At 41.5% G+C, this 72,089-nt stretch overlaps 1 protein-coding gene across 1 annotated transcript; it reads left to right on the top strand.

The window, feature by feature from the left end:
• The first annotated feature begins 32,151 nt into the window (after window positions 1-32,151).
• On the top strand, window positions 32,152-36,758 carry LOC148021087 (aspartic proteinase nepenthesin-1-like). The gene is made up of 3 exons (XM_087698936.1): window positions 32,152-32,838; window positions 33,980-34,144; window positions 35,878-36,758. Exons 1-3 carry the CDS (start codon window positions 32,250-32,252, stop codon window positions 36,633-36,635), a joined length of 1,512 nt encoding a protein of 503 aa, XP_087555062.1. The 5' UTR covers window positions 32,152-32,249; the 3' UTR covers window positions 36,636-36,758.
• Window positions 36,759-72,089: the final 35,331 nt, after the last annotated feature.

The raw sequence follows: 72,089 nt of genomic DNA, 5'->3' as shown, positions 1-72,089 counted from the left end.
GAAAATTGAATTCATATGACCCATTAGTCCTGTGGCATAATACTCTCAAGCCAAGTATATCATTGTAGCCACTGACTATCTAACGAAATGGGCAAAAGTACGGGCTATGCGAAAGAATGACGCAGAATGAATGCCAAGTTTCTATAGGAGCAGGTAATCTTACGATTTGGCTGCCCCATCGAATTGGTTAGCGACCAAGGCACACACTTCATTAATGAAGTGATCACGCATATTGTAGCCACCTTTCGAATTATCCATTGAAAATCCTCGCCATACTACTCTCAGGCGAATGGCCAGGTGGAATCCACCAATAAAATTCTAGTAAATGTCTTGACCAAGGTGGTCTCTACTTTGTGCAGCGATTAGGATAACAAGCTGATGGCAGCCTTGTGAGTTTACCGCACAGCCTACAAAATGGTTATAGGCTAGATACCTTTTAGTTTGACCTATGGAATTGAAGCAATTCTATGTGTAGATTTCTTCATTCCTAGCCTAAGGATTGCACTTCATGAAAGATGGAAAGGAAAAGGAAGCATGGACGCAATGTCTAATTGAACTCAAACGCCTCTTGAAAACTCGCCTCCTAGCTACCCATGCGCTCATATGCAAGAAAGCATGATGCAAAGGCTGGTTTGACAGGCACGTCAAGTAGCGCAACTTCGAACAAGGTGACTTAGTGCTCTTGTACTCCGTTAACGAGCATAAATAGAAAATGAAGTTTAAAGGTCTAGGGCCCTTCAAGGTTCGTGTCATCAGCCGAACTAGTAATGTCGAACTCGAGACTTTGAAAGGCGAGGGTGTAAGCTTCTTCAATGGTAGTCACATCAAGAAGTATTATCCCCCTATACACCCCTTGCACGAACCACCTATGTTAGAACCACCAATTAGAGTATAGGTAGCCACAATCACAGAGATTGACGAGGAAAATGAGAAAATTGTAGAACCTGCCTACCCCCGCATCACAATCACTGCCAAGCAAACCTGCAATGTCAATGCTTTAGTCGATGAGAGAGCAAACTTCAATGTCTTAACCCACGATCATTGGACCCATATTGGCAAACCACAACTACAGCCCACTACCGCCAAACTGAGCCCATATGGGGGGCCCTCATACGCACTCCTAGGGAAATGCAGGGTCGCTATTTCTATCGAGTCTGCGAGTGTACTAATGACATTTTATGTATTGCCAAACATTGAAAATACAGGCACCAAATCTCTATTGGGTCAAACCTTTAAAAAGCAAGCTCACTGCAATGTCGATTATGAGTCGCAACGTATCCACTTAGCCATTGGCAATGTCCATATAGTGGCAGCTTTCAGCAAGGGTTGCGTGACTCCCACCACACCTGCAATGCCACTGGTAAACATGCATTCAGCCAAGTCCAAGGAGGAGGGTTGTGATTTGTTATACCCTCCCAATCCTCTATGCTAGCAACCGACTGAAACCATGGTCGATGCCCATGAAGGTCACTTAAGGTGGGTGCCTAAGCGTCAAAATCTACCACCCAAAGGCAATCGTCCATGCCTTTGCAAGGCTAATAGTACAATCTCAAAACCTAGAAGGCCAAAACAAAGCTACACACAACGACGGGTGGTCAAGTTGCACTGGGTTCATAAGACCCTATTGCAAGCATAAGGTTATTATGAGGATAATGCTTGGATATGGATCCCTAAGTATAAAGCAGCCAAGAGCACCAATCAAGTGCCACCCCCACGAGTAACTGTACCCCATCATGCAACGGGTCAAGGCCTAATGCCGCAAAGGACTCAAGTCACCAAGCACGTTGACTCGCAACTGATCATGCACATACAGACTGACCAGGTCTACTGGCCCAAATTTCAGCTTGTTGTTTCCAAACCAATCTCACGTGACTTAATCAAGACGTAGGAGGCCACACCTCCAAGTAGGGATGTCCCAATCACAATACAATCGTCTGAGCCCGCCGGGCAAGTGACCCAACTGCAATCTCAGAAACAACCAAGCCTGCAACTATCTACTACCCAACTCTCTAGTTCTGTCAGACCTCAACCACCCCGCAGACCCTCCTATGAGTGGAAATCATTCTTGTCATTGGCCGCGGATCTAGCTAAAGACATAAGGGATGACATCATTTCTTGCCTTAGACGCTTAGATCCCACATTCGTGTTGCTGGCTCTGCGTTATGACCACTTGGACTTGGACCTCTTCCAATAGCCCTTTGCAACAAAAATTCATACAATGCCTTGTTCATGGGACACACTGGAATTTGCATCCATCAAAGTACCCCACTCAGCTCTGCAGAGTTGCTTCGCACTAAGATATCCACAGAGCAAGCCATTAAACAGTGACTCATCACATCATATGATAAGTGAGCCTCTTCTGCTATCACTGATTGAGAATTAGAGGAGTTAAAAAGGCTTGTTGTGACAAAATCCCCATTCTTACGGAGCTGGTACGCCCTTCGATTGAAATGGAATTTCAAGGGATGCCAAATAATGACCAACGTTGAGCAGCGAAGAGCCATCAAGACATCAGAATACGAACCAACTTATGTCTCTCCAACCTCGTATAGGGTGTTAACCACTATTCGTGATCGACCCCTAGAAGAGCACATCAAAGGACACCCTTACCTTGACCGCCTCTTGACAGAGCAAGAGTTACATATTGCTAGTCGCATTGATTTCGGTGACATCGTGAGGACAGATGTCCTTACTTACATCATGCACATAGATACCCGACCCTTCAATCTGGATTGCGATGCTCAGCTAGAGTACAATCGAGACTTCTATGCTTGGCTCATGCGAAGGTAAACACTCGATCGCAAGCTGACAGCCCTAGGCCTACTAACTTTCAATCCTAAGAAGGATTCTCCCCAAATCCGGTAGGGGAGGAGGTAAGGTAAGGTGGGTGAGTCAAATTGGAACCAATCAAAATCAAACAGATGCATAAACACGTGAGGAAAAGCCACACCGCTGTGAAAACCTCGGTCAACATTTAAATACAGGAAGAAAATAAACATATTAGTTTGTGAGTGAGGAAAAATATCATGAAAAAGTTGAATTAAAGAGTGGAAAAGTCTGAAAGGAAAGTTTATGTTGGAGCTTAAATGTTTTCATTCAACAAACATGAAGCCTTTCTTTTCAGCAAATAACTCTTTCGCAAGCACTAATGGGAATGATGGTTCATGACAGGAATGAAAGATGTCACAGCAAGATCGCGCTCACCGACTCCCTTTCACGGAGGAGGAGAGAACACAATACAACATCAGCTTGGAAAATCAGGCTTATAGTCAATTGAAATTCCGTAGCATTCACAACCTTGAGAAGGTGGTGGCCAAGGAGCAGGCCACAAGGAGAATAGTGGAATAGTGCAACCTCTACAAGTGCCTAGAGAAGTTTGTGCAGGAACTTGACCACATGAAGTGTGTAGAATTTTTGAGAACGTACAACCTCGACCAAGAATACGGAATGGTGATAGTGGGAAGAGAGAACAATGCCCGACAGGTGCAGGTGCCATGAAACTAGGCCTTGGTGGGGAAGGCACTGGGGCTGGAACCTAAGGTGGAGAAAAAATGTAAGAGAGACGTGTGCTGAAGATGAAGAGGGAAGAAGTTTTGACAAACAACAACATCAGCATATAGGATATCCCCGATGCTGAGATCCGCATGTAGGAAAAGTTGGTGCACTCAGCTTTCTCCAGCCAATGCTATAATTCCCTCATGGACCGGATCAATGTACCTGTGCTAGAGAATGTGGCAGTCCACACCCTAAATGAGGTGGACTGGAATGGCTACATGCGCAAGACAATAAAGCAAGCAGGCAAAGCACTATGCCTGGGCAACAGACACGCATGTGCAGAATCCCTAGCCTCTAAGAATACGGAGAGGAAGAAACCTTCCTCAAAAGCCTCCTGCATTTTTTATGAAAGTGTGCTGATGGCCATCATCCAAGAGGCTATAAAAGATGCCAAACAAGGAAACAAAGAAGCGAATGAGATCCCAGATAGGTCACTAACCCATCAAGAGGACGAGCAATCGAGCGACAAGATAGAAATCGAGATAGAGAAGGAGGAGTAGGAGGCTCAACCCGGAAGAAATACCCTAAGAAGGTGCAAATATGTTAGGGACTAGTCCATCTTATCCACCGCCATTTCATTACGTGGCTTCCTTGATCTCTTTTCATTATATAGATGCTTCACTAAGCACTACGTTACCATTGCAACACCTTTGACTGATCGATTAAAAAATGAATCATTCTTTTGGGAATGTCACTGATCATAGCTTCAAACAATTAAAGGAAATGCTTACTTCTGCCCCCATCCTTGTCTGCTATAATTTCTCTAAGATGTTTACCATTCATTGTGATGCTAGTGGCAGGGGTATTGGTGCAGTATTGTTGCAAGAACATGGTGTGATTGCATTTGAGAGTCACAAGCTTGATGATAAGGAGATACACATGAATGTGTATGACCAAGAGATGTTGGCTATCCTCCATGCTTTCAAGAAATGACACCACTATTTGTATAGCAGTCGCTTCCAAGTAAAAAGTGACCATCAAGTCCTCTAGTACTTCATGACTCACTCCACTTTGACTCCTAAGCAAAGGAGATGGGCGGAAATATTACAAACTATGACTTTGACATTTCTCACACTCAAGGCAAAGATACTATAGTACTTGATTCATTCTCTCAAATGTGGGCATACAGAGTATCCTCTATTTTAGAGTTGCATAGTGATTGGATTGAAGAGCTTTAAGAAGCTTATTTGTAAGATGATAACTTCAACCACATCTTCCCAAAATTAGAGCATGGGGTCATGGTAGAGAACTCCCAATATCAGCTCCAACATGGCCTTATTCAATCCCATGGCAAGATCATCATCCCACATACCTCTCCCTTCACACAGAAGATCATGGAAGAGATGCATTCTTGTCCCACTGCTAGTCACTTGGGTGTTTTCAAAACATATGATAAGATTTCCAAGAGCTTTCATTGGAAAGGCTTATGGAGGGATGTCCAGGACTTTGTGACCAAATGTGTCCCATGCCAACTGAATAAGGACAACACACTCAAGCTGGCTAGCCTCTTGCAATCCCTCCCTATTTGTTAAGGGAATGGACTCATATGACAATGGACCTCATCACTGGCCTCGCCGTGACCAAGAAATGTTGAAATAGTATACATGTGGTAGTTGATCATCTCACCAAAGCTGCCTACTTTATCCCGATTAAGACACAATGCACTACATCTCACGTGGCCACCCAGTTTAAGAAATATGCCTTCAAGTTGCATGGCTTATGACAAGTCATAGTACATGATTAGGATGCTAAGTTTATGAGAAACTTTTTGTAGACAATTTTCACATCTATGGGTACCAAGCTTGCTCCATCCATTGCATACCACCCTGAGACTGATGACCAGATTGAAAGAGTAAACAAATGGCTTGAGATATATTTGCTTGGGATGCATGGCTCCACTTGGCTGAGTTTTCCTATAATAACTCCAACCACTCCAGAATTGGGGTTTGAGGCATTATATGAGTATAATGTCCCCCTCCCTATAGTCTTATTTCAATGATAAGATCAAGCCTCAAAGTTAGGCTGAGTTGGATCACATGCATGCCTTACTTTAGCAATGCAAAGTGAATCTTCAAAAGGCACAAAATCACATGAAACTCTATGCTGATGAGAAAAGAAAGCATTTGGAATTCTAGGAAGGGGAACTAGTCCTCTTGAGAGTACCTAAGTCTGGCTACTCCACTCTCAAAGAGTGTAGTAATAACAAGTTGGATCACCGCTTCTATGGCACAACGAGATCCTGAAGAGAGTTGGTGACTTGGCCTACCAATTAGAGCTTTCCTCTACCACCAATTCATAATGTGTTTCATGTAAGCCTGTTGAAATCCTTCATTGAATGGACTATGTGGAAGAACTTTTCCCCATATATGAAAAAGGAATCATTCAGTATATCCCTTAGGAAGTCATTGGGCAATGAGCTAAGCACTTAAGATCTCGATCCATCAAGTAGTACCTTATTAAATAGCAAGGCCTACCCTTGGAAGAAGCCTCCTGGTGCTCGGCTACCATTGTCAATGAATTTCCTCACCTCCAAGAGGCCCAATAGGCTGAAGACTAGCCAATTATGTCCCTCGTTTGACCACACCTTGCCTGCAGATTGTACACCTTTTTAGAACAGTTTTGTACTTGTCCAAATCTTAGGGATGTGCATCCTACTTAGACTAAAAGTACTCGTCATAAGCTCCGTTTTGATATGCGGCACACCCCATTTGGAGCAACCTATAAAAAATTATGACAATTTTACCTTAGCAAATCTATCATAGACAAAATGTTGTCCCTAGCCTTTACCCATCCATTTTCATTGTAATGTGGCTCAGAGTAGTACTTGGAACCCCACTCCCTAAGCACATCCATCACTGTCCTCCAACTCTCTTTATTTTTTAGGGAAAGAACCTTTAGGGTGGGGATGGATTGTAGTAACAAGTGGGATACATAGAAATTAGGGGTTAGATACCCAGTCACACTGACTAGGGTATATAAGGTGTAAGAGTCCCATTTTAGGGCAACTAGTTATTATCAAGAACATACTCTTCACCTTCATCTTTAGCTTCCATGGGTTCCTCCTTTCTCCTCTCTTTTTTTTTCTTTTTCTCTCCTCTTCCAATCTTCCCTTATCTTCTTCTTGCTCTCTCTTCAATCCTTTCTCCTCTCTCCTCGCATCTTCATTCATTACATCGATGTCTTGAACTACTTCTTTTTTAATGCATGGAACTACCTATGCACCTAATAAAATTGCTAAATTGAAATGCAACCTACTCTCAAGTAAATGTAGAAACCAAGAGGCTAGAAAGTGGAAGGTTACACAAAGGCTAGGGCCCATGAATAAGTCACTAAGAGATCACTAGTCCCTTGCATTTTTGCACACTCACTTAAGTGGGAATAAGCTTGGGATTTGATTCAAGCTTGGACATTTGTTCCACCTTGAGGACAATGAAAGCATTGACATGACCTTTGCCCAAGGGGGAGGGGAGCAAAAGTACCAGCCCATCAAATGCATAAAAGGGCATCCTCACAAGAGAAGGCGTCCCTCACCCAAAGTCAAACTCATAGAAAGGGAATGTCAACTAGCTCAAGATGTGAAGGTCCATGAAAGTCTTGCAAAACGAAAAGGAGATGCTCTTAGCAGAGCCTTGCCCCTTGATCCACTCTAGAGCAGACCTCATGTACTCGTGGGACACCTTAGCTACGGGTTCCTTCACCATCCCTTGTTGGTATAAATAAGCCTTAACATCGAAGGCATATTCACATCTCGGGGGGTTCACTATATATATATTCTCTATATAACGTGCATTCATGGCCTGTTTATAAATATCCTAATCTGTGAAATTTTCTTGAATAAAACACAACCCTTTTCTATTCAACATGTAAGTAACCCCTTTATATGACACCCTTATGTATGTAAAAAAAATGGTTTTTTAAAAACCCCTTATTTTAAACTTACGTTATATATACATATATTCATGAGTGACCCCCCCCCCCTCCCCCCCGAGATTCACATATACCGATGTAACAACCTTCAAGCTATTTAAAGCCATACAAATCAATCAAGAAATAGTCGTGTGCTTCCATAGAACTGCTCTTCTTCCTTTCATTTCTGATCTGTTTTCTCTCTGAGAGCCTTCTCATGAAAGAAATTCAGCTGCTAGCATCTGAGCAGCTCTTACAAGACTGTGCGAAAGCATTCAATGATTCAAAAGCAGTTTCTACCATGTCTGCTCATCTCAAAGGGCATTTTAACACTCTAGGAGGCCTGGTTTCTATAAAATTCAAACATGAAGAGGCCTGCCTTGCTGACATCTTTTCAGATCATGAATATTCCTCTGGTGCTACTTTTCGAGGGCCCCAGGCAGCGTATGCAACAGATATTTCTGCTATTTATTACAAAGGAACCCCTGCTACAATATTGAATATGTTGTCCCTGGCAGCCCATGATGAAGCCTATGACTCCTTTGACTACCTGCATTCATCCCATCGATTGTTGGTGATTGTAGTAGATTTGGGGGGTTCAATTCCCTCTAGAGAGGCAATAATTTGGAAGGGTTCAATCCCCTTAGTGCAAATATTGTGGGCAACCTTTAGACAATTAGTTTGGCATGCAGTCATAGCCAACAAAGCCTTTGCAAATTCCCTCCTGCCACAAGACTATTCTCAATTCCTATTTGGGATCGGAGGAGACTTGATCAAGAATTCAACACTCCAGATTTCTCAAGATGGGCATCTCCATCTCATGATGGAAGCAAACCAATGCCAATCTACGAAGAACTGCTCACCTGGCTACCTATTGGCTCAGACGAACATATTGGTTTCTGAACCAGAATCTTTTATCGTTGTACCTGTTTGTTGCAGCATGTCTATTTTCAAGGATCATTGGCACAAATGCTAGTATGGTGATACCTATCTGTGAACAACATGCTTGCAAACAGTTGCAGTACAACACTACAGAAAATATTGATACCTATGAAGTAGACCACGCTGACATACAGCTAAGTGATGTGCAAGAAGGATCCCAACTTGCTCCTATTGAAGTTCTTTTAGGCCCTCTATATCTTGCCCTTTCAACGATTAGTTTTGGGATACATGAATTTGTTTCTCTTGCAGTTGTGCTTCAAATCTCCCTGATGGTTTATGCAAGGTTGTGTCATGCTAAATCAATTGCTACACAAATATACTGCCTCTTTTACTGGTTGGATATCCTTGGTCTCTTTAATATGTTGCAGCTTCCCTCTCACTTTGGGGGGATGCAGAAGGTTTTAAAGTTCGTGTGAAGCTGCAAAATCTATACAATTATATGCAGGTCATGGAAAGCCGAAAGCTCGTGTAAAGATGAAGTCTGAACTAATCACTTTTCTCCTTATGAAGAATGTATTAGATCCTGGCATCCAAGTTATGTAATTTCACACAAGCATCTATCTATGCACAGGTGCGACTCACCACATCCACAAACAACGGGTTGCATCTCTTGTTCATAGCTGGAGCAACTTGATGCCACTTAGTCATACCAGCCCATGCACTGTAATAAACATATCTCCTCATTTTGATGATAAGTCTTATGAGGGGTGTTGGTATAAATAAGCCTTAACATCAAATGCATATTCACATATACCGATGTAACGACCTTCAGGCTATTTAAAGCCATACAAATCAATCATGAAATAGTCGTGTGCTTCCATAGAACTGCTCTTTTTCCTTTCATTTCTGTTCTGTTTTCTCTCTGAGAGCCTTCTCATGGCTTCTCTCCTGAACCTCCTGCGTCCTCCTGGTTTCCCCACATCCCTGCGGCGTGCGGGAGAGCATTTGCGGCGACCAGGTCCCTGGCGCGAGTGGCAGCGCAGCCGTGGAAGGCCACATTGCCGAAGTAGCCTTCATCAAGGGGTAGATCAAACCTCCACCTGCTGTCTCCTGAGATGCCCAGCCGGACCTCCGGTGCAGGGTCTAGGCCTCTAGCTCGCGTGATGGACCACAACCGGTAACCTTCCAGGGTTTCGAAGGCCGTGAAAGACTGCATAGTGGAGGAGCGACCGCTGCGACCCAGCTCGTTGGCGGTCTTGGCTTTGAGCAGGGAGATGGCGGTTGGGGTGAAGGAGAATATATTGGACATGATTTCGGGCCAAGAGGAGGAGAAGGAGGGCATGGTGGTGTAATACTCGAGGCGGTCGAGAGGAGGAGGGCTAGTGTGCATGATATCGTCGTTCCCTTGGGCTACTTTGCTCCAACAGCGCATGAAGTGAGACAGGGATGAACCATCGTACAGGTTGTGGCGCATCCAAATGCCGGTGCACATGCTGCCGCCTTCGAAGTGAGTTACCTGCATTTTCAACACAACGTTCCTCAGAAAAAACCAAATTCAAACAAGTACAAACATTCATGAATTACGTACATGGATAATGAGGAGGGCAAAGCGAGTGATGGAGTCTGCAGGCGGAGGGTGGTCCTCCACAAGGAGATCCATCTCCTCAGGAGGAGAGGAGTGGGAGTCATGCATGTAGTCGCGCATGCTCGAGTCCTCCATAGCCACGCAGAAGAGGGCGCTCAGCTCGCCGCACTCCCTGTCGAGGCTCCCGTCCATTTCCACTCCACGTAACACCCCATGCACGGATAGAACATCCCCAGCGTCTCCTCCAGTGACTGCCTCAGCACCCCATTGACTGCCATCATCGCTTCCTCGTCCGGTCCCTCCTCGGGTCCGGGCCCCTTCTCTAAGAATAAACGCACCAATGTGTAGAAGCGAGGCATGATCTGCAGTGGCAGTAGCAGTAGCTACTGCTGCGGCTGTTGGTGGATAGATAGTCTCTGCGGTCTTCCGTTCGATCAACATCTCTCTTTCTTACCCAGCAGTGCTGTCTCTTGCTCTCACTTACGATAAAGAAGGCTTAATGCACCCAGTGGGTTTGGCCACAAACGTTCCATTGTGAGGCATACTCGGGAAACCTTAGGCGACAAACCTTGAAACATTTCATCGGACTGTCGGGTGACGATGCTTAGATTCGTTTTTCAATGGACCGCTAAAACGTGCTTCGACAACCGATGTAGGTAGCACGTTACCGTTGGTATCAAAGAAAAACTTTGTAATGATGCATGATTGATTAATGTAAGGTTCGTAGGCATATTCTAAATAGAGTAACTAAAGTGGCATGACTTGATTGTCAAGCACCTTTTGTACCCACCAATGCTCACATACAAGAGAAGAAATTCATTCTCAAGCAAATTAAGGCACCCAAGTTTGATGGAGAAGGGATAGACGTTGCAAGAGAGGTGGAGATATGGATTGAGTCAATGGATGATTGTTTCTCTGTTTCAGGGATTCCTACTACCAATAAAGCAATGATAGCCAAACTTAAGTTGGCCAGGCTCGGATATGGTGGAAGCAATGGTGCAAAGATCAAGGTGTCTCTAAAGCCACTATCACACTTGGGCTTAACTGAAAGATGTTATACGCAGATGATACTTTCTACTGACCTACTGGACTTTGAGGATGAATGAATTCTTCAAGCTTAAGTAGCTAGAATTGACCTTGGAAGCTTACTACTAAAATTTTATGACCCTACTAAAATATGCACCGCCTATGGATATTACATAGCAAGTATTCAAGTTTTGCCATGGCTTGAACACTCTTCTAAACCACCCTCTTGAAGCAATGCATCCAACAGACTTGCAAGATGGATTACTTCAAGCAAAGCCAATCATCCAAGAACTTGGATCGGGAAATTATGACAAATATATTTCTGAGATCAAGACAAGAGATTCCCACATGTGCAGAGAGATAGGTACATTCGTAAGAGATGTCCCTACCGTCAATGCTTCCATTGCAATGAGTTAGGACACATCCAAACCAATTGTCTTGCTCCAGGAGACATTGAGCCTTTAAGGAAATGAATCTACATAAGTGCAATCTATGGATATATAGAGGAATCTGATGAAGACAAAGACCTAGAGCCTACTACACCTTTTCAGGATGATTAGCAATCCTAGAAGTTTTATCGACATGTAACATAACTTACATTGGGAATAAATCCTACTCTTGTATCTATGGTTAATTGGAATAATATGACTTGCACTTCTTGAGTCACTTCAAGTAGCGAAGTGGACGCATGGTGAGTCCTAACCCACATGCTTTAAGCACCATTGATGCTTGTCTTTCCTAGTTCTTCCGAGATGAGGACATCTCGAGTTCTCTAGGGGGGAGAGGATGTAATATTCCATGTCCCTGCACGACATAAGACCTCCCTCCCTTAATAATTAAAAACCATTGAAATTTTTAAAAAATCTCCCTCCCCTATCATCACCGACAGGTAGAGAAGTGGCGATGACATCAATGGGGGGAGATGGAGTAGGAGACGACAACAGGAGGAGGACAGAGCTCATCGACGTGGAGGAAGCCACCAAAGATGACAGCGGAGAGTGGACTGCATGGCGGCAGCTCCACCCTGGCCACCCACGTGGAAGGAAGAGCCTCCATCACACCCCCCCATAATAACCCTCCTCTCCCCTGTATAACCCCCATCGTAAGGAAGCAGGGAGACTACTTCATTCTCTCTCCCCTCCCCCTCCCAAATACCCCCTTACCCTTATAGAACCCCCCTTAAGCAAAAAAGGATTCCACCTTCCTACTCGTTGTGCTGTGGCTGATATACATACATACATACATACATACATACATATATATATATATATATATATAGAGAGAGAGAGAGAGAGAGAGAGAGAGAGAGAGAGAGAGAGGAAGAGAGAGGGAGAGGAAGGGAGAGGTGATAGAGAAGGAAATAGAGAGAAAGAGAGACCCCTCAGAAGGGTCTCCTCCCTTTCCCCTCCTTAGAGGGTGACCACACGTGTTTACCCCCCTCCTATCCACAAGCCTAACCCCTCCCATCACGGTAGAAGGACGGCCCACACGCCATCTCTCTAATGAGGGAAGGAAAGAAAGAGATTTACAAGTTGAAGTATGGCCCCAAAACGAAGGATGACATGCATCAGTGGAAATCCCGCGTCCCACAATGGAGCCACTAGCCAGGGCATTTTGGCGAATACGAATACAATGTCAGGTATGGATAATTCATATCCGAATATCCAGGTACTAATTGCCATCTCTGCTATTCATTGGGGCATAGGGTATGTCACCTGGCATGCGCATGAGTTCTTTTAACAAGTAACCTAAATTATTCTTCAATAGTTAATGAACTTATAGGGAATTTTAGAAAATTCTTTTCATATCCATAGATAAAAGAGCATAGATTTACTCATATGACACATTGAGGTTTGCACAAACCCTTGTATGCAAATACAATCATTGAGATAAAAACTATGATACCTCAAGATCTGCCTGATAGCGACTATGTTTGTCAATCCTATTTGAAAATTGGGCTAGATGCAAGCAACATCTCTAGGCCTCAAAGGCAAGAACTCGAGGGATTAGGAAACCTTAAGTCAAAGAAAAGACCGATGCTTTTGTACTCGTTGGGAAGAAGGTGGGGTTATCAATTGATGTAAGTGTTTAATAGAACTTATGTCTTGTACAGTGTTTGAAACCTTAACATATGCCTTAGGCGAAAGAAGGATATGTTAAAGTAAATCTTACTCGCACCTAATCCCAAGGGGGAGAGCGAATATGTGATGGAAGGTTATCGTGACTATTCTTGCAATGTTGGAAAAGGATATCATTGTTTTTTGACTTATTTAATATTGACTTGAATGCTTTTTGCATTCAATGGTTTGTGGGATATGATTTGGATGATTATTCCAAGTGCTTATGTTTGACGGTAAATGCATGGTACGGGTTTGTAATGACAAGTTTCCATGGGAAAATAAATGAATATTTTCTTGAAAGATGATATTAGACTGATTTCCTTGATTGTGCTTGAATCTTAATTGGATTATTTAAGGAAGGACATTTTGCGCGGGTGGATCATCTCCAAAGTCACACCACATTTCAACCTAAGAGGGCACAGTTCAATTCATGGATGGAAGATCGAGTGGTGAAAAGGCCAACCACGGAAAGTATGTCTCACTTCTAGGTCGCTTGGGGTTAGTTGGACACCCTTGCGAAGTCCGGAACAGAGTTGAAGACTGCTATGAGCCCAACGTCTAGGGCATTGGAAGATCCTATTCTAGATAATGGATGGAAAAAGTGGTGCCATGTGATTTAGACCCGGTACTTCTATTAGATAAAAGGGAATATATAATTTCTCCTGTATGGGCAGGAGACAAAGATTAACTTGAAGATAAGTTAAGAACTTGGTTGAACTTGTTTGTAAAATGATTGCTTGCTTTGTATTTGTGTCTATGCACTAAATTACGTGAACGAACCCTGTTCCCTAAAATCTTAATTAAGAAAGCTCGTTTTAAATGTCGCACATAAATGTGATAGGACCTAATTAGAAAACTAAAGCTATTAAGGGAAGTGGGTGGGTGGAACCCCGACGGGTCCGTCCTATGACAAGGTGGCCCCAAAGAATTGGGAGGCTTCTCATAAGGTTTTACCATCATTTGATATTTATGTATGGTTAGGTTAGAACCCGATTCATGCCATTTTAGGGGACCGGAATAGGACTATGCCCTACGGGTAGAGAGGTTAAGCAGCGCATCCCTCTCGCTTCCCATTCTCTTTGAACCAAGTGCGGCATGGATCTGCTTCGGATTGGGTATCTCTATGGAAAGGAGAATGTCCAAAACCCAACGCTAAGAATGCGGTCAGAAGACCTTGACCCCTAGGAACCCAGATTTTAGGTCGATCATCCTAGTGGGTTTGACTGCAAACATTCTGTTCCAAGGCAGACTCGGGAAATAGGCGACAAACCCCAAAACATTCCATGGGAGTCTCGTGCGCACTTAGATTCGTTTTTCGATGGACTGCTAAAATGTGCTTGGACAACCGATAGGTGGCACATTACACATATGTCATAACTTAATGTGATAGGTAATTAGAAAACTAAAGAAAACCTTTTGTGAGAAGTGGGTGGGCAAGATCCCTGATGGATCCATCCTACGAATTGGTGCCCTCGGTAAGCTGTGAGCTTCTCTCAAGAGATTGAATGAAACATTAATTAGTTAGAGCTGAGCATTGACTTACCTAGGGACACGTCTTAAAACATTGATCAGAAATTATCTTAGGGGAAAGGTGCGGTGGGTGTGCGAGAAGTCCGTTAAGGTTCCCTGAATCCTAACCAGTCACTCAAAAAAAGTGTTGCACTCCATGAACCAAGGGTAACTATGATTGCTCCAGTCGGACGAGAAACCCTTGTGGGATATCTCCAATGGAGCTAGCTGATGCATTGAGACCTCAGTTTGTCAAATTAGGACCCCAAGCTTGCAAGTTGATCCTCATGGGGATGACCAGTACCTTCCATTATGGGGTGGACTCTAGGAAACCTAGATGATAAACCCTATTCATTCTTATGAGTGCCGAGTGAAGACTTCTAGTATAGTTTCTTGATGGACCACTAAAACCTGTTGCTAGGGAATTGTTAGGTAGGCACGTGACAACTAGGTATGCCCTTTTTCACCTAGACAAAGCTTGAATACTTGAGCTTGTTTGGTATCACACATGAGGTTATTTGCATTGAAAACTTGCTCAAATTGTTCTATGAAATTGTAGGGGTCATCATTGGCTCAATATTTGTCTAATTGTTTTGCCACTAAAGGGATTTTAGCTTGGTCTCTATGGGTTAGTGTGCTTTCTATTCCAATTAAAACTGTTTGCATGATATGTGTTTTGACTTGGAGCATATCTGATGGGTCAAACAATCTTCGTTGCACAAGATTAGACAAAGTCTTGTGATGAGCCAGTTGCTCATGCGTTGAATAGCATCCTATGGGCTAGCCATTTTTTCTTACATGGTAGCAAGCTATAGGTTGGTATCATTGTTGAGATCAACCAAGTGGTTAAGGGAAAGCTTTCCTCATCCTTTAAGCTTTATTAGCTTTCATTGTAATGCTTCAAGAATCATGTTTGACACATCAAATCTACTAGTTTGTTGGAAGCAATTGAGTGTGGCTTGGAATTCATTAGAATTACCTCTTAAGTTATCCATAGCGCTTGAAGTTATCCTTATGGTCTCTAAGCTAACTAGGTTGGTAATGTGATTTATGAGATCACGGATAAGTCTATTTTCTAGGTCAAGAATGAGAGTAGGGCTTGGGTCCCTAATGATAGGGGAGGTACAAAGTTCATGGCCACTTCTTAAGCACATGCAACTCTTGTGCGGGTCCTAGTCCATGGGTTAAAAACATACAATGGCTATCCTCGTATGTGTCAAAATGTGTGAGTTTCCAGTTGGTTTATTTTGTTGTTCTCTATTGTTTTCTTTTTTGGTTTTGTGGTTCTTTTAATTTTTCTATCTTTGTTTATTCAAAGAGATTAAACACAAAGTTTCCTTTCAAAACACATCCCAATCATTACATGCAACATGTAACTGTGTGTCCATTGTGCAATTAGTGATTGTGGGCTATTGCAGTGCCATGTGTGTACCTAGGTGTGTAAGGCCAGAAGGAATTTTAATGTGTCTAGGATGTAGTGAGTTTACAATGATTATTTGTGGATCCATGTGCATGCACACAAGATACACGTAGGTACACTCACATGAGCATAGATGCTCACAAGGATACATGAATGCACATGCATAGCTACATGCATCCACTGATGCTCACTCATATTCACTTTGTGCTTATGAATAATAGGCACACTTATTGTGCAAGAGGAGATATAAGCTATGGTGCATGATAGAGTGATAACAAGCTCAGATTGTAGTCAACTTTTTAAAATTTTCAAACTAGAACCAATTGCATGTTGCTCTTTAGGCTTCATCACGAGAGTGTAGATTAATAATAAATGTCAAATAGTCAAGGTTATGACATGGAGAAGACATTAGAAAAGGAAAAGCTCTTGAAGATACAAAAGCTCAAGGATGTCAATGATTTAAGACCATCCTTGAGCATCAACAATATTTGAAGAAATGCAAGGACCATCCATATGAAAGACGTGACTTATTTAAGAAAAACATGCATTCGCCTCTATCTTCCTAGCAATTGACTTCATCTAGAGGAACTACAAATTGTTTCACTTAGGCACTTGTTAGCTTATCACCAACAAATCTAGTTCTTCTTCAATAACACATTCATTAACATCCAGGCTCATACTTGAATCATCTTGGATTAGTATCCACTCCAAGAGGAGAGTTTATTATCTTCAATTAGCCTTAAAATCTTCTATACTCACAATTCTTACAAGCTAGAAGCCTAATTCTATGGCATGTTGCTTATTCATTTATTCAAAATGAAAAAAGAGAAAAGAAAAAGAAGCACTCATAGGCATGACACCGCTCCTAAGGATTCTGAAGTTGAAAATGATTGAGTAGTAGGTCCTAGAATTAGAAAAGATAGAATTGTTTCTTCAATTGGTAGATCATGCATTGCAATTGAGCCTTGAAGACCTCCTAGAAGATGAAAGCATTCGACAAGGATTGAAAAGAGATTGGCATGATGTCAAAGATTATATATATATGCTTATCATAAGACAAAGAAGGAGCGGTAGGATGCATGTTGATCCTATGCCTTTAGCTTCAAGAAAGATAATTAAGCATGTTGGTAAGCTCCTAGTAAGTAGCCAATTTCTACATTTGCTATAGTAAAATATGATGGATTGACCAGTAAAGGGTATGTGTGACTTCAAACTGAAGTTTGCAAAGCTAGAAGAAAAGGGATGGTTTGTAGGACCAAGGGTTATGATTCAAGAAGGCTTTGCATAAAGATGTATGTGGTGTGATAGCATTGAGCATGAGCATAGTGATTTTGAGCTATATAAAGATGCATTAGAAAAGAATCTCATTTTCTTTAAGGATAGGACTACTAGATGTCACATATATGATCATGGGTGTTTGTGTTCGATCCCCCCTCCCCCCACTCAATCCAAATTTTGGAAGGGGTGATATGCAAAAGTTGATTGATGACATGGCTCTAAAGAAGGCATATGCTACAGTTGAAGTTGCTATCTTTGGTTTAAAATTTGAGAAAGTCCTTGGTTGTATATCTATGTTTGGAAAGAAGATGAAAATTTGGGCACATACCGTGCATATTGCAAAAAAGGGAAAAATTCCTAGAGTATAAATGAATGAGGCAAGATATCAAATCACCCCATTCTTCTTGAGCGCATGAGGAATGAAGAGGAGGTAACACAAAAGACAAGCCAAAGGAGAAATTGCAGAGGTACATGGCACACAAAGAATCCAATGAGGTAGTAATTTTTAATTTCAAGATCAATAAGTTTAAGGAGCCCCTACCCCCACACATAGTCAGAGTCCTTATCGAAGCGCTTGGCACCATAGCAGAGAAATAGGTCTGCTAGCTAGACACTGATGCCTTCAAAGCATCCTATCAAATCATGGGAGGTGCAATAAGATATTTCACCATGATTTATTGGGAAGCTTGGCCAAGACATCCAAAATGGAAGTATCCAATCTTGAGTAGAACAACGAAGCATGGAATGCATTTATCTACTCCATCCCTATTGATGTGGCAGGGTGTATGGCATAAAAGAGCATGGGATGTATAACTTTCCAAAAAGTCTAAATATAAGGGCCCTTGAGAAGAAGAAGATCTATCTATTTCAACCCCTTGATCGCATTCCCTTGTTCATACATTTTGTGAAGAAACTCACTAGCTACTTAGACCCTTCCTTCATCCTACAAGTAATTATCTCCACCTCCTCATCTTCATACTCTAATAGCCTATCACATCCTATGAGAAAATGCTACTACCACTATTTTTTTACGTCAATGTTGGAATCGATCAAATGGTTATGATACAACTTCACCTTTGGGTCCTAATGTTACCTATCTATTGTAGTGAGCTCTTGAGAGATATGGTAGACGATAGATTTGCTCTATGTACTCATTAGCTCTATCAAGAATCCCACATACAATTGCACAACTCACTAAAGGAATACATGCTCAGAAAAGGATGCCTCCAACATGCGCTCATGCCAATCCCTAAGTAGTGAAAATGCATGTCAAAGCTATTCAAAAAAAGAAAAGAAATAAAGAAATAAAGAAAAAGGAGAGGGAAGCACATGACAGTCTCACAACACCTAGGGGTCACCCTAGTCCACTCCCCTGTATCATAACCTTAGGGCCCATCAAGGGTAGGACATCCCAAGCTCGCTTGGCATACTTGTCACCTTGGGATTGGCACAACACACTAACCTTTTACAAACTGTCCTCAAATGTGGGACAACATTCCTTGGAGCTTGACCATCTCTCAATTTCACTCTACAAGCACCTCATATCACTAAGATAGATAGATACACCCCTTAGGGAGAGCACAATGACAAATATTTGAGTCCAAGGTAATGAGATTCCTCTCCAAGAATATTGCCAAGTTGGAAAATCAAGGGCATATGTAGATGAAGAAGTAATGTTGGATGAAATATTAGCCACTTACAACTATAGTGGTGGTCTCTGGAATAAGCTTGATGCTACCTCAAGACTATCAAATAGGACTTCCTACTTTTCAACAAGCCCGAGCTTTGTCATCCCAACCACTTGTATTTCCCTCCAAGAAGATTCCAATCCAATGTAATAGGCTCAAAATTCCAAGTAAAATTGTGCAACTGAAGTCACTAAAGTCAATTGAGGCAACTAAAGTTGGTCTATGATCATGACATTAGATTGGGAGGACTCCCCATTGGTTGCATGGGCTGCAAGAAACGTGCCTAAGCTGTAAATAGCATGAACTACACCTTGCCTAAATGAATTGTAACTTGTCTAAATGGCTGCTTCTGAAATGACATGAATGGTTGCTTCTAAAACGACAATGAGTTGCTACTACCCCTATTGTGTTGCTTGCGCAGTGCTACTGCTTCTAGCTTAGCTCAGCTACTACTAATCCCTATGACAATTCCCCCCATTCTTACAAATTAGGCTCATTGAATTGCATAATTCTATATCATCTACCGGTGCATATGAAAGAAGTTATCGCAACCATTAGGAGGTATTTCAGGCCAAGTCAAACAGAGTAGGCAAGGGGCATAGGCCTGTGTTGTTTCTTTAGTGTAGTGTTGACTCATCAAATGTACTATGGTACAACTTCCACAATGATTGTTCCACAATATGTAGACCTCCTCTATCTTCATTCGTAGGTGTTGACTTCCTCCATCTCAATTCATCAGTGTGCCATAGTGAAATTATTTGTCTAATGAGATCCTCAATCTCAGAATATTTGCATGGCTCACACTCTTTCAGAATAGTCAACCATGTCTACACATCTTCAAGCTCTTGGCAATCAAACTAGAGCATGAAACTTGTGTATTATGTTTGGAAAAGCAAAAATTGAGGACTTAACACTCAATTATAGACAAAGCCCACTAAATAGTTTAAAGTCCCTCATCTTGAAGCTCCTTGTAAATCAAATTGGAGCATGAAACCTGTGCATTATGTTTGGAGAAGCAAAAATTGAGGGCCTCAACACCACTCAATCACAGATATAAGCTCCTATACAGTTTAAAGTCCATGATCTTCAAGCTCTTAGCAATCAAGCCGGAGTATGAAACGTGTGCATTGTGTTTGGAGAAGCAAAAATTAAGGATCTCATTACTCAAGTACAAACTTAGGCTAATAAACAGGTTAAAGCCAAGCGTGATCTCCAAGCTCTTGGTCCGCGACTTACAATTCAGAGATTGATCCATCGATTGAATCACAAGAGATGGGTGTTCCTCCTGAATGATGGCATCTGCAATTAAAGCTTGTGGAAAAAGCAGCCCTCCTTTCGTTCTTTATAGACTTTATTGAGGCAACGAAACTGAAAGGAAGCACTTTGCAATCAGAGGCAAGGACCACCAATGAAGAGATTGGACGCAATACCACACCATTAAAGAGATTAGAAAGTATGGGGTTCAGTCCCACTGCTACTCATAATGCATCAAAAGCATGTGGAAGCATTGGTTGTTATGATCTCTTGGAGCACCTTATAAATGATGTTCAACAATCTGAAGAGAAATCCAAGTCAGAGAATGAAATGGAATGGCCTAATGAGGAAGCGCCGAGCACATCCTTTCACTGAAACATGCTGGATGCAAAGTTTAAGAGTAGGTCTCTACAAAGATAGGCTCAAGAATCACAAACCCTACCCTGCAATCTCTACTTGGTTAAGAGGAATCTCCAAGTTCGCAGCAAACAGCCCCATGTCAACCTCATTTTTTCTGCACAAACAATGCAGCCTGCTCCTGCTCTTTGAGGTAGAGACAAATCATGATCTTCAAGAACGTTTTGTAGACGGAATAATCTATCTAACATGATGGATAGACTTCACTGCTTGTTGATGATCATGGAGCACAAGGGGAAAATGAAGTAATAGAGTGCCCAAAGATGAATCAATGGCCACACCAAAGACCAATGGTAAGGTTGTTTTCAATAGCACAAATTGCTCTAACTCTTCTACCTTTGTTGTACCAAACGTGATGATGAAGGAGCTCTTGAATCTCCTAATTTAAGTCTTAGTGGCAGAAATTATAAGCAAGGCATAAGCCTCCCTCAGTAAGAATAGTGGACCTCAAAGCTCCTTAACTAGTCTAGAATTCTGCACTGTTTGCATCAACTGGCGGCTTGCTATTCTTGAGTGAAAGCTCACCTTATTGGTATTCATTCTATTGGTCATGATGTGAAGATTGTCTCTATGTAATCAATTGATGTGTAAGGAAGAAGTGTTGAGAGTAGAATGAGGTTGAAATTTGTTGACCTCCATGGAAGCTTCAAAGAAGGCTTGAGGAAAGAAGAAAGAAACCTTGTTTTCCCAAAAAGTACAGGTCACTTTAGTTCCCTCTAGCCTCCTATAGCCCTCCTTTTGTCAACAGACCTTCAAAATAGCTCCAAATTTGATAAGACTTGCCAAAATAGCAAGAAGACACCATTCTTTTGCAAAGAACCTTCATAATGTCTTCAATTGTAGCCATGGAACCACAATTACCTGTTTTAACTACAGACACCATATCCAAAGCTTAAAAACGACCTATTGGTTGGATCTAAACTAAAGCTCTGATACCAATGAAAAGAAAGCATGCACTAATTGTAACGAACTAACATTTAATGACTAAAAAAAAAGGAAATGGAACAAGAAGTGGTAATCTTCCATTGCTAGAGCTCATGAATCCATGGTAGCTACAAGGTACAATGAAGAAGACAAATAATGCTAGTGCTATAACTAATGCTAACTCAGTTCTTGGGAATTTGTCAAATGTTCAAAAAGTTCCTCCTCATGTACAATTCCAACCTTTTCCAAGTCCTCATGAATATTTCCATCCTAGATATTCCTAAGGACATGTATCTTACTACTAAATTATTTTTGCTATAGATTTAGAAAGCCCCGAATCTCTAGAGGGCTTCCCGAACCTACCCCCTTTTCCAAACCTCCCTTCTTCAATTAAAACCCCCTCCCCTCCCCTCTCTCTCAAGTGTAATCTCTCCTTTTCTCTTTCCCCTCCCCTTTTAAATTAAAAGCCCCTTTCCCCCCTCCTTCTCTCTTTCTCTCTCTCTCTCTTTTTAAAATTAAAACCCCCTCCCCTCTCTCTCACCTATAATCTCTCTCTTTCTTTTTCCCTCCTCTTTTTAATTGAAATTCATCCCCCCTCTCTCTCTCATGTGTAGGGCTTAGGTTCTCTCTCTCTTTCTCTCTCTCTCTCTCTCTCTAAATCAAAAGTTTTTCACACACACACACACAGAGTCTTAGATTAAACATTTTAATTTAAAAATTTTTAATTAAAAATTTTAAAAAACTTTTTTAATTTAAAAATCTTAAGATAAATTTCACATACTTTGAGAGGGAGATAAAAGAAGATAAAGAAGAAGGAGAAAGAGAAAGAGACAAAGAGAAGGGGAAAAGAGAAAATATAATTGTCTTTTTTAAATTAGAGCTTTTTGATATAGTTTTTGTTAGAATATCAAGCTCATTTAGTGTGTGTTGACCGACATGAGCTGGACACAGCTAGTCTAGCCACAGTAGTTAGATACATTAAATAAGTCGGTGCCTTTGGTGTGAATGGTCTTATGACCGTAGGTTGTATCTTTCACTATTGGAGTGTGGTATGAATAATAGAGTGTGAGAGAGGAAGCTTGTTGCTTCACTCTGTCTGTCATCTATCTGCCTCTTTGAATCTGAACATGGTATGAGAGCCATGAATGGGCTCACTGGTGGAATGCACTCAATAAGAAGACTTGAAGAGTGAACTGAAGAGCTGGAAAAAGAAGAGGACTGACTGTCATTTCCATCAAAGGTCACACTAGAGGTATGTACTGTGAAGCATTGGAGTCTCATGGCTTGAAGCAGGGTTGTGGCTTGCTGAGGAGTCTTCCAAGGACTGATTGAGCACCAGTGAGTGCATCATTATCATAGTAATGACCAAGATGTGCAGCAGCACAGATCTGCCCAGCCTGCGTGTTTGCGCCTGCTGAAGGCATGGCTTCTGCTGAAGCAAAATTGACATGAGCACTGTACAAGAGGTCATCAAATGCTAGTGAGCAGACATTGGAAGGTAGTTCAGGGTTACAAGAAGTCATTGCTTGTGTTGGAGTTCTCTTATGAGCTAAAAACAGAGTACACAGACCTGGAACAGAAGGCTGACCTGCTGTATACAGTGTATATACAGCATATGCAATACTTTGGAAGAGCCTTGAAGCTCTCTGACATGCTTTATGGACCTCACTAGAGCCTAGGAGCATTCTAGAAGACATAAGTATCAGTCCTCAGGACTTTGAGCTGAAGTTCCTTGAAGAAAATACTCAGATATGGAAGTGTAAACAGGCTGGAAACCTGTCTCAGAACAGTGGGCAGCAAGCATTAGCTTTCACTGAAGCATTACTTGACACTTGGCTGGGATCTACCATATGTATGACATGGGATATGTATGCTGGAGGTTTATGGATTGGGTTGAGCATCAAGGGATCATGGAAGTTGGAGTCTAAGGCTGGTGATTACTACAATGACATTGTCTCAGTGGTTGCAAGCAGTAAATGCAATATATATAAATTGGATTCATGAAGACAGGATGCCTATAGTTACCCGAATGCTCATGTATTGAACCTAAAACTTCAAAGTGAATGTCTAACATGATTTGAGGCTATTTTTGGAGCTGGTTTGACTGTGGTTTACTGAGAAGTTGCTAACTGCAATTTGTAAGCAGAAGGCTTGATACTTATACTTGCTATCTATGCACTGATTTGTGCCCCATTGGTTATGCTGAGTTTGCTACATGTACTAGCAAATGTCTATGAAGGTTTGGGATATGTATGCCATGTATACTACTCAGTTTTGAGCTTGAAATCACTGCTGGTCACTCACAGAATTACAGTTTTCAGACTGCATATATGTACCCTGGCAGTGAGGTTGCAGGAGTTCAAACCGAAGTGAATACATAGTATTTGCATTGACTGCTTTACTCACAGGTTAAGCCACTTGGTGTGAGCTGTTTTGGACTGTTAGTGGGCTGAAATACCCTGGTTTTTTACTGCAATTAATTGCAGAAAGCTGTCATAAACAGTTCCGGGCTGAAGTTGAACTGTTAAGAAAATCTTGGTTTGTAGGTAGTCAGGCAAGGTTTGCAACATGGCAAATGCTGATAGAACTGATAATGTAACCCAGATTGTGGGAGAAAAGCTTGATAGCAACAATTATGCAATATGGAAGTTCCGCATGGAGAACTTTCTGATAGGCAAAGGATACTGGGACTTAGTGATAGGTGTTGAGGCTGAACCTGAAGTTCCAGATAGGAATCCTACAGCTGATCAAAGACGAGCGCATCGAGCTTGGACGGAAAGAGCTTGCAGAGTTTTACATTGGCTGTCATTATGTATCTCGGATGCTATGGTGATGCAGATCATGAACTGTAAATCCCCAGCAGATGCATGGAACATATTGGTCAGGTACTATGGCACAACTACGAGTGCCAGGAAGATACAACTGAAGCAAAAATTCAACAACATAGAGAGGAGGAACAGATCCATACAGGACTATGTCACGGAGATTAAAACCTTAGCAGATCAGCTCGCATCTGTTGGCTCATAGGTAGAAGATGAGGATATGGTTGCAGTGACCTTAAATGGCTTGGGTCCGGAGTATAAGTCTTTTGACACTTCAGTATCTGTGCGGGCTGAGATGCCTGATTTTAATGAGCTGGTTGCATTATTGATTCACGAAGAGGTGAAGCTTGGCTTAGCTACAGGGTCAAGCAGCTCTAAGAATAAGGATGCAGTTTTTTATTCGAATCAGCGTGGTCGTGGTAGCCGTGGTAGAGGCTATGGATCTGGCAGAGGAGGCCAGCAGAATGCATCCTATAGTAATAGCAATCAACAGTCATCAAATGCAAGAGGTAGTGGCAACTTTCGAGGCAGGGGGAGATCGAACTCCTGTGGCAGAGGCTCATGGCAGCAGCAGCGTCAGTCAGACAATCCAAATAAGGACAAGGATTGTCACTACTGCGGAAAGTATGGGCATATTGCAAAGGATTGCTGGAAGAAGCAGGGAAATCAGAAGGGCAAGCAGCATGGACATTATGCTACGTCCAGTCAGGCAGATGACTCTGGTGATAGACTGTTTGCCATGCAATATGTCAAAGATAAGGCTGCTGAAAAATCATCTGATGATGTAGTGTGGTACATTGACTCGGGGGCGTCGAATCACATGACCCCTCATGGTGATTGGTTCACGGACATGGTGGCTGAAAAGCATGGCTATGTATGCACAGGTGATGACACGCAACATAGCATTGAGCATAAAGGCAAAGTGCCTCTGGTTGTACATGATGGCAGGAAGAAGAATCTTCATGATGTTTTGCATGTTCCTTCGATTACGAAGAACCTATTGTCTGTGGGCCAAATGACAGAGCAGAACTTGCAGGTTCGCTTCAATAAGCATGGCTGCTTTATTGAAGAGTTTGGCAATGGATGCAAGTTGATCGCGAAAGGCCACAGAAATGGAAGAATGTTCACTCTTGATGCTACACTGCCAAAGCTGAATTCCGCTATGTTTGCTCAGGGTTCTGGCACTATCAGGGACTTAGAGATTTGGCACAAGAGAGTGGGGCATGTCAATTTGCAGAGGCTGCAGACCATGCAGAAGAAGCAGCTGGTAACAGGGATACCTAGATTCCAATATTCAGATATTGGTCATGTCTGCGAGGCTTGCCAGTTTGGTAAGCAGTCACGATTGCCGTTTGTCAGGCATGTAAGACAGAGTACACGACCACTGCAGTTAGTGCACTCTGATGTTTGGGGACCAGCTCATAATGCATCTATGGGGGGTTCCAGATACTATGTATCCTTCATTGATGACTACAGTTGATATACCTGGCTTTACATATTGAAAACAAAAGATGAGGTCTTTGCTGTTTTTCAGAAATTTAAGGCACAGGTTGAGAAGGAATTTGAGTGTTACATCTCTTGCTTGAGATCTGATAGCGGTGGGGAGTATGTCTCCAATGAATTTGCTGATTTTTTGGCTGAAAATGGCATTCGTAGGCAGCTAACCTGCAGCTACACTCCGCAGCAAAACGGAGTAGCTGAAAGGAAGAACAGGGTTCTGATGGAAGCTGCTAGGGCCATGATGAATGAGAAGCATATGCCGCTTTACTATTGGGCAGAGGCTATTGTGACAGCCGCATATATTCTGAACAGGACTCCCACTGCAGGCATTCATGACATGACACCGTTTGAGAGGCTCTATGGCTATAAGCCGGATGTAAGACACATGAAGGTCTTTGGCTGCCTTGCTTATGTGCACATTCCAGATGAGAAAATGAAAAAGTTGGATCCCAAAGCGCATAAGAGTGTGTTCATTGGATACTCGCAGGAGAAGAAGGCATACAAATGTTATGATCCCTCTACCAGGGAGACTTTGGTAAGCAGGGATGTCATCTTTGATGAGCTGGGCTCTTGGTATGTCTCACCAGTTGCAGTGCCATCCGATTTGCCTTCCACTCATGTCTCTACAGTTGATATGCAGCAGAGCACTGCTATGACAGGACCTATCAGTCAGACAGTATCCCCATGGACAGGGAGATTGAGGAGCTCACCGTCCACTGACACGGGTATGTCAGTGAGGGGGAGACATGATGTCTTGGACAACAAAGGAAAAGAGAAAGTTAGTGAGGATGGTATGATGACACCTGGCAGAATGACTTCGGGCTATGAGTCTAGTGATACTTTAGACAGCGAACTTGGTATTCCGACTGTCTATACGCCTGGCACGAGGCAGAACAGGTACATTCCGCCTCATGAGAGAGGTGAATCGAGTAGTGCACCACAGCCTAGACGATCACAGAGGGTCAGATACCCTGTTGACAGGTTGACGTACTCTGGTTATTCTGCAAAGCATTATGCATACATGACAAAAGTGATGGAGATCAAAGAACCAGGTACTTATGCTGAAGCAGCAAAGGATGAAAACTGGTGTATGGCTATGGACGAAGAGATAAAAGCCTTGGCTGAAAATCAGACTTGGGATTTGGTACCACTGCCTGAAGGAAAAAAGCCTGTTGGCTGCAAATGGGTTTATAAAATCAAATGTAAGTCTGATGGCAGTGTAGAAAGGTACAAAGCAAGGCTGGTCGCTAAAGGATATGCTCAGCAGTATGGCTTGGATTATGATGAAACATTCAGCCCGGTTGCAAAAATGGCAACCATACGAACTATTATTGCCTTGGCTGCTGCAAAAGGCTGGAAATTGCAGCAGATGGATGTTAAGAATGCATTCCTCAATGGTGATTTAATAGAGGATGTATACATGGTTCAGCCGGAAGGGTATGAGCACCCTGATTTTCAGCATTATGTGTGCAGGCTGAAAAAGGCACTGTATGGGCTGAAGCAGGCTCCGAGAGCCTGGCATGCTAGGATCAGCAGTTACTTGCAGAGTCTTGGATTTGTTGTTGGCAGGGCTGATCACAGCCTGTTTACAAAGAAGACTGACAGTGGCTTGGTAGTGCTGGTCATATATGTTGATGACCTGATAATCACTGGAAATGATGACATGGGAATTCAGCATGCTATGAAGATGCTGAAATCTGAATTTGACATGAAAGATCTGGGAGATCTGAAGTATTTCTTGGGTATTGAGGTCGTACCAGCTGAAAATGGCTTATGGCTGATGCAGAAGCACTATGCCATGGAAATGCTTAAGAAGTATGGCATGGCTGAATGCAAACCACTAGATACACCTCTGGACTAGAATGTAAAGCTAGACATGAACACTGGGGCTGAAGTAGAAGATGTGACTATGTATAGGCAGATGGTCGGTAGTCTGATTTACTTGACCATCACTAGGCCTGACTTGAGCTATGCAGAAGGGCTGATAAGCCAGTTTATGCAAAAGCCGAGAAAGCCGCACTTGGATGCAGTTAGACGCATCATGAGGTATGTTAAGTCCACTGTAGACTATGGGCTGTTCTATGTCAGAGAAAAGCCCTTGATACTGATTGGATACACAGATGCAGATTGGGCAGGATGCTCAACTGACAGACGATCTACGAGTGGCTATGCCTTTGGCTTTGGTAGCGGCATGATCAGTTGGAGCAGCAAGAAGCAGCCTACGGTTGCTTTATCTAGTACTGAGGCAGAGTACAGAGGGGCTGCATTGGCAGCATGTGAGATTGCTTGGCTGCTCAAGCTTATGGCTGACTTGGATATTCAGGTTGATGCTCCAGTGAAACTGTTATGTGATAATCTAAGTAGTGTACTCCTGGCCATGAATCCAGTTTACCATTCCAGGACAAAACACATAGAGGTACACTACCACTTTATTCGTGAGATGGTCCTTGCAGGAAAGGTTGATCTTATGCATGTGAGGACTGATGAGCAGGTAGCAGATATCTTTACCAAGTCTCTGGGTAAAGATAAGTTCTGTGGTTTTAGACAGCTACTTGGAGTACATATGCTGTCTTGAGCTTGAGGGGGAGTGTTAGAATATCAAGCTCATTTAGTGTGTGTTGACCGACATGAGCTGGACACAGCTAGTCTAGCCACAGTAGTTAGATACATTAAATAAGTCGGTGCCTTTGGTGTGAATGGTCTTATGACCGTAGGTTGTATCTTTCACTATTGGAGTGTGGTATGAATAATAGAATGTGAGAGAGGAAGCTTGTTGCTTCACTCTGTCTGTCATCTATCTGCCTCTTTGAATCTGAACAGTTTTTGACACAGAGAGAGAGAGAGAGAGAAAGAGAGAAAGAAAATATAAAATTTGAAAGAGAGAGAAAATAGGGGGAGAGAAAGAGAGAGAGAGAGAAAAAATAGAGCAAAAAAGAAAGAAGAGAGAGAGAGGGAACAGAGACAAAGAGATTTATAGAGAGAGAAAGTATTAAAATAGAGAGAGAGAGAGAGAGAGAAAGAAAAAAGGAAAAGAGAGGAAAGAGAGGGGAGAAGAAAAGGGGGGAGAGATATAGAGAAGAAAAAGAGAGAGAATTATAGAGAAAGGAAAGATAAAATTTAAAAGAAAGAGAAAAGAAAAAAATTAAAGAGAGAATGAAGAGAGAGAATAATAAAAAAATGAAAAAAAGAGAGAAGGAAAAGAGAAGAGAGAGGGGGGAGAGAGAGAAGAAAATCAGGGGGAGAGAGAAGAAGAAGAAGAAGAAGAAGAAGAAGAAGAAGAGGAAGAAGAAGAAGAAAGAGGAAGAGAGATGGGAAAAAAGTGGACAGAGAAAAGTTTTTGTTAAATTTAAATATTTTAGAGAGAGAGAGAGAGAGAGAGAAAAGATAAAATTTAAAAGAGAGAAGAAAAAAAGAAAAATTAAGAGAAAGGGGAGGAGAAGAATAAGGGTGCAGAGAGAGAGAGAGAGAGAGAGAAAGAGAGAGAGAGAGAGAGAGAGAGAGAGAGAATAAAAGGAGAGAGGAGAAAAAGAGAGAGAATATGAATATAAATAGAGAATATTATATATAAGAAAAATATAAAATTTACATAAAGAGAAAAAAAGAAAAATTAGGAGAAAGGGGAGGAGAAGAAAGGAGAGAGAGAGAGAGAGAGAGAGAGAGAGAGAGAGAGAGAGAGAGAGAGAGAGAGAGAGAGAGAGAGAGAGAATAAATGGAGAGAGAGGAGAAGAAGAGAGAATATGAACATAAAGAGAGAGAATTATATATAGGGAAAATATAAAATTTATATACCTTAAGAGAGACTAAGGGAGGGAAAGAAAGTGAAAGAAGAAGAAGGGGAAGAGAGAGAGGGAACATGGAGAGAGAATTAGAGAGAGAAAATATAAAATTTTAAAAAGAGAGAAGAAAAAATAAAGGAGAGAGAAGGAAAAGAGAGGAGAGAGAGAAGAAGAAGAAGAAGAGAGAATATAAAGAAAGAGAGAGAGAGAGAATAATAGAGAGAGGAAATTCAAAATTTAAAAGAGAGAGAGAGAAGAAAAAATTAAAAAGAGAATGAAGAGAGAATAATAAGAAAAAAAAGAAAAAAGAGGAGAGAGAGAGAGAGAGAGAGAGAGAGAACAAACAAGGAGAGAACTAAGAGAGGAGACAAAATAAAGTAAAATAGAAAGGAGAGAGAGAGAGAGAGAGAGAGAGAGAGAGAGAGAGAGAGAGAGAGAGAGAGAGAGAGAGAGAGAGAGAGAGAAAATTAGACATAGGTAATTGGGGGGAGGGAGAGAGAAAGAGAGACAAAGAGAGCATAAAGAAAAGAATCAGAAAGAGAGAGGGAAAAGAGGAGAGAGAAATATGAGAAATGGATTGTTGAGTGGAGTTGCCATGCGATTGTTGAGTGAAGTTGCCGTGTATCGCAGGGCAACTTCACTTGCCTAGCGTTCCATGCACGTGAAGCACGCGTGAAATGCTAGTTTCCTTTGTTACACTAGAGTCTACACATCACCCTATAAGCTAGGCTCAATGATCAATTCCTTTCTCATGCTATTGTGCCATTTCACATGGAAGGTCATCCCTTGAAACCTAAAGTTTTCTTTCCATATGTCAACTAATAGAAAAAGAGTCTTCCATGTGAACCTCATTTCCCAATAGATCTTCTAAGCAAGTGTGTCTTGGCCCAATTGACTAACCTTGACTCTAGCTTTTATTCCATGAGAAAAATCGAACAAAGGATAGAGTTCTATGCAATCAACTAGAGACATTTACTGAAATCATGTAACTTAAATGAAAGATTTTTCTTTTATTAATCCATGTCTAGAAAGACAACTAGAAAGATTTTTTTCTAAAATTGTAAAGCAATACATTTTCAAAGAAGTAAATATAAAGATTATTGTACAACATTTTATATATTTTCTAAAAGTAAAATAGCATATATTTCACAAAATAGTTTTACATTTTCAAAAAAAAGAGAAAATTGAAAGAATATGTAAAGATTATTACATAGCATCACATATAATTTTTAAAAGTAAAAATAGTATATATTCCACAACTAGTATATATATTTTAAAGAAAATTATATATAGAGATCAATCATGATGGCCCAAAAACCATGAGCTTTCATGATTCAATATCCTCCAAAAATAATCACATCTTAATTATTTTGACTACTACTAATACTATACTTACTAGAGATATAAAACTCATAAACTTTCTACTATCTGCTTTGCACAGTGTGATCAATGCTACATGGATACATGTGCAACAAGTCACTATTATGCTGTGATTAGAACATGGAAATGAAAAACCACAAAATAAATTAAAAATGTACTATTTTCATAGCAATAAATGTATTCCATAAGCTTTCAATGAGCTATTCATTATAAGTTTCCTTACTAGAGTCATAAAGACTTGTATCTCCTTAGAGCAACACCATGTGTATCGACTACATTGACTTTCCTTATATTACTACCTCCAAAAAGAGTAACATGTCTATATGATTAAACATGGTGCAAGACAATGGTATGAACCACATGCCAAACCTTCTTTGGTTCAATGTTAAATTATCTCTATCTCCAAGTAGCACATTGTGATGGAGACCTATTGCCTTAAAAGAGGAAGAAAACTTGTGCCAAAAGCCACGAGTCCTATACAATCCGAAAAGAGGTGCTTAATAGACTCTTAATGTTTTTTACAAAGGACATGATGAGAAGATTCTTTAAAATGGCCCTTTGTGGGAAACTAGTTGGCCATCACTCTGCATCAACGCACTTCAAGTTCGTAGCACGATTGCGCTAGAATGTGTTTCATAAGGGGCAAGGTTAGATTGTGAAGGATCGAGGTGGAAGATGGATGGTAATATGTGAAGTTAGAAGGTGATAGCGTATTAGATTGTAAGCGGCAAGGTTAGATTCTGAGGACCAAAGTGGAAGATAACGGCAAATATCCTGGTTTGGGAAAAAAATTTTGAGGAAGAGGAAGTAAATCCTTTTTATGATCATCTAAGAAGGAAGTATCCCCATTGAGATGATATCTTATACATAAATTTAACAAATATAACTATATTTTGAGAAAATTGAAGAGGTTTTATTTCCTTCTTCCAAAGAATTGAGAAGGATTTTTGTGAAGGTGAACAAGTTCTAAGTTGAAACGAACCCGGTCTTTTCCGAACCCTCCATGAGAATTTTTGTTCCGTGACTTACTTGCGAGGTACATTCTTACTAGAGACGTAATAAATGAGCATTTGCGTCTTCAGGTCAGCACGAGAAGCTTGTGGGCAGAGAGACAGAGAGAGAGAGGAGCTGAAGTCGTGTGATAGTGCCGGCTCCATGTTTGCTTATTTGTTAACGATGCTTTGAGTGGATAGCCAGTTGCAGGAAGATGGCTAACCAGCTAGACTTGACCGTAGTGTGGGTGCTTAAGATAATGATAGTGCTGCTGCTGCTGCAGCGCTCCACGGAGGCTATCCCAATCAAACACAACAAGCAGGACGACGGCGCTGGCAAGGCTTTTTCGAGACGCCTGCCACTTCGCCACAGGTATCATCATGGTTCACCTTTGATGCTTCACGGCATGAATCATCAGATTAGCAACACCGCCAGAATCACTGTATCTCCCGAGGCCATAGAAGGGAGCTTTGCGAGAGCCAAGGCTCTTATAAGCAGAAGCACCAGGAATGGCTCAGAATCAGCGGATGAACGCCATGGAATCAGAAGAGCTAGAAGAGGAAGGAGGTCTGGAAAGGTGGCAAGTACGTCGAATATAGTGATGGCGTATGGTGATGATGGTTTGGGACAGGATTATGTGGCGCCTGTGGCGTCCGGAGGGGGTGACTACCTCACAGAAATCCAGCTCGGCCTGCCCCCCACCCCTCAGATTGTCCTTCTCGACACCGGTAGTGACCTCGTGTGGGTTCAGTGCCAGCCTTGCTTGCTGTGCTTTCCTCAACAAGGCGATATCTTCAACCCAGGTGCCTTCCTTGCTACCTAATCTCTCTGATGCTTCCTCTCTATCGCAAGGAATTTTAGACTAATATTTCCCACCATTGTGAATTACAACCTCATGAGCATTTTAATTCCCACACTGTGAATTACAACCTCATGAGCGTCCTGAGCTTCTGTTGAGGAGGTGCCACACCTCCCCCCAACAAGGGTGATGGTTTAATTACACACTAATTATAAGTTAAAACAAGGGAAAGGAGCCCTGGGCCACCCTTTGACATGGGAAAATATCAAAAGTGTCTTGTGTATTTACGTCCCCAAGACATACCATTATTGAGCCAATTTATACATTACATGCATTTAGGCCCTCCATAAGCACAAATCCCTTGTGTCGCACACAAAGAAGTTCAAGACATGTTATATTTCTGCATGTGGATCCCCATTTCTCTAACTTGCAACATCATGAGCTTTTGCAAGGAAGCCACCTCATTATCCAACATTTTAACATGGGAGATTGCGAGTAAAGGCATGAGGTGTGGAGTTAGGGCAACAAGTTAGATAATGGGTGGCTCCAATGCCCCAAAAGGATTTTTAAAAATCAAGTCTTAATTTTAATGGTGAGCTAATTATAAAAATTACACACTTACCACGCAATCTCAAATTCTGACCTTGAAAGCTAAGGGCCAATCCAATTATAACCACGGTTTTTCATTTTTGCTAAATTTGCACTACACGTCAAGACATATGAGCATTGGGTAGCTCCTTGAATCCCAATTTTAGAATGGTAGGTGTATGGCGGCTCCCTTATTGCAACATGTTTAGCACACCTACCATTCTAAAATTGGGATTAAACATTTAAAATTGGCGGCTCCCTTATTGGGTGGCCTTCAAGGCATCTAATTTTTAATAATAGAAAACAACTATATGAATGTATGATAAATAGCTTTAAGCCTAAAATTGGAGATTTTTCAAATTGATTGTCAAATGAAAATTTTCTATGAACATTGCATAATTGTAGCCCTCATTTATGGGGAGAAATTTGATCCCAATCGTAAAATGCTGATGTGTTTTACATGTATTCAATTGACAATATGTTCATAAATAACTCTATGTATGTTGGGATATTTTTTGTTTTTTTACGAAGAACGTTTTTCAATGAACATTGGCCAGGTACTTCATCCTCTTTTGAAGCACTTGGTTGTGGATCCTTCCCTTGTGAAGATCTTGCTTACTATACCTGTGGATATGATTCATCATCATGTGTTTATGGGTATGCTTATGGTGATGGCTCAGAGACCATAGGAGATCTTGCTTCAGATGACCTCACCTTATTCAGTACGTACATATTTTACCTTAACTCAATTAGTTTGAAGCATATGCACGAACTTACGTACATATTTTACCTTAACTCAATTAGTTTGAAGCATATGCATGAAATCAAAAGTTTTATGCACTACTTTGGTGTGTCTATAGATAGACATAATACAAAAGGAGTCATGTTTGAAAACATAAAAACACCTCTTATGATCATTACATGAGTTATGGAAGACTTTCACAAAAGATATAGCTACACAATATTTTGGAAACCTTTCTTATGCCTAAGCCAAATTGTTGAGCCAAATCCATATGGTCATATAACCCCATGACTTGGATGAAACATGAAATCAAGGAATTGTATGTTGAAAAGTTAATGCATGTAATGTTGGTATGTGGTTTAAATGATTAACATCGCTTAGATTTAATGCGAATTGTAATACAAAACCATTTGTTCTCTTACTTATAATGCTTCCAAAGGAGGTAATGCGAATTGTAATACAAAACCATTTGTTCTCTTACTTATAATGCTTCCAAAGGAGGTATCTCCAAGATCACTTCGAGGACTATTAAAAGGTGTAAACTTGCGTGCCATAGGAGAGTGGAGTGCAAATGTAGAGGCAAAAGAACACAATAGATCTTCAATCAAAGTTCCTTTGAAATTATATAGAAATGATGAGTTTGCTTGGTCAAATATAGTCATGATGCAATTTGATTGACATTACTACTTATATAGATGCAAAAAAATTTCATAGTAGTTATGTCATTTAAGCATTTCTCTAGAGCTATTCAATCACATAAGATGTAAAACATAGAGGGATCAACCTGGCAAATCTATACACCAAGACACACATGATATAACCCTCCTTTTTCAAGCATAAAATAAATATTTAGCATTTTTCAATTCTCTACTCCATGTCATTGTGCACATAGTTGATGCACAAAGGTCATGCATCCATAACTTCACAAATAACTTTGCATACAAAACATAGTCGTGTGCATGCTTGCACATTGTGATGCTGCATTTGTATATACAACTATGCATAAAGCTACTACACTATAGATACCCTATGAAATCAATGGAGAAATAGATTATGCATAGAGGCTTGAATTTGGTCCAATTGTTATTATCAATATAGTGCGAGGTTTGTGCTAGGGTATGTTGCTTGTATGGTGCCAAATTTTCAACTGCCTTTACAACATGTGTAGGACGTGTTTAAAATTCATCATAGAAACTTGGTGCTTTAGACAAAGAGCTAACTAAGGACCTTGTCATAACACTTCAAAACTTGTCGCGAGTAAGCAAGCTTCTTTGAAATATGTAATGAGGTTCTAAATCTTACATTAAGCATAAGTTCAATCATTATCACCCAACCTCCATTGTGGATCATATTTGAGCATAAAGCTACATATTTTTGGAACATGAAATTGGCTTCATTGTTAATTACACAGTGTTCATGTTTATGTCATTGCTTGGATAAATAGACAAAATGGTTATAAAAGCAATCATATATATATATATATATATATATATATATATATATATTGTGTGTGTGTGTGTGTGTGTGCGTGCACGCACGCACACACATGCGCGCGCGCTCATGGCATCAAAACATTACAACACACATCTTCTATTACCTTTATTGCACCAAGTTAACGTGTTTAGTGAATAGTTAAACATAAGAATGGATTAATGAGGATTGAAAATTAAAAACCATGGAAACTTATCCTTGTCATGTTGTTTCTCATTGTAGGTGGTAGAAGTGATGATGAAGTTACCTTTGAGGGATTTGTGTTTGGGTGTGGGCATGAGAATGAGGCTACCTTTGGAGATGGGGGGCCAGCAGGTGTCTTGGGCATGGGAAGGGGTCCACTATCTTTGGTAGAGCAACTAGATGGTTATATATCTGGTAGGTTTGCTTATTGTCTAGTGCCATACTATTCCCTACAAGAGAGTGTGCTCATGCTAGGGTATGAAGATAACATGACAAGGTTAGTGGCATTTACTCAAATACTAACAAATGGGCCAAGTGCCACCTACTATTACATTCAAATTAGTGGCATCTCAGTTGGTGATAGACGTCTATCAATCCCAACATCAGTCTTTGAGCTTACTACAGAAGGTGGTGGTTCTATATTTGACTCTGGAACTACACTGACATACCTTCCCCCCATTGCATATAGTAGGGTGATAGAAGCTTTCACAAGCTACATAGCTTCTCCTACCACGCCCTCCCCAATTCAAGGCCTAGACCTTTGCTATGATATTGGAACCTCTCAGATTATCGACTTCCCTAGCCTTGTTTTCCATTTTGCAAGTGATGTGGATATGGAGGTGCCCGTCGAGAACTATATGTTTGAAGTGGAGGAAGGCATTAGTTGCCTTATTATTGTGAATTCTGGTGTGGAATTCACCATTCTCGGCAACTTGCAACAACAAAACTTTGCGATGTATTATGACCTAGATAATTCTCGTATTGGCTTTTCTCGGGCTGATTGCTTGAATTTCTAGGTTACTTCATTGGCCAATGTTAAATCTCTCTCTCTCTCTCTCTCTCTCTCTCATCTGCATACAACACTTTGCATTTTTAAGCATGTGTTATAGCACTAATTTGGGCTCCTTTCTAGTTGAGAATTGTTAATTTTTGTAAATGGTGGAATCTAGTTTGTATATAATATTGATGGTCAATATAGTTTTGGATTGCAGCTCTATCTATTGAAACAGTGAAAAAAGGTAAGAGGAAATGGCTTAAAGAAGATTCTAGGTTTAATAAAATTTTGATTGCAAGTGTTTATAAACTTATTTTTGCATCTCATACCATCTCATATTTCTTTGCATCAAGTTATTTTGGACCATAGTAGCATTGCATGATAGGTAGCCCTATACTCATTTGATTGAGCTACCTCAGTCTCTAACTTTATAGTTGTAGCAATTACACAATACATCTCTAGATAATGCACTAAAACATCAATAGAACAATCCAAATCTCCAATTTTCAACATGGTCTCAAGTTTTGCAACTATATCAACACAAGTTAAGACATCAAACAAGCCATCTATATCCTCATCATCTTGTAGAATACATGTCTCCACGAATACTTTTCTCCTCTTTTGCATATATTGCATGGAAGTCTTAAACATAGCTAGAATCCTCTGGTAAAAGACTAATTTATATGCATAAAAACTAACAAAACTAGAAGCAAATGCACCATTACTAGGAGGCAAGAAACTGAGCTCACCCCATACCCTTATTGTCCCACAGGATAGGGGTAAAATAAAAATCCATGTTTTCCATTGGTAAAAGGCATCCCACAAAGATTCCATATTCCTTAGATAACTTACACATACTATCATAAATTGTATTGCTCTCATCCCATCTTTGCTATGGACTCACATATAGGCGGAGCCATCATCCATTACCTTTGTCTCCATGCGGGTATTTGTAATGAATGACTATCCTAATATGATTTCATATGAAAAAATGTCATGTACAAAGAAATGAAAATCCTCTTGCACATCACCTATGGATACTTTGATATTTGGACATGCAGTATACAAGTCTCTTGCTTTGTTGTTGGCTACTCTCATGCTCCAACTATGATCCACATCCACTGGCCATATCTCACTCTCATAAACCATGTGTACAATCACATTAATCTCAAATCCGTGGTCTAGCAAAGCAATGCATGGAGGAGCCCTCTCACCAATTTTGACCACTCTCTTCTTAGTAGCTCGAATTCAATGACACCGAGAAAAGGGACTACGAGATACTGAGATAAGTATCTCACTCTCCTCATAATGGATTGGCTATGGCTGTTGAAAAACATTTGAGCATATAGGAACACTCTCCTCATGTGACTCATTGCCACTCTCATAAAAAAAACTCTTGTATCCGAATTTCCTGTCCTTCAGCAATCTACACAACTTGTCTCTTCTACTTTATGATGTTGATAATCTCTTCATGAAATTTCCTCTTAGTGATTCCCAAGATCTCACCAAGAATTAACTCCACTTTACTATTTAAAATCCAATTCTCGAGCACCTTCTTGAGGTCTATAGCATTCTCAGGTGAGACCTCAAGCTTTGAGTTTTGAGGAGTTTTGTGCATTATTGCTAGAGGAGGAGCTGAGGCTGAAAGCTCGAGAAGGAAGCAACAATGGAGATGTTGCATTCTCTACCAATGCAAAAGATAAAGGTGGTTCCTCCACCAAAAATGATGGTGACCAAAAGAAGAAGGGCGGTAAGAAGTTTCAAGGAGAGTGCTTTTACTGCAACAAGAAAGAACATACAATCGCAGATTGTCATGTCAAGAAGGTAGATGAAAAGAATGGTACCCTTAAAAGTAAAGGGAAAGAGACAGCCAATACGGTTGAAGTAGAGTTTGAGTTATTCATGGCGACCATTGAGGAGGTGTGCTCCTCGATGCAAGAAGAATCTACCACTGACTCATGGGTGTTGGATAGTGGGGCCTCCCGTCACATGACCAACAAGAAAGGTCTATACAGTTCTATGTAGCCTCTACAAGAATCCATCACTGTGACGGTTGGAAATGATGCAAAACGCCCTGTTGTAGACACAGGTACTATTTCATTTGTTGCTACAAATGGTGATGTCAAAAAGCTTTCAAATGTGTTGTATGTTCCTGAAATTAGAAGAAATCTGTTATAAGTTGCTCCCATAACTGATCTTGGTCATGAAGTGAGGTTCAAGAAGACAAGTTCAAAATTTCTTGACAATGATGGAAAAGTTGTTGGCAAAGGAGAAAGAAGGAACAACCTATATGAGCTAAGTGCTCTTACAGCCACCGTTGGAGTGGGCACAAGTAAGATTTGGCACATGAAAGGTTTGGACACATTGGATTTGTAGTGTTGAAGGAGATGCACAAGCAAGGTATGGTTGCTCACCTACCTGCAATGACTGAATTGAAGGAACCATGTGAAGCTTGTATGATGGCCAAGCAACATAGAAAGGCATTTCCACAAGAAAGGAAGAATAGAGCACATGCTTCTCTAGAGTGGCTTTTGGGTGTTTGCCATTACTTGTATGAATAAGGCCCACATTATAAAGTATGTAACTTCGATCATAAGGATCAGTCTCTAAACGCATCGCTGTGTAATAGCTTGAATATGTGGGCGTACTTCCTTCATGATAAGGCTCAAGCTTTTGGTAAGCTTAAAAAATGGCTAACACTTGTTGAGAATGAAACAAGGAAAAGTGTGAAGAAATTTAAAATAGATGGTGGCGGTGAGCTCAACTCAAAGGAGTTTGAAGACTTTTGCAAGAGTAAAGGGATCAAGCATCAATTGACGATGCCTCACACACCTTAGTAGAACGGTGTGTGGAATGGAGCTACACAAAGGATCTCAAGGGAGACACACCTCATGAGGCTTACACTGGTAAGAAACCATCTATCTCACACTTCAGAATTTTTGGATGTGAATGTTATGCACATATTCCAGATTAGAAGAGAAATAAGTTACAACCAATAAGTAGAAAATGTATCTTCTTGGGTTATAGTGATGAACAGAAGGCTTATAAATTATATGACCAAGAGGCAAAGAAGATCATCGCAATCCGTGATGTGATGTTCAAGGAGCAGCTACATACAGTGGAGGAGGAGAAGGCAAGATTTTCCACTTTATAATCAAGCGAAGCAGTAGTCCACTATGAACCTGTCCCGAGAGCTGTCCCTATCCTCAAGGAGAAGGAAGTATCATCTTCAAATGATGAGGAAAAAGTTCAGCAACCTGACATCACCCCACTGAAAAAGCCATTGTCTCATTGGGTGAAGCAGCTCTATGACCACATTAATCCTATGCTCACATATGTTGAGGAGAATGCAAACGAATCAAGGAGGTTTCAGAGAATAGAGAAGCAAAGGAGGGCTTCTGCTCATATAGTCAATATGGCCTTGATGGCTGAGATTATGAGAGAAGTAAAGGAGCCAACTGACTTAGAATAAGCACTTTCAGATCCAACATGGAAGTCAACTATGCAAGCCCAGTATGATAGCATAATGAAGAATGACACGTGGGAGCTAGTGGATCGGCCAACAAAGTGGAAGGTTATTGGAACCAAGTGAATCTGGAAGATAAAGTACAAGGCTGATGGTACCTTAGAAAAGTACAAAGCTAGAGTGGTTGCACAAGGATTTTCACAGGTTGAAGGGTTTCATTTTCAAGAGTCATTTGCCACAACTGCCAGCGATAACCTTTATCGCTCAGTACTTGCAGTGGCTACCCACAAGCAGCGGCCAGTTTACCAAATGGATGTTAAGTCAGTGTTCTTAAATGGTGACCTCAAAAAGGAGGAGGTGTACGTGGCTCAATCACCAGGGTTTGAGGCTCCCCATTCTGAGAACAAAATGTCTAGGCTAAAGAAGGCATTGTATGGGCTGAAACAAGCCCGAGAGCATGGTATCAACAGATGGATAAGTTATTTTAAAGCTTAAAATTCAAAAGATGTGTCTCAGATGCTAAGTTGTTTATTTGTAGGGATCGTTATAAGTCTGTAGTGATTGTCTTATATGTGGACGACCTTCTTGGTGACTATGAGGATATGATCAACCAAACTCGAAAGGCTTTGAGTTCTGAGTTTGAAATGACAGACTTGGGCTTGCTGCACTATTGTTTGGGAATTGAAGTTTGGCAAGAGCCAGGAAAGATATTCATCTCTCGGAAGAAGTATGCATGGGAGAGCTTGAAGGCATTTGGCATGACTGAGTGCAAGCAGATAGCTACAACTATGGAGGTGAATGCAAAGTTATCCGTTGAGGATGCATCAGCACTGGCAGACATTGGGAGGTACAGGAGGATGGTTGAAAGTTTGATCTACTTGTGTAATACCAAACCAGATATCAGTTTTTTTGTTGGTGTTTTTAGAAGGTTCTCAAACAAACCTCATGAGAGTCATTGGAAGGATGGGATGCGGGTGGTCAGATACTTGAAGGAAACTCTTGACTATGGTATCACATACAGTTTTGAAACTTCTCTTTTGGGGAATTGTGACTCAGATTGGGCAAGAGACAATGATTGCAGGAAGTCAGTTTCTGGTTATTTTTTCTCTTTGGGTTCAAGAATTTTCTCTTCAATTAGTAAAAAGGAGCCAATAATGGCATTGTCTTCTACCAAAGCAGAGGACAAGGCAGCTTGTTTTGCTACATGTGAAGCAGTATGGTTGAGAAGGATCCTATGGCATATGGGAGTGCATGATGAAGAACCAATTGTGTTGAGATGTGGCAATCAGAGTTGCATCACCATTGCCAAAAATCGAGTGTTTCATACATGCACCAAACAGATAGAGATCCAGTATCACTATGTGCATGATTTGATGGAGGATGGGATAGTGGAACTGGTTACTGTCCAATAGAGGAGAATGGAGCAAATATCTTCACCAAAGCACTTACAAAGGATGTGCTTCAACTTCATCTTCATAGACTCGGCATTGAGCTGAGAAGATAGTTCACCAATGGGTGGACATTGACAGGGGATGTTAGATATGCTCAATGCCCCACCCTCATAAGGTGCCACTAGTGATCCATGGTGCTAAAAGTTGTAAGGCCCCCATTATGAGGAGAAGCCAAATGTGATCCCGGACATTGGTTGAGTCCTGACTTGTATATCCGATGAGGTGTATGTGATCGGATAGTAACAAGGTGACCATTACGGGTCTAATCTTTTTGGGTTGGACTGAGTAGTTAAGCTGGTAGTAACTCGAGGCACATTGCATCGAGTTGCGGAGTAAGGGAGTTAAAAGGGGAACCTGTTTTGGGGTCCAGGGGCCGCGAAAGTAGCCCTGGCTGGGGGGTCTGAGGGAAGCATCCTCGGCCCGACAGTAAAGGGAATATTCCCTGGAATATTTCCTGACCGACTAGTGGAGGCTCATATGGTAGGACGGTCATGCTGACCCAACCGCCTTCACGGGCTATAAAAGAAAAACCCCTTCATAGCCATCGATCATCTATCTTTCACCCAGTCAGAGTTTTTCCAGCTAGCCTTAAGCTCTTCACCTATCATCTGTCTAGATCGCCATCTAAGCTTCACTATGGAAGTGCACGGGTGGACAGGGCAATCTCTGTATCAGTTGTTTGGAGCTAAAAAAAATTTCTAATTCTCCTCTTAACTGTTGTGTACTCTCTTTCTCTATCTCTTTCTCAGATTCTGTTCACTGTGTTGTGTAATTTTTACATGATATCAAATCCTAGGGGGCTCTAGGGATCGAAGAGTGCACAAGAGGCAAAGGCTTCAACAACAAAGAGAAACAATGTTGTCTTTCAGAAGCAGTTCTACCACATCAGGAAGCGATGCAGGAGGTGATGCTGCTATACGAGCTATTCAAACAATGAGGATTCGTCCACCAACCTTCGGCGAAGGCAAGTTGGATGGTAGAAACTTTACCTTGTGGAAGTTCAAAATTAGAACTATCCTTGATTCTTATGAGATTTTGGAGACTGTGTTGGGGACTGATGTAGAACCACAGCCTACCCTCGACCCATCAACTCAACCCATCAAATCCTAGTGTGATGATTCCTTTGAATGTAGATCTTCTATGATCTTGGAAACGAAGGAATGTAGATGCATTGTGTGCCTTAGTTACAAGCTATTCTGATAGTGTTCTAACTTTGATTCATCATATAACCAAAGCATCAGAGGCTTGGAATGTATTGAGGAGTCAGTATGAAATGTGAAACCAAAAAAGGATTCAAAACTTGGCTAGCAATAGAGAAGTTTGCTGAAGGAGAGACAGTTGAAGCATTCATCACTCAGATTAAGAATCTGCGTGACTAGATGGCTGGTGCTAGGATACAAAAGACTAGTGAGGAGCTAGCGAGGAGGTGTCTTCGAATTTGTCCACAAAAGTTTGATGGACTAGTAACTGCCCTTAATACTCATGTGAGACCTCAAGCTTTGAGTTTTGAGGAGTTTTGTGCATTATTGCTGAAGGAGGAGTTGAGGCTAAAAGCTCGAGAAGGAAGCAACAATGGAGATGCTACATTCTCTGCCAATGCAAAAGGCAAAGGTGGTTCCTCTACCAAAAATGATGGTGACAAAAAGAAGAAGGGTGGTAATTAGAAGTTTCAAGGAGAGTGCTTCTACTGCACGAACAAAGGACATGCAATCGCAGATTGTCGTGTCAAGAAGGCAGATGAAAAGAATGGTACCCTTAAAAGTAAAGGGAAAGAGACAGCAAATACGGTTGAAGAAGAGTTGGAGTTATTCCATGGCGACCATTGAGGAGGTGTGCTCCTCGATGCAAGAAGAATCTATCACTGACTCATGGATGTTGGATAGTGGGGCCTCCCGTCACATAACCAACAAGAAAGGTCGATACAGTTCTATGCAGCCTCTACAAGAATCCATCACTATGATGGTTGGAAATGACGCAAAATGCCCTACTGTAGGCACAGGTACTATTTCATTTGTTGCTAGAAGTGGTGATGTCAAAAAATCTTTCAAATTTGTTGTATGTTCCCGAAATTAGGAGAAATCTATTATCAATTGCTGCCATAACTGATCTTCGTCATAAAGTGAGGTTCAAGAAGACAGGTTCAAAAATTCTTGACAATGATGGAAAAGTTGTTGGCAAAGGAGAAAGAAGGAACAACCTGTATGAGCTAAGTGCTCTTATAGCCACTGTTGGAGTGGGCACATGTAAGCTTTGGCATGAAAGGTTTGGACACATTGGATTTGCAGTGTTGAAGGAGATGCACAAGCAAGGTATGGTTGCTCACCTACCTGCAATGACTGAATTGAAGGAACCATGTGAAGCTTGTATGATGGGCAAGCAACATAGAAAGGCATTTCCACAAGAAATCAAGAATAGGGTATAGGCTTCTCTAGAGTTGGTGCATGCTGACTTGTGCGGAAAGATGCCTACACCGGCCTTGGGGGGATTTTCTTATTTGATGTTGATTGTCGACGACTACTGTAGAAAGATGTGGGTGTACTTCCTTTGTGATAAGGCTCAAGCTTTTGGTAAGTTTAAAGAATGGCTAAGACTTGCTGAGAATGAAAGAGGGAAAAATGTGAAGAAATTTAGAACAGATGGTGGTGGTGAGTTCAACTCAAAGGAGTTTGAAGACTTTTGCAAGAGCAAAGGGATCAAGCGTCAATTGACAACGCCTCACACACCTCAGCAGAACGGTGTTGTGGAACATAGGAATTGCACCATTGTGGAGATGGCAAGATGCATGCTAAAGGGCAAGGGATTGCCTAACCATTTTTGGACTAAAGCTATTAATACTACAGTCTGCATTTTAAATCGGAGCTACATAAAGGCTCTCAAGGAAAAAACACCTCATGAGGCTTACACTAGTAAGAAACCATCTATCTCACACTTCAAAATTTTTGGATGTGAATGTTATGCACATATTCCAGATGAGAAGAGAAATAAGTTACAACCAAAAAGCAGAAAATGTATCTTCTTGGGTTATAGTGATGAGCAGAAGGCTTACAAATTATATAACCAAGAGGCAAAGAAGATCATCACAAGCCGTGATGTGGTGTTCAAGGAGCAGCTATATACAGTGGAGGAGGAGAAGGCAAGTTCTTCCACTTTATCATCAAGTGAAGAAGTAGTCCACTATAAAGCTGTCCTAAGAGTTGTCCCTATCCTTAAGGAGGAGGAAGTATCATCTTCAAATGATGAGGAAAAAGTTCACCAACCTGACATCACCCCACAACACCATATTGGGGAATATGGGAATTTCCCATAAGTTTGGGACATGTGGTCAAATCTTTGGATTTGTCATAACTTGAATACTATAACTCCAAATCTTACGCAATGATAGGTCACATCATATGGTTTTGAGAAACTAATGGGCATGTTATCCGCGTGCTACCTTTTTAGTATTCAAAAAATGGGAATTGGGAGATTCCCAAACTCACTAATATTGTGTTCCACCAGAAAAGCCATTGCCGCGCTGGGTGAAGTAGCTCTATGACCACAATAATCCTATGCCCACATCTGTTCAGGAGAAGGCAGACGGATCAAGGAGGTCTCAGAGAACAGGGGAGCAAAGGAGGGCTTGTGCTCACATAGTCAATATGGCCTTGATTGCTAAGATTATGAGAGAAGTAAAGGAGCCAACTGACTTAGAAGAAGCACTTTCAGATCCAACATGGAAGTTAGCTATGCAAGCCGAGTATGACAACATTATGAAGAATGACATGTGGGAGCTAGCGGATCGGCTAGCAAAGTGAAAGGTTATTGGCACCAAGTGAATTTGGAAGATAAAGTACAAGGCTGATGATACCTTAGAAAAGTACAAAGCTAGACTGGTTGCGCAAGGATTTTCACAGGTTGAAGGGTTTGATTTTCAAGAGTCATTTGCCCCAACTGCTAGAATGACCATTATTCACACAATACTTGCAGTGGCCACCCACAAGCAGTGGCCAGTTTACCTAATAGCATGATGCTTTGATTCGGGGTGGAGAGACTTAATATATGCAATCCATCTTAGCATAGCAATGTTGGGTGTAGAGGAGTTGGCAATCATGCCCAAGAGTGGAAGACAATCAGTTTCTACCACTACGGAAGCACCTATAAAGTATTCACGATCACACTTTAATGTTGTTACAACTCCCCACAATTCCCTTTTTACTTATGCATACCTTCTTTGACATTCATTGAGAACTTTTGCTCCAAAAACGAATTGCACACCTGTTACCTTCAAGATCCTCTTGGCCAACAGCCCATCCTATCCCAATGGGACTTGTATCCACAGTAAGGATGATGGGTTGACCGTTTGAATAATCAGCCCTTTTGAGAGTGGGGGCTGAAATTAATAGCTTCTTTAATTTACGCATAGGGAGAGTATGCTTTTTATTCCAAGAGAATATTTGGCCTTTTCTTAATAATTGATAAAGATTTTCGGCTACATGAGAAAAATGTGGTATCCATATGAGATAGAATACACATGCAGTAAGAGCTTCCTTAACTAAGCTGTTAGGGAATATGGTTCATTCACGTAATTTACTATCCTTTAACTTATCTTCAAGTTAATCTTTGTCTCCTACCTATACAAGAGAAATTATATATTCCCTTCTGTCTAATAAAAGTACCCGGTCCAAATCACATGGCACCACAATTTCCATCCATTATCTAGAATAGGATCTTCCAATGCCCTAGATGTTGGGGCTCACGGTAGTCTTTTGTGGTTTGCCTTTTCACCACTCGACTTTTGGCTCTTGAATCGAGGAGTGCCCTCTCGGGTTAAAATGCGGCATGACCTTGGAGATGATCCACCCATGCAAAATATGCATCCTTATTTAATCCAATTAAGAGTCAAGCACAATCAAGACAATCAACCTCATATCATCTTCCAAGGAAATATTACTTTATTTGCCCATGGCAACTTGTCAATACAAACCCATGCCATGCATTTACCATCAAACACCATCACTTGGAATAATCATCCAAATCACATCCCACAAACCGTTGAATGCAAAAAGTATTTAGAATGATGTTAAATGAGTCACAACAAAACAATGATATCCTTTTTCAACATTGTCAGAATAGTCACAATAACCTTCCATTGCATATTCGCTCTTTCCCTTGGGATCAGGTGCAATTCTATGTAAGATTTACTTTAACACACCCTTCTTTCGACTAAGGCATATGTTAAGGTTTCAAACACTATACAAGACATAAGTTCTATTAAACACTTACATCGATTGATAACCCAGCCTTCTTCCAACGAGTACAAAAGCATCTCTCTTTCCTTTGACTTAGGGTTTTCTAATCCCTCAAGTTCTTGCCTTCGCAGCTTGGAGATGTTTCTTGCATCTAGCCCGTTGCATCTAGCCCGATTTCTGAATAGGATTGACAAACATAGTCACTATCAAACGGATCTTGAGGTATCGTAGTTTTAATCCCAATGATTGTGCGAACCTCAATGTGTCACATGAGTAAATCTACGCTCAGTCATCTGTGGATACATAAAGAATTTCGTAAAATCCCCTACGAGTTCATTAACTATTGAAGAATAATCTAGGTTACTTGTTAAAAGAACTCATGCGCATGCCATGCGACATACCCTATGTCCCAATGAATAGTGGAGATGTCAATTAATACCTGGATATTCGGATATATCCATACCTAATGTTGTATTCGTATTTGCCAAAATGCCGTGGTCAATGGCTCCCTTGCCAGATGCGGGATTTCCAATGGTGTGTGTCGATATCCTTCATTTTGGGACCATACTTCGGCTTGTAAATCTCTTTCTTCCCTTCCCTCATTGGAGAGATGTCGTGCGGGGCGTCCTTCTACCGCGATGGGAGGGATAGGAGGGGGTAAGCACATGTGGTCACCATCTCAAGAGGGGAAAGGAGGAGACCCTTATGGGGGGGTCTCTCTTTCTCTCCCTTTCCTTCTCTGTCGCCTCTCCCTTCCTCTCCCTCTCTCTCTCTCTCTCTCTCTCTCTCTCTCTCTCTCTCCCCCTTCTCCTTCTCCTTCTCCTTCTCTTTCTCTTCTTCTTCTCCTTTCTTCTTCCTTTCTCTTCCTCTCTCTCTCTCTCCCTCTTCTTCTTCCTCTTCTTCTTCTTCTTCTTCTTCTCTCTCCCTTTCTCTTCCTCTTCTTTTTCTTCTCTTCTTCTTCTCGGCTCTCTCTCTCTCTCTCTCTCTCTCTCATTCTCCCTCCCTCTCTCTCTCCCTCTCTCTCACTCTCTCTTCCTCTCTCTCTCTCTCACCCTCTCTATATCAACGACAACAATGGATAGGAAGGTGGAATCCTTTTTTGCTTAAGGGGGGTTCTATAAGGGTAAGGGGGTATTCTTTGGGGGGGCGGGGGGGGAAGAGAATGAAGTAGTCCCCTAGCTTCCTTACGATGGGGGTTATATAGGGGAGATGAGGGCTATTATGGGGGGGGGGGGGGTGTGATGGAGGCCCTCCCTTCCACGTGGGCAGCCAGGGTGGAAGTGCCGCCATACAGTCCACTCTGCCGTCGTCATCTTTGGTGGCTTCCTCCATGTCGATGAGCTCTGTCCTACTCCTGTTTTCGTCTCCTATTCCATCTCCCCATCAATGTCATTGCCACTCCCTCTTCCTGTCGGTGATGACAAGGGAGGGAGATTTAAAAAAAAATTCAATGGTTTTTAATTATTAAGGGAGAGGGGGTTTTATGCCCTACGGTAATGGGGGATATTACATCTTCTCCCCCTTAGAGAACTCGATATGTCCTCATCTCGAAAGAATTGGGGAAGTCAAATATCAATGGGGCTTAAAACCTATGGGTTAGGACTCACCATGCGTCCGGTGTGCTAGTCGAAGTGACTCATGTAGTGTAACTCATATTATTGCAATTAACCATAGGTACAAGAGTAGGATTTATTCTCGATGTAAGTTGTGTTACATGTTGATAAAACTTCTAGGATTGCTAATCATCCTGAAAAGGTTTAGTAGGCTTTAGGTATTCGTCTTCATCAGATTCCTCTATATATCCATAGATGCACTTCTGTAGCTTCGTTTTCTTGGAGGCTCTTTCGGACTTAAGTCAGGACAATTGGTTTGGATGTGTCCTAGCTCATTGCAATAGAAGCATTGACGGTAGGGACATCTCTTACGGATGTGCCCTATCTCTCTGCGCGTGTGGCATCTCTTGTCTTGATCTCGCGAAACATTTTTGTCATAATTTCCCAATCCAAGTTATTAGATAATTGGCTCTACTCCAAGTAATGCATCTTGCAAGTTTGTTGGACGCATTGCTTCAAGATGGTGGTTTAAAGGAGTGTTCAGGCTATGGCAAAACTTGGATACTTGCTGCACAATATCCATAGGCGGTGCATATTTTAGTAAGGTCACAAACTTTGAGTAGTAAGCTTCCAAGGTTAATTCCAGCCGCTTGAGCTTGAAGAATTCATTCATACTCAAAGTCCAATAGGTTGGCAGAAGGTATTGTCCGCGTACAACATCTTTCAGTTGAGCTCAAGTGATAGTGGCTTCAAAAACACCTTTATCTTTGCACCATTGCTTCTACCATATCCAAGTTTGGCCAACTAACTTAAGTTTGGCTATCATTGCTTGATTGGTAGTAGCAGCCCCTGAAGTAGAGAAATAATCAGCCATCGACTCAATCCATATCTCTGCCTCTGCTACGACGTCTATCCCTTCTCCATCAAACTCGGGCGCCTTAATTTGCTTGAGAAATCTTGCATGTCAGCATTCGTGGGTATAGAAGGTGCATGAGAAACAAGTCATACCACTTAGGTTACTCTATTTAGAATATGCCTATGAACCTTACATTAATCAATCACGCATCATTATGAAGTTTCACTTTGATACCAACTGTAACGTGCCGCCTATCAGCTATCCAAGCATGTTTTAGAGATCCATCGAGAAACGAATCTACGTGTCATCGCCCAACAGTCGTATGGAATTCTTCGGGGTTTTCCACCTAGGGTTTCCCGAGTCTGCCTTACAATTGAACATTTGCGGCTGAACCCACAAGGATTGATCTGAAATCTAGGTTTCTAGGGGTCAAGGTCTTCTAACAACATTCTTAGCATCGGGTTTTACCAATCAACAATGTGTGCCCTTCTATTATAGATTGTGTGTACAACATGCCAAGATGTGGTCTGTTACAATGGCTTCTAGCCTAGTTGGGCTTGATAGGACACGTTAGATCTCCTAAGTCGAAGGTGGGGCCATAATATATATATATATATATCTTTTGTTATTTCCAATATAGTTTTTTGTTTCATTTTTCTTAGGAATAAATATTTCGGCTTGCATGTCTAACATGTTTTCTTTACAATTTTATTTTCCAACCTTTTTTACCAAATTGAACAATTATTTTAATTGATTCACTAAGTATTTCACTAGCTTCCTACCTAATTACTTTGATAACTCACTTCAATAATAATTATGCTCACAATTTTTACCCACATCTTGGCTATCTACATGATCGCTTAATTAGTGTAAATAGTTTCTCCTAAGAACATTAATCCATAATGATTTACTCATTGGACTATATATATATGTGTGTGTGAGTACATATATGTTACCTGTCTAGATTATCAATTAAAATTTCCCAAAAGTTTCTCTAAATGGGATATTTTACTTATTATTGGCATCTAGAATTATTTTATAACTATTTAATTTAACTACGGTGCTGATTTGCTTTCGAGGAAGATAGATGGAGAGACTCCTCGTGCATGCGCTTTGTCGAAAGATTCTCGCGTCAAAGGACCTTCGTCTTCAACTAGTCCTCTGGCGTTCCTCTCTCTCTCTCTCTCTCTCTCTCTCTCTCTCTCTCTCTTTTATTCACCCTGTGGAGGGGTTCTTGCCTTGCCATGCGGGGGAGCGGGAGAGAGCTTTAATTGGAGATTAGCAGTCTCGACTACTCCTCAATGGTTGGGGAGGGGAATGGTGATTAATACTTGGGAGGAGTTTAAAAACTGCGGCCGTTTTCAAGCCACCACCCCACGTTACTACCCTCTTTTACTCCCCTTAGTTACTAACAATTAACTCTCTTTTTATTAATTGATTTAATTATTAATTAGTTGACTTAATTAATCTAATTGACTTAGTTAGTTTAAAGTAATAACCCAACTTGTGTGTGCTGTGTGTGTGTGTTCTCATTTATTTAAAATAAATAGTAGTGTGTATACTCGTATGGTTTTTAAACAAAAACATTACAAACTTTGATCTTTGTCCATAGCTTAGGAATGTAAGGTTGGCAAGGGGAGTGCTTTTCTCCATAAATTTTGATATCTTCAAGATGACATGGATTTGAGGGTTGAGTGTGTGTAAAAAATAGAAGAAAATTAGAAAAGTGGGCATTAGACATATAAAGGAAGTCCAACATGCTACAATTGAGAATAAAAGAGCCAACCATCAATGTTTCATTATCATCATTAACTTATACGGATACTTTCAAAATCTTGATTGATTGTGAAAGTGCTCATTCTTTTCTAGTTACAAGTATAGTTAAGATACTATATTTAGAATCCAAGTTTGCAAAATATATGATCATAGATTTAGCTAGTGGGAGGAAATCACCTCTATTGAAATTGTAGGAAAGTACAATTTGAATTAGACAAATGTAAAAAACCAAAGCCAAATTTCAAATATGGACCTACAACTGGCTTAACTTTCTTGTCCACATTCTTGCTAGTGAGCAGTGTTGCTTCTTTCTATTCTCCTACTCTAAAATTCATTAGTATATGTATCCCACACAACTCTATGGACTAAACATAGGTAGCTCTATACTCATTTGACTGAGCTACCTCAGCCTCTAATTGCATAAATGTAGCAATTATACACTACATATCGAGTAAAACATCACTAGAACAATCCAGGTCTCTAGTTTTCAGCATGGTGTCAATTTTTGCAACTATCTCGGCATAAGTCAAGGGATCAAACTAGCCATCTATATCCTCATCATCTTGTAAAATACATGTCTCCTTGAATACTTTTCTCCAACATATCTTCTCACTAAGTATCTCAACAAATGATCATCTCCATGATCTGCTGGAAGCAAAAAACCAGTCGCCTCGTGCAAACCCTAAAGGTCCACCATAGCCAACTCACTTAAAGCTTCATCTTTCCTTCATTTTCTCTCTCCTAACACTCAAAACAAACCTTTGCCTCTTTGATCCACTAAGTTACTGAATTTCCTAGAGAGAATTTCCCTCCAAGTGAGCAAGAAAAATATTCAAGAAAAGATTAAGCATCCATAACCATGAAGTTCAAGATCTTTTTCACTCCATGTTCTAACTCCTCTATGCACATTGAAGGTCCCAAATCCTGATATGACTAAACACTAAATTTTCCAACTCAAAGTAAGGAGGGGAATATTTGGTTTTAGAAGATCTTGAAGGATTTGAAGATTTGGGAGACTCAAGGAAGAAGACTCAAACACGATGTTTATTGACACTAATCTAGTGCTCTTAGCACTTGTGTCTTTTGACACAATCAACTACTCAAAATCTAAGAATTTGTGCTTTGCTACTGCTCCAAGCATCTAGCATGGGCAATGATTCACCGACATGTCGATTCAACAGAGTCAGGTTTCACACCTAGTAAACTGACATCAAGCTCATCCTGGAGAAAAAAGGCCTATGGGCCATTACCAATGGATAAGAAAAGAAGCCTCGAGATGCAACTCTTGCACCTACTTGACAGAAGAATGATAACAAATTATATGCCATCATCAAATTGGAGTTGGATAATAGCTACATCCATCATGTAGATGCTTGTGACGCGTCCCATAACACTTGGGATAGATTAGATACCTTGTTTGGTGCACAATCCATATCCTCAAAGTATGGTTTATTGATTGAATTATTTCAACTTGATATGAAACCTAATACATCCCTGGCATCTCATCTAAACTACATGGAAAGTCTCCTAACCCAGCTTGCAGGGGATAAATCTCAAGATGAATGAAGATATTTGTATTTGTGTGTTGTTAAAAAGCCTACCTCTCCTGACTATAATAATGTGTCAACTATATTAATCAACATGCCTAGTCCTAAATTGGTTGACATTAAGGTCTTCTTGCTAGAAGAAGAAAAGAATATAAAATCCAAAGAAGAACCAAGCCCATCGAACAATTTTTTTATGTTGATAACAGGTACAAGGGCAAGAAAGATCAACTGGTATGTGACTTCTACAAAAGGATCAGGCACACAGAGAAATTCAATCATGCCACAAAGAGGTCTCAAAAGGCCTATCTCGGTGCTATCAAAGAAGAAGAAGACCACCAAGAGAAGGACAAGCCTCATTAGTCCTTCTACTCCTATTTTGATAGACTTTTTAAGCCTTGTATTGTCTAGCCCTAGTGCTTCTGACATAAGCTTGTAAACTCCTCATGTAACCTTGTACTACAGCCTCTCTACACTTTTTGAGGCCCTTGTTTTAGCCTTTGAATGTCCACCATGTCTTTGGTACCCACACTTAACCTTCTGTGACAACCTCTCATGTCTACCATGTTTGTGGTGTGCCCACACTTTGCAAGTGGTTGCTCACTAAAGCCTCCACACACTTCGTACTTTGATGATTGTGATTGAGGAGGGGTGTTGAGATATTGGCAATCACACCCAACTTAGTCTCTTTATATGGATTAGTGTGGACTCATGATGCAGAATCCCATATGTACAATGAGAAAAGTGCATCCCAGTCTATCCCTATAAAGCATTGTACTTGTTGCTCTCTTTTTTAATGTAATGTCATAGTAGTTTTGTCTTTTACTAAAGCGTGTGTGTCATTGTCAACACACAAGATTGTGTTTATCCATTCAAGTCTCAATCTTGGAACCTAATTCACTTGTGTGACAATCAGTCTTATTGTCTATGTCCTCATGAGCTTGTTCTTTCTCTTTCAACCTCCATAGCCACGTCCTAGATCCATGCATTTTTAGCATGGTATCAGAGCCCAATTGGGCATGGCCTAGCTCATATTAGCTTCCTTCTTTGTTCTTCTACCTCCTCTTCATCATTGCTCAACTCAAGTCTAGCTGAAGGTCTCATCTTCTGCCTCTTTCTCCAACTGACCTTTCTTAGTACCCACAGCTAGCATGTACCTACCCTACTTGGAGCTTTCATATATCTCAAAACTGACCATATCTTCCACTGATTCCTTCTAGAGATATCTTCCTTTGCTCAAGGTACTTCCTTGTGGCACTTCAAACTAAGACATTGATCATCTAGCTCAATGTTGTGTGAATTCCAGCTCACTGCCCTGTTTGCACCTATGTCTGATCATACAATCTACGATGCCTTTGCCTGCTTATGATTATTCCTAGGAGTATATGGTTTTTAAAGCCCTTATTCTAAGCTATCTCCTCACTAAGTATCTTAGCAAATGATCATCTCCACCAATCGCCTCTCCTGCAAATCCTAAAGGTCCACCCCAGCCAACTCACTTGAAGCTTCATCTTTCCTTCATTTTCTCTCTCCTAACACTCAAAACAAACCCACTAAGTTACTGAATTTCCCAGCAAGATTTTCCCTCAAGCAAGCAAGAAAAAGATTCAAGAAAAGATTAAGCATTCATATCCACGAATTTCAAGCTCTTTTTCACTCCATGTTCTTACTCCTCTAGGCACACTGAAGGTCCCAAATCCCGATATGACTGAGCATTGAATTTTGCAGCATCAAATCAAGGAGGGGAAGATTTGGTTTTAGATGATCTTGAAGGGTTTTGAAGATTTGGAAGACTCAAGGAAGAAGACTCAAACACGATGTCTATTGACACTAATCTAGTGCTCTTAGCACTTGTGTCTTTTGACACAATTAGTTGCTCACAATCTAAGAATTTGTGCTACATTGCTACTACTCCAACCATCTAGCATGGGCAATGATTCCTTGACATGTTGATTCAATGGAGTCGGGTTTCACACCTAGCAAACCTGCATCAAACTCATGCTGATGAAGAAGGGCCTATGGGCTACTACCAATGGACAAGAAAAGAAGCCCCATGATGCAACTCTTGCAGCTACTTGGCAGAAGAATCATGACAAAGAATAGGCCACCATCAAATTGGATTTGGATGATAGCTACATCCATCATGTAGATGCTTGTGACATGTCCCATGACACTTGGGATAGATTAGATACCTTGTTTGGTGCATAGTCCAAATCCTCAAAGTATGGTTTATTGATTGAATTCTTTTGACTTGATATCACTACAAGGATACGGAGGTATAGCAATGGCGATTTGTGACGTAAAATAGCGGCATTGCTATTAGCGTCACAAATAGTGATGGTACTCAGACGAAAAAAATGCGGGCCGAAACCTGAGTGCGTTATTTTACGTGCATACATGAAAGAGAGAGCAAAAGGGAGAGCGAACATCTTGCATTTGAGAGGGAGAGGGAGGGAAAGAGAGAAAGAGGGAGAAAGAAGGCTTCTCACTGCCATTGTGCCGCCATTTGCGAAGAAAAGGAGGAGGTGTACGGAGGGTGAAGAGGAGCTGCCAAACCCTTCTTCGAGTCTTTACGGTGAGTGCATTGTCCATTCTTGCTTTGCTTTTGTGTTTTCTCTCTCTCTTTTACTTGTTTTTGGTATGATTCGTGTGTATTGAGAGAGGGAGAGGAAATGAGAGAGAAAGAGAGGGAGAGGGAGAGGGAGGGAGAGGAAATGAGAGATGGAAAGGGAGAGGGAGAGGGAGGAAATGAGAGGGAGAGGGAGAGGGAGAGAGAGACAGAGGGAGAGGGAGAGGGAGAGGGGGAGGGAGAGGTAGAGAGAGAGAGAGGGAAACATTAAACATAATAGGGAAATAGAGAAAGAGAGGGAGGGAGAGAGAAAGAGAGGGAGAGGGAGGGAGAGAAAGAGAGAGGGAGATAAGGAAGAGAGAAAAAACATTAAACATAATAGGGAAAGGGAGAAAGAGAGGGAGAGGGAGAGGAAGAGGGAGAGGGAGGGAGAGGAAAGAGAGGGAAATATTCAACATAATAGGGAGAGGGAGGGAGAGGAAAGAGAGGGAAATATTCAACATAATAGGGAAAGAGAGAGGGGGAGGAAAAGAGAAAAAACATTAAACATAATAGGGAAAGAGAGAAATGGAGGGAGATGAAATGAGAGAGGGAGAGGAAGGAAAAAACATTAAACATAATAGGGAAAGAGAGAAAGGGAAAGAGAGGGAGAGGGAGAGGGAGAGGGAGAAGGAGAGGGAGAGGGAGAGGAAATGAGAGAGGGAGAGGAGAGAGAAAAAACATTAAACATAATAGGGAAAGAGAGAAAGAGAGGGAGAGGAAATGGGAGAGGAAGAGGAAGAGGAAATGAGAGAGGGAGAGGAGAGAGAAAAAACATTAAACATAATAGGGAAAGAGAGAAAAAGAGGGAAAGGGTGAGGGAGGGAGAAGAAATGAGAGAGGGAGAGGAGAGAGAAAAAATGAGAGAAGGAGAGGAGAGAGAAAAAGATATAAAAACATTAAACATAATAGGGAAAGAGAGAAAGAGAGGGAGAGGGTGAGGGGGAGGGAGAGGAAATGAGAGAGGGAGAGGAAGAGAGAAAAGGAAATGAGAGAGAGAGAGAGGAGAGAGAAAAAAATAAACATAATAAGGAAAGAGAGAAAGAGAGGGAGAGGGTGAGGGTGAGGGAGGGAGAGGAAATGAGAGAGGGAGAGGAAGAGAGAAAAGGAAATGAGAGAGGGAGAGGAGAGAGAAAAAGAAATGAAAGAGGGAGGAGAGAGAAAAAGAGAGAAAAAACATTAAATCTAATAGGGAAAGAGAGAAAGAGAGGGTGAGGGTGAGGGAGGGAGAGGAAATGAGAGAGGGAGAGAAAGAGAGAAAAGGAAATGAGAGAGAGAGGGAGAGGAGAGAGAAAAAACATTAAACATAATAGGGAAAGAGAGAAAGAGAGGGTGAGGGTGAGGGAGGGAGAGGAAATGCGAGAGGGAGAGGACGAGAGAAAAGGAAATGAGAGAGGGAGAGAAGAGAGATACCATACACAAAAGTATCACTTTTAGCCACATAAGAACTCAGAGCCCATCTCTTCAAGAGCCTACTTCATTTCTCCTTTGCAAATATTGGGTTGCATGGGAAACCCAATCTTTGTAAGACATATTTTATTCTTAGGCCCCCAAAACACCAAATTCATTCTCCATACTTCCTTGAAAGATTCACACTCCTTGTAATAATGCTCATGACTATCACACCAACAAAGACATCTCCAGTTATTATTTCTTCTCGAAGTTCTAGGATGTGGAGGTGCATGTCTATGTTGCCCTATAATTTTAGACAAATCAAGCCTTAGATCTTCCATATTTTTAATGCCTCAATAACTTCAATTGAATTGTGATGGAGTAGGAGCTGGTGATATAGTCGAAGGTATAGGAAGTCACATAGACATAGAGGCAGTAATGGGTGTAGGACTAGGAGCTAAATGAGGCAAAAAAGGTGTAGGATGAACAACCATAGGCATAATAGGTGTAGGCCTGGCAAGAGAAGGTGCAAGAGTGGGTATAGGTAGAGAAAAAAAAGCTAAGGAGTGCATAATAGGTGTCCGGTCCTTTTATAGAAGTCATAGAAGAGCTAATCCTTCTTGCCTTTGTACATGTTTCCAACATATAATGCATGCTCATCTCTAGAGGTACTTGGTTCTTCTTAGTTTTTAGCTTCTTTTCCTCTTCTAAAAATGATGCTTGGATATCAACAAGTTCAAGATTTGGCATGTTGATTAAAGTTGTTGATACATTATTATATTCAGGAGGCAAACTCTTAAGTAGAACACCGATGCAAACATCTTCTTTCATTTTAATGTTGATTCCTGCAAGTTGGGTTAGAAGTCCTTCCATGTAATTTAGATGTGTGGCAAGTGATGTGCTGGACTTCATTTCAAGCCTGAAAAACTCAATCAGGAGACCATACTTTGATGATTTAGATTGTGCGCCGAAAACAAGGTGTCAATTCTCTTCCATGTATCCTGTGAGGTCTCACAGTTATCCACATGGTGGATATAGCTGTCTTCTAGCTCTAGTTTGATAATGGCCTGGTCTTTGTCATCATTCTTTTGCTAAGTAGTTACAAGGTCCGCATCCCGAGGTTTCTTCTCTTTGCCATTTGTGATAGCCCAGAGACCCTTCTTCATCAAGATGAGCTTGATGCGGGCTTGCCAGGTGTGAAACCCAACTCCCTTGAACCGAGCTGTCGGTGAGTCTTTTCCCATGCTGGAGAGTTGGAGCAGTAGCAAATCAGTTTCAAGATTCTCATATTTTACAAGTGAAAGAGCAGATTACAATGTGTCAAGAGACACAAGTAATGGTAGTGTGAAAAACACACTATGTGAGCTCGAATCTTCCTGTTCGAGTCTTCGATCCTTTTTCGATCTTTCCAAGTTCTTCCCTCCTTGATTTGATGCTAGGACAATAGATCTGAGTAACAAATTCTTCAGTTGATTGAGAAGAAGCAAGAGCTTGAAGTGAAGGAAGAAGCTTGAACTAAAGTGGCTATAGTGGCTTCGTCTTTAAGTCTTCCGAATGTTCAAGATCTCCCCTCCTTGATGATTTGATGGGAAGGTTGATCAAATCAAAGTGGCAAGAGCTTTGTTTGAGTCCTGAGGAGAGAGAAACTGATGGATTTTTGACCTTGAAGCTCAAAGCTATGGCTACCTAAGTTTAGGGTTCCTGGACCCGACTGTTTTTTCCAGTGTAGCAGCACGTAGGAGTAAAATTTTTAAGAACCCTCTTAGCTGGAGTTGGCCCACTATATGGTCTACTAAAGCCCCATAAAAGCCCCTTCAATGGCTGCCCCTATGCCGAGCTACAGCAGGTCATTTAGGCAACTACGAAAAACTGCACCAGTTTGGGGAGATCAGCAATGGCGAGCCGTACGATGCACAATGTTGACGTTTTTCATGCTGGGTAGTTGAGCCTAGGAATGTAGAGGATATTCTAAGAAGAAAATGTGAAGAGATAAGGACTGTAGAGGAAGATATGGAGGCTCCAAGTACTGCAGGTCCAGTTTGGCTATGGCAGACATAGGGCAGAGATTGAGAAAATTGTCAATGCTGAGCTCTAGGCTATGCAATGCTTAGGTGTGAGGTGCTAAGGAGGAGCTCTGGAAGTAGAGGAACATTTTCCTAGAAGGAATTGCAGTGAGATATGAATTGTGGAGAGAGATCCAAGAGCTTGTATTGAGTTGACCTGAGGTTAAGATGAGCTGAGAGAGAGTAGAGGAGAGCTAAGCCATGCTCAGCTGTGCTCTGATACCATGTTGAAGATGAGGGATCTAGAGCATGAAAAAGGCAGTAGCTATGGAGGATGGAAGATAAAGACACAACTCATGTTGACATGACAATATAGACAACTATTACACAAGTGAATTAGGTTTCAAGATTGAGGCTTGAACTCATAAACACAATCTTGTGTATATGGACAATGACACTGACACTTTACTGAAAAGAAAAGAGTACTCTCATTGCATTAAGAAGAGGAAGCAAGTTTTATGGAAAGTAGTAAACTGCAATAGGCTCCATTATGCATATGGGATAGGTAAGCCTGCATGTCCTTAGCCCTGAAGCTCCATACAAAGAGGCTGTTAGTAGGTGTGATTGTCTGAATCTCAACACTGCCAAGATTCAACACGAGATCCAGTCAAGAGGACTCGACTTGGTGCCCTTGAAAGATGTTAGTATAGACTCAATAAACAAATCCCAAGAGATCTACTAAGCTTTGATCTTAAGAGAAACATAAGGATTTGAAGTGCAGCTCTACAAAGATGATATTATTTTATATGGTGTGGAATCCAAGGATTTTAAGCACACTAAGTCACATCAATTTGCATTGGAAAGATGATATTATTTAATATGGCATGGAATTCGAGGAGTTTAAGTGCTCAGTCACATCAAATTGCATTGGAAAGTATGTATGGCATTAAGAGTTGCAACTTGAAGAGTGTTTCATAGGTTACTTTGTTAAATCTAATGAAATATTGAAGAGTTGAAGACTCTTCTTATGGGATTCTCATGAGAAAGCTCATTTAGCTTATATCCATGGAACATTGGGTCTTTGTGTGTCATGAAAGAAGCTTTCAGTACACCTCGTAAGATCATTATCATGCTAAACTAGCAGTTGGTCATATTCAACAAGCTTGTGACTTTTCATGAAGTTTGTTCTTCATGATTTCATGCAACATGATCAGCCCTTGCATTAATTTGGTCCATATGTGGTTCTTCTACACTCTTAGCCAATAGTGACATGACCGTAAATTTGTGGTATGAGTTCTTGTGCTTAATTGTAGTCACCCTTTTTTTGCATGGTGGCTTCTTATTGCAGCATGGTTTTCTTCATCATTCTTTTGCACTTATTGGTCTTGCTATGTCTACCTCAAATGAAGGTGGAAAAAAAGCACTTCACTTGCAATTCCCTTCCAATGTGGCATACATGACAAATATTTTAGCATGCAACTTATTTTTTTGATTGTATCCTTGTGTATGGTTGAGAAGTTTTCTGTAGTAAGCTATTGCTTCTCTGTCATCTTGTCACCTCTGATTCAAGATGTCATGTTTTCACTTGTGACTCAAGTTGTCATCCTTCCGTGCAAAATGTAGTTCATCCTTCTCCATAGGCATATTTCTCACCATCTTCCCTTCGTATCTAGTCTTAATTCTCTTTGAGTAGTTTCCTTGATGCTCAGTCTCCTTCGTTTTGTGCTAGCTTGCATTCACAAGCTCTAAATAGTACTCACCACACTTTTCATGTGTATCAAGGGTCTCATCAGTAGCAGTAATCATAGAGAGACACGTTTACAAACCTCATAAAAATTCCCTAGAAGACAATGATTCCCTCCTTGAATAGGTATAGCTCACATACATCTCCTCTCTTTTGATTGTAGTCCTATTATCCCATGAGGGTATTCTAGAGTGCTCTCATGTGCTTGTCATTGTCCTTCTCTCCCTCTTCATTCTCCATGGGCTCTTTATATAGCCTCCATGAGGGATTAGATTAAGCTAATCTTCTTGATTAACATAATCTTAGATTATGTATGGCATCTTTGAAAATATGGAGAATAGTGGATGGGACAAATCTTCACCTTGGTCATCATGCAAGAAGCTAAGGGTGGTGGTAGACAAAATAGAGAAAGGGAGCTAGATTACAAGAGGTGGGTGCCCAAAGCACATGATTATAATATATTTACAAGAAGGATAGAATGGAAAGTTGGTGTGGTGAAAGAGAGAAGCAAATTGCATGTAGCCAGCAGTCTGCACCTTCGTAACTTCAAATCCGTGAAGAATCTGAAAAAAAGTTTCTTCTGCAACTTTGTAGACCAGGTCAAAACCAATTGAGGAATGTGGGACATTTCTTGAAATTTGTTTTTTCTTGGGATTTATTGAGATTATAAAAAATGGCTTCCAAAAGCTGCTTTAACTTTAGTCCCCCATATATATATAAATACATATAAGCATGTGACAGAAGGGGTCTATGCTTGTAAGCTTTTGTGTAAGATCCAAATGACACCATGATGTGGATATTGACTTGTGTGCTAGGGCGAGGTGTCCTCTAATGATGGTGATAGATTCCAAATCTTAGTGATATAGGTGGAGCCCATGTGTAGTTGGAGGCTAGTCCTTTGAAAAATCTATGTACTCACTCAACTCCTAGGTGTAATCCATTTTCATCTTCACTAAGATAACCATCCCTTTTACCCTTTATAGTGACATGCCTCCTAAGAACTTATTCCCCCCATTTGCTAGAGTTATCATAATCGAGAAGAAATATAGCATACCTAGTGCTTGAAGAGTAAACCCAAAGTAATATGGTAAGCTCTTGATAGGGGTTTTGGCCAAATTTTGTGGTAGTAATCCGGGTTGTAAAAAACCCGGATCATTAGCCCTCCCCTTAGGCTAGAGGCATTCATGCCTCTAGCTTGCTAATGCTGGTCTAATAGAGCAAGGATGATTGCATCCCCTCATTGGTAGCTCTTCATTGAATGACTGCTCCAGAGTGTTCATATTTCTTTGAAAATAAGGCTTCAGTTCGCCATCCATTTACCCTTGTCTTGTGAACCTTCCCATCCATGTCACCTAGCTTATAGCTGCCATTTGGATATCTCCTTATGACCATGAATGGCCCTTTCCACTTGAACACAAGTTTAGCATCCTTTCTGTTATCAAAGTGGCTATCATAGCGTAGCACAAGTGATCCTTCCCTTATGTGTTTGCTAGCCAACTTCTTATTAAATGTCTTCCTCCTCTCTTCAGCCTGCATGGAATAGTGTTGGACTGCTACTTCTCTATCTAACTCCAGCCTCTCTAGATCCAAGGTCCTTTCCTCTAACTTCTTATCTTGATTCTTCTCTCGATTGGCTACTAAAACACGCAAACTGGCCAGTTCCACCTCTATAGGAAGCAAAGCCTCTTGGCCATAGACGAGGTGAAATGGAATATACCCAAGTGAGGTCTTGAATGAAGTCCTGTAGGCCCAAAGAGCTGCACTCAATTTTTTATCCCAGTGCTTGAGGTGCATGTGTACTTGCTTGGTAATTATCTTACAAATCAGCCCATTTACTTTTTCGATCAAACCATTACACTGTGGGTAGTAGGGAGTAGAATGCCTGTGCTTGATTTTTGGTCGTTCCATTAGCTCCCCTACTAGGTTAGCCCTAAAACCAAGACCCCGATCAGAGATAATTTCCAAAGGTGTGCCAAACCTGCAACAAATATTTTCAAATACAAATTTTCTCTCTTCTTGGGCAGTGATCCTACTAGTTGCTGAAGCCTCTGCCCACCTCGTCATGTAGTCCACACCCATTATGATGTATTCCTTGCCAGATTGAGTTCGTGGGAGTGGCCCTATTGCATCAATCCCCCATTTCTCAAATGGGGCATATGTAGTTATGTGATTTTGTTCCTCATGCACTAGCTTCCTTGGTCCAGCCTTTTGGCAATCGTCACAAGTACAGCACCAATGTTGCACATCTCGATGTAGACTAGGCCGCACAAAATCGGCATGGAGAATCTTCCTACTGGTTATTTCTTGAGCAAAATGTCCGCCACAAACCAACTCATGACAGCTCTTAATCACATCCATAATCTCATTTGCTGTTGGCACCCTTCTAAGCACTGCATCCTTTCCTTTGCAATACAACACATCATTTATCAAGCGGTATTTAGTGGCCTTAGTAGCTAGCCACCTTTTCTCACTCTTACTTATATGTGTAGGTGCCTCACCATGCTCAAGAAAATAGAGCACATTTTGTAGTTAAAACTTACCCTGAAACAAGGGAAGCTTTACTGCAATGATGCCCACCATTACCTCTTTCAATTTTTCAGCTACTAGAGCATCTGGGTCACCATTTGTGTGCCTTGGCACAAAATAGATTTGGGCTTTTTGTAGCTTTCTCATGAGAGTTTTAGCTTCCCTCATTTTTCACTGCTAAGTTATCATTTTTACAAGCCCAGATTCCTTTCATTTTCTTAACAATTAGCATAGAATCACCAAAAACATTAAGTCGAGTGATACCATGTGAGAGACACCACCTCAACCCTAAAATCAAGGCTTGATATTCTGCCTCATTGTTAGAATGGACATCCTCAAGTTGATACCTTCTCCATAAAGTTTGTCACCTTCAGGACTGAACACCACTATTCCTGCTGCCGCTCTGTCTTTAATACACTTGTAGGCCCCATCGAAGTAGAGGGCATGGGCATTCTCCACCCGTGGCGGCTCCTCAAGAGGAGGTGTCTCCTCTTTTACCTTTCCCTTATCATTTTCCTTCTTTTGATGGCATCTATGGGTCAACAAATCAGTTAGGCAAGCTCGAGTAGAATCCTCTACCTTGAAGGTGTAGTCAAACTCTTGGAGTTGTATTACCCACTTAGCAATTCTGGCTGAAACATCCGTGTTGTAAGGCATAGGGAAAATGCTCTTCTGTCATGATCACTGTGAATGGACTAGGGAGAAGATAAGGACGAAACTTTCTTACATCAAACATTAGAGACAAAACCATCACCTCCACCATCTTGTACCCTCGTTCTGATGATGTCATTACTTTGTTAGAAAAGTAAATGGCCTTATCAGGCCAGTTTTAGCATCCTTTTGTATTAGTGCTGCCCCTAGAGCATCTTTCCCAAAACTCGGGTTGACAAAAAACTCTTGATCCCAGCAAGGCTATAAAATTATAAGAAGGGTGCTAAGAGCCTTCTTCACCTCGTGAAAGCATCTTTCGCTTTTGTCACTCCATAGGAGCTCCTCAGAGTGGGTTAACTATTGCAGTGGAAATACTAATTGGGAGAGGAGATGAATGAACCGTCCCATATATCGCACCTTCTGAATGAAAGAGGTTAGTTGCTTCATAGAAGATGGTGATGGCATCGCCAATAGGGCCTTAACTTTGTTTGGATCTACCTCAATGCCCCTCTCACTTATGACATGCCCTAACAAAGTTACACTGCTTTCGCCAATGTGACACTTCTCATGGTTTAACTACCCCCCAGTTGTGTGAGGCGGATGAAAGCTTCATCCACCTTCCCTAGATGTAGAGCCTTAGAACTATAAATACAAACACTACAAGATATAGACCTTATACCGACGTTTAAAGCGACAAAAATACAAACAACAAAATTTGCCCCCGTCATCGTAAAAAGCATCGTTATTGGCGACGCCATAGAAACGTTGCTATTGGCGTCGCTATATGCGTCGCATTTGCGATGCATATAGTGACGTGAGCAGTAAATTTGCGACGCAAATAGCGACAGTAATAGGGAAAAAAAATTTTGTGGTAGCACTGTGTGCTGTATGAGAGCCATACAAAATAGTTTCTGCACTACTGCATACAAAGCGCTTGCAAACAAAAAGAATGTATACTGAAATCATAAAACTGATACATGAAATAAATACATGATCGCATAAAATGCGATTGGTACAATCATGAAAGGATATCACTAATACATAGAAAATGTCTACATAGATCAGGCGACTAAAAACTAAAGGTGTGTGAGCTCCAAGGATCTAAGGGCGAGCTAGAAATCCTCCTCCCCCAAAAGCTCATCCCGCCGCAAAGGAGCATAGAACAGATTCTGCAGAAAAAGAAACAACATATCAATCCACCATACAATAATGCATTCAAATATCTCATGGTAACTACGGACAAGAAAGATGAGTGACTTACAGGGCCGTCGCGTCTATACAATCGGTCGATCAATGCATTGAGACCGTGCCTCTCTGCATATCGAATCTCAAGGCCTTGCGGATCGCGATTTGTAATGGAGTGCTGCAAAGAAAACAAAATGCTAACTGTTAGAAACATGATTGTCAGTAGAAAGAATATTTCAAAAAAACAAATAAGCAAAACAAAAGAGAAACTTACAAAGTCCTCCAAATATGTCCTATGGCCGCCACTCCCAAGATGATGGACCATTCCGGCCTGGAGTCGTGCCCTCGCCGCCTCCCGCTGCTGACTCCAACGTCCTGGCAAATTTGTAGCCTCCTCCCTCAGTTGGCGCCAGTCGTCTGCATCTAACCACTTGGGCTTTGCAGCCCCACTCTTGATTGCCTTGCATGCGTCGGATCGTCTATGTGACATGTATGCACGCATGCAATCCATCATCCAGCCCGTAGAGAATCTATCTACTGCGGCTGGCACCGGAAACTCCTCGTGCAAGGATGCTACTATGTAGTCCTTGCTCCCCTCCGGTATGTTCTTCCAATGATCCAGGACGTTGTGCAAAAAAACTTGTTGGCACAACTCTCTCATGCGAGCCATCACCCTCCTCCCCTCATCATTCATGATGATGGTTCCTGACCTACTATCAACCAGGTATCCATAACCCCTAGGAGTCTGCCTAAGATGGGTCCTCTCCCATCTCCGTCCATGCTCCTGGGCATATCCAAGAGACCCCTGTGCATCCGGTGTACCGACGGGGGTAACCTCTCTCGGAGTGCCACTCAAAGGGGTGCCACCAAAAGGGGTGCCACCCGCGACAGCTGCGCAAAAGCCGGAGTAACTGGAGTAGACATCCCCACAGGTGTGACAAATCCTGGAGGTGACGCAGCTCCAGCTGAACGACGAGACGGAGACACCACATCCGTGTCTCCACAGCAGCACCCCCTGATCCCGATGCAGTCCCTCCCTCTGGCCCAAGTCGTGAGCGTCGAGATTGTCTCCTCGAAGTTGAAGCATCTGATCGTGCTGAAGCGAATCTAGCAGAGCACCCTGACGAAGAACGAGACAGCTCTTGGTCTGCCATCTCTCTGAATCTCACGAGCTGGTCTGGAGACATGCGTGCCATCATGTCCTGAAACTCATCATTGCTCATCCCTCGACTCATCTTGAAAATTTCACCTGCACAGATAAAAAATGGTGTTAGAATAATTAATTTAAACTATACAAAGCACAATAATATAAATCATTTTTGAAAAATCCCTCTTAAAATGCATATCTTATGTACCTTTATGGAAGATCTAAACAACGAATTGAGTAATACAATTCTCCAAGAATGAAGTATTCTATGGTCCCATGTTAATCTCCTGACACAACTCTGCATACATTGGAAGGTCGATAGACATGTCACCACAAAAGAACGAGTCTGCCTCGTTCTCAAAAAATTCTTGGACTACTGTATTTCCATCATTGTTAGCCGATGCGGGCTCCAAGCTTGCGGTGGCCTCCACCCCTTGTAATATCGACCCCTCTATTTGCATATTTTCTTCATCTATGCCCGGAACATCGCTTTGATCATATACTCTCGCACTTCGAGGAGTTGAAGGTGTAACATACCACCATCGAGGTTGTCGGGGGTTTGGATAGAAGATTGCCTGTTCACAAACACGTATAAAGCGAGTTCAAACCATTGTGATGTAAACGATGTCGTGTTACAATTAGCAAGCAAATGACTCTATGCACCTATTCACAATGGGCCGGCAACACAAAGGTGTCGTGCAAATCTGTCCATTTTTTTTCAGAATCTATTTCGAGAAATCCAGATGGACCTCGTTGAACTGTTGCTCCAGCTCCTCCAAGTACCACTTTGAACCACTGCACATCGAATAGTATCATGGAGAAGCTATGGTAATCCACCGTAATAATACTTTGCAAGTTCCCAAAATACTCCATCTCATCCACAACCGTGTTCCCATGCTACCTTCTGGATGAGCTCGTTGTCGCACAAAGCCTTTCAGGGTTTTCATGAAGTGCTCCAAGAAGAACATGCATGGCATATGGACAGGTCCATCAATCTCCACTTCGTCCACAAGATGCACAAGAAGGTGAACTTGTATCGTGAGCATGCTAGTGGGCAGGTATTTCTCAAAGAGACAGACCGTCTCCACTGCTCCCCGCCTTGTGGATTCAATAGAGAACGTCTTAATGTCTTTCTCTGAGATCTATTGCACCAAAGTCGACAACTTGTAAATAGCCCCGCGAATTTCTAGAGTAAGGCATCCTGCGATCACGATCGGTAGGACAAACTGCCACAAATGGGAAAGCATTATGAATAATGGCCACTTTTCAAATTGCAAAATGCCCATGCTAATTACAATCCATTCTGTTCACAAACCTAATATATCTTATGCCAATCATGGGATTTTAGCCCCGACAATTGGTCATCTTTAGAAAATGCGGACCTGAGAGAACACATCATACCCGTCGGAGTGCGGATAGACTTGATTACTTGCTTCAGAATGCGCTCTTTTTTGGTGGACAAAACCCAAGGAGCTCAAGGAAGCTGCACTCCCCCTTCAGCACTCAACTGCGGCGGCCAAAGCGCCTCCATCTTACCTACCTCCTTCAAATCCATTCGTGACCTTATAGTTTCTCTCTTTCCTGTGATGTGGTCCCATAGCAAGCTGCCCACATTCTTGAAAATATGCATGGGATCCAACAAGTGGTTGACCTGTAAGTGGGTCCAATATGGCAACTCGTAGAAAACTAAGAACCGTCGCATTCCATTTGGATGTGATTTCGGGTTTACAATTTTCAGCTTGTACCAGCTTGCAGCGTTCATACGTGTTGGAGGTCATCCAAGAAAACCTTCCCTGAGTCCATGGTCCTTCGGCAAGAAAGTGGCGTGTCCTTGATATATCATATTCTTCATGGTTCGTGACCTTCGGGAGTCTAACTGTGGCCCACACAATGGACATGCATGATAACCTGAGATAACCAGACCTGTAAGGCGAGCCACGACCTAGTGAATACTTGATTGAATGAAATAAAATATAGATATTACCAGCAAGAATGGAGGTCTGCTCACCTGAGCACTCTCCCAATCCCGGAAAGTCATGCATCATCCACATGAGAATGGCTCGAATGTTGGCTGACCGCCGACCATCGCGCTTGCTCATATCTTGCACAGTGACCCCCTCCTCCCACAAAATCTTAAGCTCATCAACTAATGGACGAAGATACACGTCCATATTTTTTACTTTGTGGCGGCCCGGGACGAGCAAGCTAAGGATGAGATGTCATTTCTTCGTAGGAAGCCATGGAGGGATGTTGTAGTTGACAAGCACTATAGGCCACACATTGTAAGAAGTGGAGCATAGACTGAATGGGTTCACACCATCCATGGCGAGACCGAGCCGAAGATTCATTGGCTCTCGCACAAAGCCTGGGAAGGTAGAGTCAATGTGGCTCCATGCGCACGAATCCGCTGATATTCGTTGAACTCCATCCGTGGACCTATTCTGCTTATGCCACGTTGTCAAGCTTGCCATGCCAGACGTGTGAAACATGTGGTTTATGCGGGGGATGAGCAGAAAGTGTCTAAGAACTTTTTGAGGGATGGTTTGCCCTTGCAAGTCCTGTCGATACCTGTGAGCACCACACTTTGGACATGTCTCCATAGTCTCGTATTCATCTCGAAACAGTATGTAGTCGTTGATACATGCATGGATGTTATTGTAGTCCATGCCAAGCTTCCGTAAAACATATCGTGTATCATCACGAGACTCAGGCATGGTATTTGTAGGTGGTAATATATGATATTTTAATAACCTGAAAAAAATCATAAAAAACCTTGAAAAAGCACAAATGTTTGCAATAATACTGTAAAAAAAAAAAATCAATGAAGCCTATGTGCAAGGTACCTGAATAACTCGGTCACACTCGTATTGCTCCAACTGTATTTTGCTTGCACACTTAAGAGTGCAAGCAATGTCTTCAACCGAGATACTCGACACCCATCATATAATGGTATGGATGCTTCCTCTCTAAGTGGGTCAGATGTCTCAACATCCATGGGAATCAATGCATCGATCATTGCCTCCATCTCAGGCTCCAAGATTGTAGGTAGGTCGGGAAGGTTGTCTGTCTTCTCTGGCATTGACGGCATAGATGGGCCTTGCGAGTGGTGGATTGGCTCCTGCAATCCATCCATCGCACGTCCACAAACTCTTCTAATTGGCCGCAAAGGGTGCACTCCCCCTTGGGTCGCGACATTACCCCCCTGGATATAAAATTTGCCAACAAGACCCAATCTTATTGTGTATGGTTTTCAATTAGCTTGCGAGTACAATGCACAATTAATATTAACTTCAAATTACCGTTTGCTGAAAATCCGCAATTGCCTGATCAATGATCTCAAATTGAAACTCGCCAAATCGTCGTACGTGTTCTATAGACAATCGACGTTTTCATCTAATTGCCAACTTGCATTGAGAGCAAGGACATGGGACATGCTGATTAAGATACGTTTCGCGGTCTTGAACAATAAGACCTTCTTCGTTTTCTATCTTATCTACATTACAGCAAACGAGGCTTAAATGGATAGCTTTATGGAGATGTACGTCAAGTTGCAAGTTGACCATAAATCTTGCATTGCACATAGTAGTTGAGAGATTTTTTGATGTTATATCTCAGCCTTGTATCATGCTCAAGGATTTGTTTGTCCTGGTAGATAATTATTCGCACTTGAGGGCTTTGAGTATAAGTAATCCATTTATGAGCATCATTGAGGATCTCTTAGTCTAATAATAAACCAGTCTCAACAAAAAACATCTTAGAAATGTGGTTTTTTTGTCCTAGGATCGCGTATTAAAATTAATGCCATCTATGAAATTTATCAACTATAGTAATAAAATTTATTTCAATCAATTCTACTCATAGTCATAAGACCTGAGAGAAAATATCCTATACTCAATTTAAGGGATTCTTCTTCTATAACAATACTTTTGGGTTCATTTTGATGAAGTACCGTAATGACCATTAGCTACGGTATCATTTTCTTTTAGTCCTTCCGTTGACTAGTTGGCATGATTTCTAATTTGTTATGCCTATAAAGTTAATACAAAAACAATGAATTATGCATATCACAATTAGATCCCCTACTTGGACATTATGAAGGACATGACCAATTTTAATCCATCTTAAAGAGTCATCAATGTACGTGGCCCATGGCAAAGCACTTTGCATACCATTATCGATAAGTCTATTATCTTAAATTTCTTTCCCCTCCCTCTCCCTCTCTTTCTCTCCCTCCCTCTCCCTCTCCCTCTCTTTCTCTCTTTCTCTCTCATTTCCTCTCCTAAGCAAGCAAAAAAGAAAGTGATTCAAACATTAAACAAGCAAGAGGGAGAGTGAGAGAGAGAATGCACTCTCACTCTCCCTCTCCCTCTCCCTCTCCCTCTCCCTCTCCCTCTCCCTCTCTCTCTCTTTCTCTCCCTCTCTCATTTCCTTCCCCTCCCTCTCCCTCTCCCTCTCTTTCTCTCCCTCTCTATCTCTCTTTCTCTCTCATTTCCTAAACAAGCAAAAAATAAAGTGATTTAAACATTAAACAAGCAAAAGGGAGAGGGAGAGAGACAATGCACTCTCCCTCTCTTTCTCTTTCTCTCCCTCTCTCATTTCCTTCCCCTCCCTCTCCCTCTCCCTCTCTCTTTCTCCCTCTCTTTCTCTCTCATTTCCTCTCCTAAACAAACAAAAAATAAAGTGATTTAAACATTAAACAAGCAAAAGGGAGAGGGAGAGAGAGAATGCACTCTCCCTCCCTCTCCCTCTCTTTCTCTTTCTCTCCCTCTCTCATTTCCTCCCCCTCCCTCTCCCTATCTCTCTCTTTCTCTTTCTCTTTCTCTTTCTCCCTCTCCCTCTCTTTCTCTCTTTCTCTCTCATTTCCTCTCCTAAACAAGCAAAAAAGAAAGTGATTTAAACATTAAACAAGCAAAAGGGAGAGGGAGAGAGAGAATGCACTCTCCCTCTCCCTCCCTCTCTTTCTCTTTCTCTCCCTCTCTTTCTCTTTCTCTCCCTCTCTCTCTCTCTCCCTCTCCCTCTCTCTCATTTCCTCTCCTAAACAATCAAAAGAAAGAGAGAATGATTTAAACCTTAAACAAGCAAAAGAAAGAGAGAGGGAGACTCACTGATGAGATATGGTGAGCGTGGGGCGGCTTCTCTTTGTGATGAAGGCTCCTCCTCTCCTTCGCGAACAACGACGGCGACGGCGGCGGCAAGTCTTCTTCCTCTCCTTTTCTCACGACGGTGGCTCTCTCCCTCGCTCTCGCTCACAAAACTCACAATGGAGCAAAAGCGAAATGAAAACCGCGCTTGGTTTCGATCGCTTTTTTTCCCTGCAGCGCGCAAATAGCGATGCAAATAGCGACGCCAATAGCGACATCGCTATCCGCCGTCGCTAATCGATGTCACTACTAGCTCAAATCCTTGTAGTGAAAAATCATCAATAAAGACCCTGATGGATTTCCCAAAATATGGTTGGAAGACATAATTCATGAATCGCTGGAAGGTTGCTGGGGCATTTGTTAATCCAAATGGCATTACTTTGTAAGCAAAACACCTCCAAGGGGTAATGAAGGTGGTCTTCTGTTGATCCTTCTCAGCTATTCGGATCTGGAAATAACTTGAATACCCATCACAAATAGTGTATCTCTCATGCCCGACCACCTCGTTGAGTATTTCATCCTGAAAGAGAAGAGGAAAGTGATCTCTCTTTGTTGCAGCATTTAGCGGCTTGTAGTCCACACAAATCCTCCATTTTCCATTCTTCTTGGGTATTACCACCACAGGTGAAACCCACTCTGAGTCCCCTATTGGATAGATGAAGCATGCCTTCAAAAGTCATTGCACCTCAGTGAGTAGAGCGTTTTGTTAAACTAATCCCAACTGTCCTAGTCGCTGCACCACTGGCCTTGCTCCTGTTTTAGATTAATGTGATGTTATACTGCTGTCACACCTGTGATGTGTTCATAATCAGAAATGAAAAGTGCAGAGTGTTTTATCACCACTTCCATGTAGGCTGCCTTCTCCTCAACTGATAGATCCTTAGCCAACATTTTTTCTAACCCCTACTTCTCGACCTTTGGAAGCTGCTGCGGAATTTCACTACTAGAAGGCCCTTTTAATATAATCCCCATCACTTCTAGAGAGCTTTCTTCCTCCTCATTAGAAGACTCTCCCTCTATCATAGATGACCAACCCTCGCTGGAACTCCATTCATCAGCGGTGGTCTCTAACACAAGATTCTCCTGTCGGTCCTCCTTCATGTTGTAGATAGTGCTCATCCATTTTTTCTGCAGCCCCTTTTGTGGCCTATGCTCTAAAGCCCCTGTCTCCCAATCTTGTCTGGCTTTCATTCCCATTAGCCATG

Source organism: Lygodium microphyllum, chromosome 18 (genome assembly GCF_053477565.2).
Source record: "Lygodium microphyllum isolate KBCC chromosome 18, Lygodium_microphyllum_v1.1.10, whole genome shotgun sequence".
Classification (NCBI taxonomy): Eukaryota; Viridiplantae; Streptophyta; class Polypodiopsida; order Schizaeales; family Lygodiaceae; genus Lygodium; species Lygodium microphyllum.
The sequence above is the reverse complement of the archived record's forward strand: the minus strand, read 5'-3'. Positions and strand labels throughout refer to the sequence as shown.

Bases quoted from the DNA above. Each gene is read 5' to 3' on its own strand.
- LOC148021087 (XM_087698936.1), top strand. From the start codon at position 32,250: ATGGCTAACCAGCTAGACTTGACCGTAGTGTGGGTGCTTAAGATAATG. The intron at 32,839-33,979 runs GTGCCTTCCTTG...AACATTGGCCAG, and splicing joins AGGCGATATCTTCAACCCAG to GTACTTCATCCTCTTTTGAA. The intron at 34,145-35,877 runs GTACGTACATAT...TTCTCATTGTAG, and splicing joins AGATGACCTCACCTTATTCA to GTGGTAGAAGTGATGATGAA.